Here is a 60948-nt window from a genome sequence, read left to right as displayed (position 1 = left end):
TACTACCTATTATCATCCGTATCTTTCAGGTAAGTTATCAAATTTTTTTTTAAAGTATTTCGTTTATTCAAAGTTCTACTTACGTAAAAAAAAATCTATTTTTAAAATTTATAGTCTCAAATTTCGCGATGGATGGTGAAAGTTCTAGAAAACTCAAAGAACCCATGTCCGATTTTGGATGGGAGGACGAAGCAGTCGACAAAGTTAAGAAGGCGTTTCAGAAATCTAGAGATGTGTCTCAAAAGGAAACGTCGAAACGATTCACTGCGATTATCGATATGGTGAAAGAGCATATGAAGAAGAAAGAAGAATCAACCGAACTCATGTGTCAACTTGAAACAATCGATGCTCAACTCACACTAATGAATGATATCTTGGAAGGACGCATCGATTTGATTGAAGAGTGTAAGAGGCTGGAAGACGTTAGGGTTGTTATTGAGAAAGATGTAAAAGATTGTGTTGTGCCTGATATTGATTGGGATAAACTTCGTATTTCATTTATTGGTTAACAATCTTTGTAATTTCAGTTTTAACATTTTAATAATTCGAATAAAATATTTATCCTTTTCAAAAATAAATTACCATAAATTTTTAATACAAATCTAACAAACCTAATATATTTTACTAAAATTGATTATATAAAAAGATATTGAGCTTTATGCGAAATAGAAAAGTTTGAAATAACGAGAACAAGTTTGGAAATAGAAATCAAAACGAAATTAGGTAAATGAATAAAAAATTAACTTTCTCATACAAAGATATGTATAACAAATATACAATAAGATGTGATTTCTAAACAGCAAACCAAAAAATATATTTTACACACTTCATAATATATTTTATAACTTTCTCATACAATAATGTTAAAATTCTTAAATTTGTTAATAATGATAATCTCCCGATATTATTTATGTGTGTTGATTTTGTATATATATATCTATATTCATTAGATGAATTGAGTGTATTAAATTTATTTAGAAAATCGGAAACATGACCACTGATTCTAATTCTTGTGTTTATGTTGCCGACTTGCATCCTTTACTCATTCAAAGAAGGATCAAGGTTAAAATTATCAGAAGATTTGTTTGCAGTGCTGCGTTGAATGACGTGATCGAGTTTGTGCTAGCGGATGATAAGGTAATAATACAAACATCTACTCCGAATGATAAGCGAATTTGAATAATATTTGATATATTTTTCACTCTAGGGTTCAAAGATACATGGAACTTTTGAAAGTCCAACGCTTCAAACCGTTTTTTAACGAAGGGAATTGGTTGATCTTATCTAATTTTGATATAACACCAGTTGTTAGAACTTTTAGGCCTACTACCCATCAATTCAAAATACTCTCAAGCAGCATGACTTCAGCGCAGCTGATACCTTCTTTGAATGAAAAAAATTATTTTTCATTCGTATCTTTCATAGATGTCCTTTCTGGCTCTCTAAATCCGAATATGTGTATTGGTAAGTAGTGTATCGATTATTTTAGTTGTCTTATATATTTTATATTAAATATTTGAAACTGAGTAAACAGTATTTATTCTGTTTTAGATTTAATTCGACGTCTCGTGCGTGTGGAAAGATCTGAATACCTTTTGGCTAACAACGTGCACACCAGACTTTTTTTTGAAATCGAAAACGAAGAGTAAGATTTCTTATTTATTTTATACAAACAATACTTTATTCTTTGGTTTTCTTATTTATTGTTTACTAATTTCGTATTCCTGTTAAAGTGGTATACGTTTGAGATGTCATCTGAGAAGAGGATATTTGGAGTATTTTTACGACAGCTTCCGTAAAATTGATGAAGGCATCATTATATGCATAATCAGATTCGGTCAAATTGATAATGTTGAAGGTGAGCGTTTAATATAAACTATTATGATAACTTTATGAGAATAAATACTAATGTTATGTTATGTTTTTAGGTCGTACAATGATTACTACCGCATGCAGTTGTACACAGATTCTATTCAACTACGCATGCCTTGAAGTTTCAAATATGCAAAATCACTTTGAAGAATCCGAAGATTAGTTTATGGTTTTACTTTATGGTTTTGTGTTTTTGGTTTCTTCTTTTATTTACGCATTTTTGTTTTCTTGGATGATAATAGTTAATTTTGAGATAAGACCACCTCTTTGAATTATAAGGCTTACTACACATAAGTTCATAATTCTATCAAACATCATGACTTTGGCACAACTGATACCTTCTTTCGATGAAAAAGATTGATTTCTTTAGTATCTTTCATAGATGTCCTTTCGTACTCTTTAGATCTGAATATGTGTCATTGTTTCAAATTTTTATTTTTGATCAAAAGATATTTATTTTGATTTTTAGATTTTATTGGCTGTCTTGTGCATGTTGAAAGCTCTGCTTACGTTTCAGACAGCAATGACCAACATCAACTTTATTTTGAGATTGAAAACGAAGAATGAATTTTGTATACAATACTAAAATATTTATTGTTTCCTTATTTTGAAAAATGTAATTCGTCTTCGTGTTCAAGTGAAATCTACAGCCAAAAGCAACTAGCGTTGTTGAGTTGGTTCACAATGAGGATGAAGCGAAGAATATACAGCCAAGAGCAACTTTGTATGAGGAGTTTTTCATGAAAAATGGAAAGAAGACTATCGACGAGTACTAGAGATGTCAATCGGGCTGGCCCGGCCCGGCCCAGCCCGAAACCCGTAAAACCCGCATATGTTTGAGCCCAGCCCTAACAGGGCTACAGGACTTTTCGGGCTTTCTCGGGCCTATCTTACCGATCAATAATTCAAACTTATAAGTCTTAAAAAACATTGTTTAAAGATGCATTGTAAAATAAATCAATCAAAATTCTAATAACTCGTTTATATTCACTACAACCAACTTAATTGAAAAGAAAAAGTTTAAAACTAAATAAAGTTTTATGCTTTAACCAAATAAAACTATATATAATTCATATAAAATATCATATATAAAAATTTAGATTAGAGTTTTAAACTTTATTTACAATAAATCATTAATCAAATATTGTAATCAAATAAAAATGTTAACAAAAAATACAAATATAATTGTTAAAGGGCTTTTCGGGCTGGCCCGAAAAACCCTATAGCCCAAACGGGCTGAGCCCGAAAGGCCCGATTTTTTCTGGACATATATATTTAAGCCCGAGTCCGGTATTTTTTCAGGGCCGGGCCGGGCCAGCCCACGGGCTTTGACCCTAATTGACATGCCTATCGACGACATCCTATATTCATTCGAGGTATTGTTAATCTAAACACAACGTACAAAATAATGAAAATTACAAAATAGTAATCATGATTGTATATATAGGTTCATACATGTGTGACAATTGGAACGATCTGTTCGGTCGAGACAGTGCCTAAGCGGTATTACATTGCATGCAAAGAATGTAGAAAGAAGGTTCAACCATATCCACTAAAGTCTGACAAGGGGAAAAAACGTCTATATTGTTGTGGTGTTTGCGATGACGATGTCAAAGAAGTTGATTACAAGTATGACTTACTTAATATGATTAGAATTGTGTTCATGCGAATATGTTGATTATTTGAATGCTTCTATGTCTTTTAGGTATAAACTCATACTACATGTGTCGTATGGAAGTTCTCCAAAGATTAAGCTGCTCTTTTTTGATGGTCTAGCCCAGCTTTTTGTTGGTAAAAAGGCTGATGAATTGGTTTCTCAAATAACCGAGGTACGTTCTAACAGGATAGACAATGTACTTTCTACCAGAATATAAATTTTTAGGAATCTATAGTAACATGCACTTTTCTTACAAATTTGAAACAATGGACAGGACGATCTGAACATCATGCCCGTTTCTCTTTCTGCTCTAATCGGGAAGACCATGCTCTTTAAGATTTCTATCACCACTGATAATTTGAAGAGTGACAAGGCTTCTTATGTTGTTGAAAAGTTTTGGGAAAAAGAGGATATGGTAAACCAGTTTGTCAAGGTAACATATTAAATTGATAATGTAGTCTATAAGATGATTAAATTAATTATTATAATTCCATAATGTGCTTATCTTTAATAAAATTGCTAGGAAACTTAAGGAAAAGTTAATGATAATTACCAAGAACTAGAACCAGCTGAACAAATTCTACAACTTATGTCGGAAGAATCAACATCACTTTCGTCGAAGAGGGAGCTGTCTGGAATCAATGAATAAGTCGTAAGAGGTCATAGCATGAGTACTAGGAAGAAAATCAAGATTGAAAAGCAAAATAGTATTATCCTTATGTTATAAATTATTTTGAAATCAATATATGCTTATGATATTTGTTTTTTTCAAACTTCAGATATTTAGTTGCGTTGATAAGAATATGATCATTTATTATTTATAAATTTAGAATTTATAAAAAGCTCTACATTTTATGATTCGCTAATAAAAAAATATAGTTTTATTTATAAGTTAAAATACGACAATCAGAACTAATCATGTTCCAGTTACTATTATTTTGCATACATACGACATAATCTAATCAAAAACAAAGAAATTGGTGATATTTTTCCCCTTATACAAGAAACATATATATACTGTCCTAAATATAATTATGATTATATAAATATATGTTAAGATAAATGAATAAATGTTAATTTAAATGTCAATGTTACAAAATTATGTGATATTATTATATGTTTGTGTAAATAAATAAGAAAATTTGTAGAAATAAAAAGATAATACCTCTGAACATCATATAAATTAAGAATTTCATAGCCCTAAAGTTCTATATATTTATAAAGAACGCAGAACGTTTCGATTGTATGCATACGATGAAATCTGAAAAATTACCAAAACGGAGAAAGAAGGATCCGATTCATGTAGTGAATACACAGGCTAACTAATATTCAGTTTGTTATAAAATAAAGTATGTTTTGACTTTAAATTTAATGTTCAAACGTATAAACTTAATTCAGGAGTAATCTAAAAACATGCAAGGATGATAAGAACGCGAACTCTTAAATCAAATAAAGTTCGAAAACGCAATCAAGGTCGTTTCTATATTCACATGTTATAGTATATACTAAATATTTTATTCATAATTTTTTTTTGGTGTTCACCTATGTACTTCCTACGCTGTTGCCTCTGATGCATGAAGATTTTGTATGTTGTATTGTTTCTGACTCTGAGTCAAATAACGATAGCGATACTGATAGCTCGATTGATGAATATGATTCTGAGTATCGTACTACGCCTAATGTAACATGCGAATTCACAGCTGTAACATCTGGGTTACAAATAAATGGTATTTTTGTAAAGCTAAACTTTCTTTTTGAAATAATTTTAAATATATATATATATATATATATATATATATATATATATATATAGACAGGTAAATTAATTTTGTGTTGCTAATGTTATCAGGTTATTATGATGAAGGAGATCCTTCGTATATATGTGAAAATTGTGGAGCATATATGTGGTACGGAGAATGGTTAAACAAGCGAGTAAAGAAGGCGAAACCGATTTTTGCATTGTGCTATAAAAAAAAGGAAAAGTCCAACTTCCCAAGCTGAAAACTCCACTGAATGCATTATCGGCGTTGTTATATAATCATGATGATAAGAGTGACAACTTCCGTGATAATATAAGAACATACAATATGATGTTTTCCTTCACGTCATTAGGTGGGAAAATAAACCATTCTATTAATAATGGTAGAGGGTCGTACATCTTTCAGATGTGTAGAGAAAACTATTATGGAGATATTTTACCTGAAACTGGAGAAAAGCCGACGTTCTTACAACTTTACATACATGACGTAGATAATGAAGTCCTTAACAGGATAAATGCGTTCGGGTCAGTTTCATAGCTTAAAAAAATATAATATTATATTGATGTGTTGCTAATGTTTTTTTTCCTTCAAAGAACATCTGGATCTATAGAGAAAATAAGACAAACAACTGTAGAACTTCTGAAAAGGATGCTTGATAATCATAATCCGCATCTACAGGCGTTTAGGACGGCTCGAGAAATATTTGATTTAACCAATACTGTGACAGATTTGAGGTTAAGAATTCCTGCAGAAAGAACTACTGATGCAAGGACTCATAATCTACCTACATGCAATGAGGTTGCTGGATTAATATCAGGTGATTTCAATCCTGGAGTATTCAAGCGTGACATTGTTATAGAAAGTCGTTTCGGCGGTCTGCAGAGAATAAGTTAACTCCATCCGGCTTACTTGCCACTTCAATATCCATTATTGTTTCCACATGGAGAGGATGGTTACAGGTTAGGCATTGACATTGGTTTTGTAGATACGGCTGGACCAAAAAGGAAAACAGTCTCGATGAGAGAATTTTATGCATTCTGAATATTTGAGAGACATCAAGAATCTTCTACGATTGTGATGTCGGAGAAATTATATCAGCAATTTTTGATAGACGCGTTCACAACCATAGAATCTAACAGACTGAAATATATTTCCATGAACCAAAACAAACTACGGACGGAAAGAATCGATAAAATAGTTGAAGCTGTTAATCAACGAAACGAAGATCTTGCAGAACACGGAAAAAGAATCTACATTCCTTCATCGTTTATCTAACAGGGCATGGTCTTAAGTTATATGATGCAACATTATGTAGACGCGATGGCTACTTGCAAGTGCTATGGTTTTCCCGATATTTCCATAACAATTACTTGCAACCCCAAATGGCCTGAAGTCGTTCGATATCTAACAAGGCATGGTCTTAAGCAAGAAGATAGATCAGATATATGCTGTCGGGTCTTTAAGATGAAGCTAGATAGACTAATGGAGCAAGTGAATAAAGAAAAAATTTTGGTGTTATAAATTCTGGTATGTTTCATATTATTAATTAATCGACTTTCTATACGTTACCGTGTTAAAACCCAAATTTATTAACAATGGCTTTTGTGTGTGTGTGCAGCTATGTATACAATAGAATTCCAGAAGAGAGGTCTGCCTCATGCAATCATGATTTTATTCTTGCATCCAGACTATAAAATGCGTACACCAGAAGATATTGATAGATTCATAAGCGCTGAGATTCCTGATAAAGAACTGGACAAGTACTTATATGAAGTTGTTTCTGAAGTGGTATTCATAATAGAGGAAGTTTTTGCATGAATAATGGTGCTGGTTATTCAATATACAAATGGAGGAAAAACAGGAGATTCGTGCATAAAAAAGGTTTTGATTGTGATAACAGCTTTGTAATTCCGTACAACCGGGATTTGTCTATCCGTTATCGTGCTCATATTAATGTTGAGTGGTGTAATCAGTCACGTTCAGTGAAATATCTTTTCAAGTATATTACCAAAGGGCCGGATTATATTAGAGCTAACGTAGGAGAGGAAGACGATCAAAATGAAATCAAGAAATTTTACAACTGCAGGTATGCCTGTTTATTAATTTCATATAAATTTAACCCTATTAATTTAATATTTATTTATAGTATTATTCTTTATTAGATATGTCTCCGCATGTGAAGCAGCTTGGCGGATATTGGCTTTTCCGATTTGCTATCGTACTACCCCCGTTGAAAAACTTCCGTTTCATCTTACTGGACAGGAATTAGTAGTTTACAACGAAGATGATCCTATTGCAGATGTTATGAAGCGTTCAGCCAGAAGATCTAAACTGTTGGCCTGGATGGAATGCAATAAAAAACATCCGGAAGGTAGAAGTCTCACTTATGCTGAATTTCCCAACATGTTTGTGTGGATTAATAGTAAAAAAATATGGCAACCAAGATCTAAGAGAAGAAAAAGGTTTGTAGTAGGCAGAATTACATATGTACCACCTTCTATAGGCCTGGCATATTACTTGAGAGGTCTACTTAATACAGTTCCAGGGGCCACAAGTTTTGATTTTTAAAGACGGTAAAAGGTAAACTGTACAAGGAATTTAAAGATGCCTGCTTTGCATTGGGATTATTGGATGACGACATAGAATATATTCTAGCTATAAAAGAGGCAAGTATGTGGTGTTTTGGGCCGTTTCTGAGGAAGTTGTTTGTCATACTATTGCTTTCGAAAAGTGTTTCAGTGCCTCTCGATCTCTGGGTCGCTACAAAAGATATATTGTGCAAAGATATTTTGTATTTGCAAAGGAACCGTACGAACAACCATGGTAAATACATAGTTTTTTATAAAATAGATATAATAAAATATAAAGTTACATTGATGTAGACGAACGTCTACGATTATTATTCTGATCATAAATATGTCAACTTAAAAAAAACTCTGAAATGCAGGTCTAATGTTAAGTCAGGATCAGATAACAAACCTATGCTTAGAGGAGATTGAAATGATTATGGGGTCCAATGGAAGCTCTCTATCAACTATTGTGAATATGCCTAAACCAGACCAATCTGTGATGGATAATAATGAGAATAGGTTTCTGATAAATGAGAGAAACTACATGCGTGATGAACAAAGAGAGGATTTAGAGAGGTTGTTACGTATGTCAACCGATGAACAACGAAGTGTCAACCGATGAACAACGAAGTGTCTACCTAGAAATTATTGAAGCTGTGAATTGTAATAAGGCAGGTATGTTTTTTGTTCATGGATTTGGTGGAACTGGAAAAACATTCTTGTGGAGTATTCTTGGTGCTGATATTCGACCTAGGGGTGATATTGTTCTTAATGTTGCATCGAGTGGTATAGCTGCTTTACTTATGGAAGGTGGCAGGACAGCTCATTCCAGATTTGGATTACCTAACCATGTTTTGACGCTGAAAAAGGGAGCACCTATCATGTTGCTTAGGAATATTGATCCTAAAGGAGGTTTATGCAATGGTACGAGATTGATTGTCACTCAAATGGCTAATCATGTTATGGAAGCAAGGATTGTAACAGGTAAAAGAAACGTCAACGATAAAGTTCTTATCCCTAGGATGTTTGTGTCGCCACCGGATGCAAAGTTTCCCTTTTGTATGAGGCGTCGTCAGTTTTCCATTGCTCTTGCATTTGCGATCACTATAAACAAAAGCCAAGGTCACACGTTGGAACATGTTGGATTGTATCTACCCAAGCCCGTATTTACACATGGACAACTATACGTTGCATTTTCTAGAGTGACAAGCAGAAAAGGATTAAAGATTTTGATTACAAATGAAGAAGGGAAATGTCAGAACAAAACCCTTAATGTGGTTTTCAAAGAAGTCTTTGAAAATATATGATTTTCTTTTAATCATCTAATATCTACTATAACGTTTCATTTCATACTATTGACATCCGATTTTTAGTTTTTTCCCCTTAATAATATTACCTTTTTACATATCAATATCTAAGTGTTTAGTTTTTAAAAATAAAAACATGAGAACATCTGCAATATTTTTACATAAATTATATTTTCTACATACAAGTGTGAGAAACCTTATATAAAAACTATATTAGTTTATATAATATTAGTATTTTGAATAATCCGACTAAAGTGAGAAACTAAAAAGATTAAGACGCAACGTTTAGTCGTGACTCTTTGTATTCTTACAAATCAAAAATCCCTTTTTTGTTTTCGACAACAGAGAAGAATCAAGAAAAAAACCTAATTTGAGAAAATCATGAAATTCGATTATATTGCTGATCTGTTTCCCGGAAGAACTAATTGGTGTATCAACGCCTAGGTCTTACATTCTTGGAGAGTCAGAGAGTTCTTTACCAAGCGAGTTCTTCTTCTTGTGGATGAAAAGGTTATAGTCGTTAGTTGAATGATTTTTACTTAAATTTTGAGTTCTAACAATTATTGTATATAAGACTTCTTACATAATTGTTGTTAAGCTGTGAAGGGTGACACAATTGATGCTCCTTATTTACCCGATACACTCGCTAACCTTCCTAAATATATAGAAGATGGTGAGTGGTACACTATTAGAAATTTCAAAGTGATCAATCCAACCGTGGAGGAGAGGAACACTCATCATCCCTATCAGATTAAATTTACGGGTAAAACCAAAATGAACCTGCTCGAATCATTGAGTCTCAAGAATTACTTTCGGTTCGAGGATTTGGATGACATAAAACGTGGAAGAATAGATCATCCCATCTCTTTCGGTAAAAATTTCTTTAATAGATTTTATATTATTTTGGAACAATCCATCATTATACTTAATGGGTATCTTTGTGTTCGGAAAATTAGATTCTTTTTAGGATCTTTGGAACTTTGTGTATTGGTCCTTCACATAAAAAAGAACGACTAACACTTTACCAAAAATAGATTAGAAATACTTTGTAAAACTAAATTCTGTCTTTTTTCCAAATTAGATGTTTGTGCGTGTATAATGGATGTGGAAGATAGAAGAAGGCCTGCGAGTATCATTGATATTAATGAAGTTGTTCTCATGTTGTTGAATGGCAGGTAAAAGATATTTACTCTACCTTTATGACTATTACATTTTAAAGTTGTCCCTGTTAAGATTTTTATTGATTTGATGAACATGTAGGTGTGAGACTGTGAAGTGTCGTCTCAAAGACAACTACGCTTCTCAATTCAGGACCATATGGCAATCAAGCGGGTGCCATCTCATATACAAATCCGAACTTGTGTTCTGTGTAACACGGTTTATGAGGGTTGGTGAATATGAAGGTATGTAACATAAGTTTTTCTGATATAATCATCATAATGTAATCAATAAATTCACCTAAAATTCTAAATCTCCATAGGTGCACCATGTCTTGAAAACACCTTGGACTCTTCGAAGATCTTCATAAAACCAGAATTCGAAGTACTGGAGCATCACCAGGCTATGTAAGATGTAATTATGTATATGAAATCAAATTATGTATGATGTTAAAGTAAAATTTCCTTAAAACACTTACATATTTACAGGACTGAATTTGCTGGATGTTATTACATAAACCATGTGATCAAGCAACAAGGTGAAAGCTCAGGAACTCAAGTGTAAAGAATGGGGCGTTGGCCGTTAATTTTTTCTTTTAGAATGTCTAAAAAATTTAGTATGTTGGTATTAACCGGAACTTGAAATCCAACTTTGTATTACTCTCATCTTTATTTTGTAGCTGAGATAATACATTATAATATATTATTTTGATCTATTGAAAATTGCTTACGCTTTTCAAAATTTGGAATCTACTTATTGAATTCCATAATCTGTTTTCTACAGTTTAGTAGATATTTTAAAGATTCAATTAATATTTCACATTGAGAGTATTATTTATATTTGGTAAAATAACATTTATGTATATATGCAAATACAAAAACTTCTTGACAATCCAATCAAACATTTAAAACTTTTTCAATAGATAAAAACACTATATTTAAATATGTCAATTAATACATATTAGTCATAAAATCAACATATTTGAGAGTGTTATTTATATACGTTAAAGTATCATTTCTGTATATATGCAAATACAAAAACTTCTTGACAATCAAATAAAACATTTAAAACTTTTTCAATAGATAAAACACTATATTTAAATATGTCAATTAATACATATTAAGTCATAAAAGCAATATATCATAAAGTTTAAAAACAGTTATTATTAAAATCTTAATACGGCGCTTTAAGTGCGGGTATCTCCCTAGTTTCTATTAAAGAAAAAGATTAAACATTTACTGAAATTACTGAAATCAAAAATTTTACTTGTTATTTTGGCATTGTTCAAAAGGAAAAAGATTCTTACTGAAATTACTTTCAAATATATAACTCCACGTTAAAAGTAAGTAGACTATTTTATCATTTAGTTTCAAATTTATCTCTCACATTAAGCGGAACTTCTACTTCTTAAGCTTCCATCTATGAAACCTATTTATCTATTTGGTTTAGATACATACAATTTTTTGCATTTGTGCATCGAATTAGGTCTTCATCTTATCATTTGGTCTTCCTCACTTATGTTCATACTCTAATTTGTATTACCAAAAGATTGTCTTCATCTTGTTCTTAAATTCTATTCTTAAAATATTGTCCCTCTACATGAAAACACGCAATTTAGGACTACAGTTTGTGACAGTCAAAGCATTTTTTGTCGCAAATATTTGTAACAATTTTACGATTATTTTGCAACTAATAAACGACTACTCATAAAGTAAAGGCAAAACCGTCACAAAATAAGAAGACGACTGAAGTTTTTACTCAAGAAAATATTGCATATCCAGTAAACGAAACAAAATAAGCGATCATATATTTTCGAATATAAAAAGTGTACATGAAGCACATTATACATCTACACATAAATGGTCTTCAAAAACAAAAACAAAAAAAAATTATAAATTAACTACAAATAATTTGCTTGTTCAAATTACCAAATAATTTGCTTGTTCAAATTACCAAATAATTTGCTTGTTCAAATTACCATGCTAGTTAAGCTCTTATCTATCACTAGATTCAAGATCAAAATGTATTTTTCTCACTTAACTTGGCCCTTGGCTATATCGTTAATTTTCTAGACAGTCAGAAACATAAAGTTCAGAACTAATAAATGCGACACAGTTTTCTTTTCCTTTTTTGTCGGTCTAAATACATTTCAAAGCTTTAAACAATATCTAGTGAATCAGTACCGAGATTGGAGTCACTCCAGGTATCATTTTGACAATCTTTAAACAACATTACATATATATCGAGTATATATTGTTCCTGTATTTGAAGGACGTGTGGCATGTGTCACAACGACTTCTTGGTTTCCGACTCGAGGACGTCTACATGGTGGTGGTCTCTTGGTTAATACTTGGGACGAAAATATCGTATTTGGCAATAGGAGCTCCACATGATCCTGATGGTGGAGGGGAGTATATATTTCTGGACCCATACCGCCACCTATTTCATGACTAAGATATTGAAATATTTAGTGATAAATCGTAGCTACTCTCACTTCCCGGATTTGAGAAATATATCAATGATCTTATAAAAACATTACCCACATATATATATTCAACTTGGTGGAGCCTAAAGATTGGAAAATCCATGATCTAATATTTTTTTTTTTCATTTTACTTTACTCTAGTCTTTACCAATATTTCAAAACATGGAAGACTGCAAAGGTTATAAATTGTGTGATTCTCTTGTTATGTGAACAGTGAACTAACCTGGTATACTAGCTTCAACAAGACCAATCACAAACATCAGGAAAAGCAGAAGACGTAGGAGACGAACATGTGACGTTTTCTTCATCACCATTGGCTCATCGTACCTTAAATAAACTAAAAGAAATTATGAGAAACTATAAATAGATAAGAGACTTTTATATTTTGATGCCAGTATATGTTATTAAATATAGCATATTAAAATGAGCTCGGTTGGTAAGGCTAGTTGCTATATTTTCCAACTAATTTTCCTCTCCCCGCGTTACGACTTACGACTTATTTGCATGACTGCATCTACGAAAACTGATTTTTAATGGTTTTATTACCAATAATCAACAAGTCGAAACTCTTTATTTCTTTGTAGTCTTGACGATTTCACACAGCCATGAGCCATCGAAGACCAAAACGCATGTTGTTAATACCCCACGTGTTTGTTTTTGGTTTAAAGATAAAATAAATTAGGCATGGGCATTCGATTTTTTCGGGTTATTTGGTTCGGTTTAATCAGTTTTTCAATTTTTTGGCTTTTTTAAAATCATACCGAATTTACCCGAAGAAAAGTTTGGTTCGGGTTATTTGGTACGGTTATCTGAAGAATTTAACATTCCGAAAAAAATATATTTCGATTAATTTAAATTGAAATAGACCAAAAAAAGAAAAATCATATGCCTACTTCAAATAAATACAGGACCCAATAAATACAGCTAAAAATAGGCCACGATAGAAGCGAGCCCATTAAAAATATACCATTACAAACCTTAGTGAGTAAGTCCAAAAAAACGCTTCAGATATGTACCAAGTAACTCTTAACCAATGTACTTTCTAAGTAAGTAGTTACACCAAAAAGACAACATCATATATAACAAGTTCAAAAGTCACATAATTGACTCAGTAACATCCATTCACTAGAAGAAAACTGACTATTTTTAACGTCTGAAAAACGCTATCTAACGCTACAATAACGTTTTAAGAGACGTTGTATATGTGTCCGTCATCGTAGGTTTAGATAGCATTTTTTTGGTCTGCTGTCATATTGTAGTAATTTTGTAATATACAATAGCGTTTGTATGTATGCAATTAAATATTATCTCATTTGTATATATAATGCAATTTTTATTTTATTTTATTCTGTTACCAATTTTAAATTCCAAAAACCTCAATTTCAATTTACAAGAACAAAAATAATGAATATTATTAATTATAAAAATTTACAAGTACAACAAGTCTTTTTTATAGATGTCGAACTTAACAATTGAGTCTAATGATGTGAACAGAATTAAATGAGAAAAATCATGATCTTTTGTTGCTCATCTTCTTGTTATTTTTGTTGAGCGTTTCGTCTCTTGTGCTGCTTCCGAAGATTGTTTGAGTTTATGTTTTCATATACTCCTTTCCTTCAACTTAATTTGACTTGTCTCTAGCTTGATTCACTTCCTCACGAACCTCCATACACATCATTCTTAACTCTGAAAGATAAAACTACAAAATAACTCGATCTGTATATCTGAAATGAAATAAGAAAAAAGCTTCATAGATTGGTACTCAAAAATACTAAAACTCTAATCACACTCAAATAAAAACAGAGTCAACCCTTAAATCAGATAAATCTAGAGATTTTACCTTGTGAACAAGAAAACTATCAGTGAGGAATAAAAGCAAACACTTGGTGGGTGCATTTGTTCTTTCTCTTGTCTGGTTAATCTCTTAAACGAGCCCAGCGGAGAAAACTTTCTTGCACAGATCTGATAATAAACCTACAAAATTAGCTAACCCAGAAACAAAATTCACATCAACAATTAAAAACCTTGTCAGAAAATCAAACCAATCGAGAAAAAAATTGGAGAAACAAGTCACGAAGAAGAGAGAGAGAGTACTCGTTTAGAGAAGTGACTAAGTAAAATTGGTTGATGAATCGTGCATTCAGAGGAGGAAATAGATCTAAGAGATGAGGGAAGAAGTAGTGCGGATCTAGAACGCATAATCTAGGGTTTTGTTGAATCTCGAGGCCATGGAGAGGAGGAAGAACCCGAGACGCGATAATACTGGATTCGGATCTGAAGAATTGGAAACAACAGAGACGGAGGAGATTTAGACGATGCCCAATCTGAGATTTGGAGGAGTGTTTCCATCGTAACTATGTAACAAAATTCGAAGATCTGAAGCAGGATTATTGTACCAGTGAAGAGAACAAGAATTAGAGGGAAGATAGAGAGAGCTAGTCATTGGACTTAAGGGTTTATGTTAAGGTGTTTCTCGTAAAAGAAGATATTGTGTGTTGAAGAAGGAGATGAGATTGTGTATTTTTGTGTGTCGTTTAAGTGTTAGGTCAATATTCTTTATTAACTTAATCATTTTTTTTTTGTTTGGGGGACAACTTGAGTTTAGATACAATTTTTGTTAAAATATTGGCAGACAATGAAATTTTATTATTCATAACGTTTATCACCTTAGAAACGCTATAAAAAAACGACATAGATCAACCATAGCATAAACACATAAACCGCTATATTAAAGTGCTATTAATACTCATTTTTCTTGTAGTGATTGTTCAAAAGAAGAAGGTATGTACTGACTCAATACCATCCATCGTTTAAGGCTGCAGACTGCTTGCTACTCCATATCAAAAACAGAAAGGATAAAAGAGTAGCTTCCATGATCCTAGGCTGCAGACTGTTAGTCAACATCAAAAAGACAAAAGAGCAGCTTCCGTTTCAAACCTGTAATCATTGAAACACAACACATATTAGCATCTGAACTAGGCATACATTATTACATTCAATCAGAGAAAGTGAAATAGAAAGTGAAGAATACGTAACTTATACTAAAAGTTATTGAGTGAGCATTGCATTCCGAGAATCTACAGAAGCAAACATATTGTTAATTACTATAAAGAGTTAAACTTGTAAACACAACTAAATTTGATTACTTACCAAGAGACTCAAAGATCACAGCTTCTTCCAACATTTGCACCAAGTTAACAACTTCTGCTTGTGTTTTAAAAGAAACCTGCAACCATTGTTGAGTGCATAACAATATTTCAACCATATAAGGAGTCAGAAAACTCTTATATGGATCCAATATCTGGACACTAGTACTGAAAACTGATTCTGAACCTACTTATGAGAATTGGATATCTAGAACATCTTTAGCAACTTCTGATAATATAGGGAACTTTTGGCTATTACACTTCCACCAAGACAGAACATCATAAGGGAAACCCAAAGTAGTCTCCATTCTTATTTCAGTTTTTTTCATTCAAGTAGATATCCAACTCACTGCAACCATCTACCTTTCTCTTAGAGTTAACTAACTTATTGTAGATAACTTCCATCCCTTCACAACCATCCTCATCATCATCATCAGATAATTCACAAGTAGTAGTAGGTGCTGGCTCCGAGTCAGTTGGTTCGTTAACCTCAACAGGTTTACTAAGTCTCAAATTATATTCCTCATACATTTTTTTCATTACACTTAAGACTGAACCACTAAGCTGCGCACATTTAATGGAATCCTTACCATAGAGTTGCTCGATGCATAGATTAGCAAACTGCATCTTGTTGCGGGGATCAAAAACAGAAGCCGCATTCACAAGCGGATTCATATTTATCAACCCATCCCAATATTTTTCAAATTTATCTCTCATTATGTGTGTATTCTTTCTGTCCTTCTCATTACTGTTGCCACACTTGGTAATGAGATTTCTTTCAATGTTTACAATCTCATTGTAACAAAGACTGGAAGTCACTGTTGTTGAAGCAGAGAATAGTAGAGTACACTTGTAAAAGTTCTTGAAAAACTTAACTAACCTTGAAACATCTTCCTAATCAGAAAAGGGGTGGTCCAACCCGTTTTTTTTTTGTATGCTCATCGATTTCAAGGAAATAATCATCATACAGTTTGTCTTCACTCAACATCCTCTCAAATGGTACTCTTAACTTTAGAACAGAAGTCAACATCAAATACGTTGAATTCCACCTTGTGAGAACAACCATAGGCAAACTGCCTCTACAAACCTTTCCCGAATCACACCTCATAGCAAATGACTTCACTCGATTGAAATACCTGACATACTTGATAGCATTCCTAATAGAAACTATACTAGGCTTTGCTACTTTAAGACTATCTCCCACAATCAGATTGAGGATATGGGCACAACATCTCATATGAATGAAATCTCCATCTCTCCCTAATGTTTCTCCTCCTTTGAGCCTCATCTCAACCTTGAACTCTTTCAAAGCCTTATCATTTCCTTTAGAATTGTCAACTATAATAGTAAACACTTTCTGAATCCCTCATTCTTCTAAGCAATCCAGAAGCTTCCCAACAATTGTGGCTCCTTTATGATCTCTGTCCACCTTGAAACTAAGTATCCTTTTTTGCATTTCCTAATTCTCATCAATCCAAAAATCTGTGACAACCATGTAGTTGACAGAAGTTGTTGAAGATACCCAAATATCGGTGGTGAGAGAAATCCTTTGCTTCTGAACACTAAACAAATGCTTGACCTCCTCTTTCTCTTGTAGATAATTCCAGAAATGTCTCTACGACATGTCTTTCTCGAAATTTTTGTAAATAGGCTGGATGTTCAAATAGAAATGCTTCCAACCCTCAGATTCCACAAATGAGAAGGGTAACTCATTCACCACAACCAGCTCATTAACAGATCTCCTAAAGAGCTAAGGATCATACTCAATAACCCTCATATTCCCACTCTTATCACCACATAAGATATTATGTTTCTCCCTTTCAACATGATCCTTGTACATTTTACATCTCTCTATGTGACCTTTCATCGGACTAGTCCCTACTGTTTTCGTGTCACATCCAATCTCTGTACCACAATACCTACAGTTGGCATACTTTCATCCTCTACCCTTTGTATGAAGTGTTGCCATACCTCTGCTCGTTTAACATATTTTTTCTTTGGTTTTGGTGGTAAGCCAGATTCTGGTGTCGCCCTCTTCTTTCTAGTCGCACCATGTTCTTCTTGGTTACAGGTTCTCCCGTCACAGCAGGTTCCTCTTTGTTGTTACCTTGACAAGCCATCTACAAAACAAAGTACAAGTTTAGCATTAGAAAAAGTAAACTCAATCGATTTACAAAATTTAATATAGGGTTAGAGTTTGATCTTTGAAATCCAAAGATTAACAAAAACACAACTTCATAAATAAATCCAGATGAAGAAAGATGAAAAAAATAAATTGGTTAAGGATTTTGTTTCAAATATGAAATTAAAGATAGTGTTATAAATAATTATCGATCCATTAGTGTAAACCGCACACCCTGATATTGTATCCCTATATATATGTTGTATATATCTTATGGAATTGAAAATAATACAAAAGAACAATTCCCTAAAACTTTTGTTTTAACACGTTATCAGCACGCTTTACCAGCCGTCACCGACTTCTCTAATTTTCTCCATCGAACCCTAACCATCTGAGCCAGCAAACACAAATCTCTGCCGTCTTTGCATCTGCTCCCGATCTCACCATCATCATTTACAATAGAGATAATTAAACTCACCTTTAATAATTGATCAGCTTATATATTATTTAGTATACGTTTCATAAGTTGAACATGCGTTCTCATGCATATCCACTTAATTATTTAATTTATGTGGTTACGAAAGTTTTATTGCAATTCCATCTTACCCTAAGTTTTCGATCAAATAATTACTTAATTGTTATAATACTTTATTGTTAGGGTTCGTTGACTTCTCCGTTTAGTTTCTGTTTCTGGTTTGGTAAATCAGTAGATTCTTCTAGCTGGTTCAATTATTGATAATTGCCTTCGTGTTGATGTCCAAATCGGTTATAATTAAAGAGTTTAGTTTGGTGAAATAGAATGTTGAAATTCTCTTTATAATTCGGTGCCGGAGCACAATAAATCGGGCTACAAAATGTACTAGACGAGTTTAAATGAATAAAAGGAAAGACAAAGGACGAGCTACAAGCTTGTCGACTTTAGGCTTTTGGACGAGAGAACAGTCGATTGCATGTTGTTTTTATAACCGTTTTTGTTCCCTTTTCGCATATCCCCTTTTTGAACACTGTACATCTGTATTTATAGGTAATCGTGTCGGTTCGTTCCTCGAAAAGACCAAACTATCCCTTCTTTGCCTTGAGGTTATTTGGGCCTTTTCTGGGCTGGACCTTATGTAGGGGTGAGAATCTACCCCTAACAGTATCCCCCCACTTTCAGTTTGTAGCTTTGTGGAGAGCTTTATGAGGTCGTCGATCGTCCGTCAGATTCCGCTTCGTTGACCGCCATTTTTTTAATCCTAGTCGTCGATCGGCCTATCGTTAGGCGACAAGTCAAATGCTGAGCGGACAAGTAATGAGCATTCGAAAGGTCCTTGGATGGACAAAACTCAAGAAAGCGAAGAGTCGTGCGTGGGCTATCACGGTGTTTGAGGGATGCTGTCAAATCACCACGCGTCGAGCTTGTTACGCGTGAAATTTGGAAACTGAAGAGCCGCATTACACCCAATTCCGAAATGATGACGCCTCGGGGACTCCTCCTTTTTCCTATAAATACCTGGATTTTCTTCACTTTTCCAATTTTATTTCCGAGTTGTTTTCTTTGCTCCCATCATTTCAGTTATTCTCTTCCTTTGCCTTTTACTCGTCTATTTTTGGTTTTCTTAAAGCTTTCCTATGATTTCTCCCCGGTCCACTTCGTCCGATTCCTCTGCGGTGAGCCATCTTCGCCAAGCTACTTCATCCGACTCCGACGATACGACCAGATCTGGTCGTTGCAAGGCAAGATCCCTAGTGACGAGTCCTGTTACTTCAGATTCGCCTTCTAGTTCCGACGCGGCTGGGTTATCCGAGTTTCAACGCCGCATATCTTCCAGTTCGGCTACTCCTAGCTCGTCTGGTCTCCCTTGCAGGACTCTTTCCCGTGTCGACGAGGATCTAGATGATGTCAACATTCTGGTGGATTGTATTGTTAAACGTGGATCTCTTCCGGTAATTGCCGACCTTCCGGGGGCCAAATGACATATTCTCTCCTACGTTCCCAAATCCTCCTCTAAGCTTGAGTCGACTCTGAAGGCGGTTAGGCTTGGAAAACTCTCTTCTCATCCCGCCATTATCGCTCTAGAATGGAACCATTGTCCCTAGGATGCTCCTGAGGGTTTCAACTGTCTCTCGGAGAAACGTTTTACCGACTGTGGGGTTACCTTTCCCCTCCCTCCCTTTCTGATGTCGTACTTTGCTAACCGTGAGGTAGCACTCTCTCAGTTTGCTCCGGCTACATTTCGGAATGTGGTCGGCCTCTCGATTTTTGCTAAGAGAGCCGACGTCCGACTCACAGTCGACCACTTCGAGGAGCTCACTCGTTAGACGGTGACTGATAGGAAGAAGAAACCTGGTACCCACTACGTTAGCTCACATAAGCCACTGCTCAACGAAGGGGCGAAAGGGAAGACTTATAACTGGGAGGGATCGTACTTCTTCTTAAATGTGGTTCCGGGGGTTGTTGAGGATCCTACGATCCCCTTGTTTTCTGGGTGGAACCTTTCACCTGGTAGCCGATCCTGATCCATGACTTGTCTTTGTTCCTTGGGCGTTGCCGTTGATCTCATTTTGTTCTTTTTTTTCAGTTGTTGTCCCGAGGTGCCTTCTTCCTTAACCTTACGCCTTCCAAGCCAAAATCGACGCGATACAGGCTGCGAGACCTTACATTTGGCCAGGAACTGATTCGAAGAGAGGAGGTCGCCTGAGAAAAGAGCAAGCGTCCTTGAAAAAGAAACCTGTCACTCGTCCAACAGGCACCCCTTTTTTTTGGTGCCTTTGTTATACCGCTGGAAATTCGACCTTGGCTAACAAAATTCTTTTTTAGCTAAAACAATTGGAAGGCTTAATCTGGACGTCCATGATGTGTCTGCCCGCTATCGTCGAACATCTGAGCCTTTTTCTTTGCCTCTCATGTCTTCTCGCTCTGAGAGTCAGTCTGACGTTCGCCCACCCAGTACCGACTTGTCGCTGAAAGCTCTCTCGCTCCCTTGCGATTCTCGTTTAGCCGAGGCTCGTGCGGGTAAAAGGCCCGTCAAGGAATCATCTCCTCTTCCTCCGATTCACTATGTTGGTTCTACCGAGACTCTTCCTCAAGGAAAGAAGGTTATGAGCGGTTCGAGGAATTGAGACGAGCCAGTTTAGAATCCCTCCAACAAGAGGGAAGGTCTAAAATCCGATCGATATGACCCGTAGAAGAAGCAGAAGACAATAGATTATCGCAGAGATTTTCACCATACCTCAGCTGCTCGGTCTTTTCCAAACGACTCGGTGGCGTGTACGGATTTATTCCGCAAGATTCACTATGGTTCTGGTCGTCTTTTGCCGATCAAGAAGATGAGTGAGAGTGAGAAACTCATCGACATAGCAAATGCTTCCTTCGAGGTTCGTCTTCCGTGACCTCTATTCCTTTATCACTTTTGTCTTGTCTTTGAGTCTTGGATCTTTACTCTTGTCTTGATACTATTGTACCCTATACACCTTATCACGCGTATAAACCATCTGGCTTCGTGCTACGAGCATCGTGTACGTGGCTTTGAGTCCTCTTGTCCGGGGTCCTCGGGTTCTTCAGCTGAAAGGATCAAGAAGCTCGAAGACCACCTGGAGGAGGCACTTGGCTCCAACTAAAGGGTGAGTGACGAGGCTTCTAGGCTGTTTTAGAGAAGGATGACCTTCTCTCGAAGCTTAAGGCATCTGAGGGTTCTTGTGTCAGGCTTCAGCTTGCTCTGAACTGCGAGACGAAGAGGCTGAGGGACCGTCGCGGGGAGTTTGATTTTTATTAGAAGATTCACGCCTACCGAAAGCTGGCCAACCGTGCGCAGAAGCTTCTGGACAGGCACAGAGCGCATGCTGAAGCGATCGAGGGATCCAGGTCGAAGTTCCTCGAATACAACCAAGCCATAGGGAACGTCCGAATGCTCGAGGCACTCATCGTCGACGGTCAGATTTCCCTTTTGGTGAATGGTGTGAAGGAAGGGGTCGCCGCTGTGGTGTCTCAGTTAAAGGAGGAGATCCTCGGGATTGATATCCCATACATTAGTGCCGAGGATTTTGATATCTCTTTTGTTTTTGTCGATCCTATTCCTGATTCCCCCAAGTGGATTTCCTCTCCGGACAGTGGAGAGATTGTCGGGCAAGAGGGTGAAGAAGAAGAGGGCGACGGGCCTGAGCGTGAGGATCTACCCCTAACACTTCGTAACAGAGATCTTCCACTCTCGTAATTTTGTGCGTCATATTCAAATTGTTATATGGTTTTGTGTGGTTAATTCTCTCAAACCAAAAACATAACTTATTAATTTATTGTGATGTCATCAAAAACTGTTAATCTCAGAATTCTCTGTATTATTCACGGTGAATCAAGCACAACTATTTATACAGGGCACACATATTATCTAGATCCTATATTCTAGTGATAGAGACAAATCTCTAGTTCATACATGTATATCAGTATATCATAAACCATGGATGAGACCAAATTTATGCTAGGTATATTGCTAATACTCCCCCTCAAGGTGGTGCATGAAGGTCTCGAATGCCCATCTTGCCAAGAAGATAATAGAGTTGCAGACGACCCAGTGCCTTGGTTAGTAAGTTAGCGAGCTGTTCAGTTGTGGGGACATGGTCTGTAGAAATGGTCCTTGCCTGAACCCCATCACGAACGAAATGGTAGTCATTTTCAATATGTTTAGTGCGTTCATGGAAGACTGCATTTTTGGAGATGTGAATAGCAGCTTGTTTATCACAGTACAGAGGAATGGGACGTGATTGCGTAATACCAAGAGAAGTAAGAAGCTTCCTTATCCAAAGAATTTCTTGATACGTCCATGCCATGGACCGATACTCTTTCTCGGCAGAAGAACGAGAGACTGTATCCTGTTTCTTGGTCTTCCGAGAGACTAGGGAATCTCCAAGCATGATGACATAACCCGAAAGCGATCGACGTGATAGCGGACATGCAGAGTAGTCAGAATCACAATAAGCAGAAACAAAGAGATCAACATCAGAGCTGAGGAATAAACCTTGTCCAGGAGAACCGTTCAAATAGAGAACGACCCGTAAAGCTGCCTCCCATTGTTTCAAGCGAGGTTCCTTGAGAAACTGAGCAAGTAAGTGAACTCAGGGCGAGTGACGGACAGATAGACAAGACGGCCCATGAGACGACGATACGCTGGAGGATCCGAATAGAAGTCCCCTTCAGCACGCGCAAGAGTGTGATGCTGTTCCATAGGAGAAATGTCTGGTTTACAACCAAGCAGACCACATTCGGTAATAATATCAAGGGCATATTTTCGCTGGGACAGATAAATGCCAGCATTACTTCGATAGACTTCTATACCCAAGAAGAACTTCAACGGCCCCAAGTTCTTCGTGTGAAAGCATTGACTGAGTTAGGCTTTAAAGTCTACAACAAGATCAATGTCATCACCCCCAATGATAAGATCATCGACATAGACCAAAACCAAGACAGTGGAATTGCCTTTGAAGAGAGTGAACATGGAGTAATCAGAATAATTCTGTTTGAAACCGAACTTAAGAAGCGCTTGAGATAACTTGGCAAACTAACACCTTGGAACCTGTTTAAGACCATAAAGAGACTTTTGTAACCTGCAGACCTGATTGGGAGCAGTTGCAGTAAAACCAGGAGGTAACTTCACATATACATCTTCTTCCAAATCACCATGCAAAAATGCATTGTGAACATCCATTTGATGTAATTCCCAGTTCTTGGCCGCTGAAACCTTGAGCAATTGTCGCACTGTATTCATTTTGACAACGAGAGAAAAGGTTTCATTGTAATCAGTACCTTCCTCTTAACGGTTGTCGTGGATGACAAGTCGTGCCTTATGCCGTTCTATTGAACCATCAGACCGATACTTTGTACGATACACCCATTTACAACCAAGTGCATGCTTCCCTAGTGGCAATGTAGTAACATCCCAAGTATGAAACCGCTCCAAAGCACCAACTTCGGTTCCCATTGCCTTACACCAGATGTCAAGTAAAGAGGCTTCTTTGTAAGTGAGGGGATTAGTATTAGCCGTTATTGCAGCGCAGAACATCTGTTGAGGTAAAGACAACCGATGACATGACATATACTTTGTTAGTGGATAAAAACACTTACTTGAAGACTCGGTATTGGAGAGATCAGGAGCCTGGGGGTCTATCATAACACGAGAAGCGTAGGTTACGTAAGGCGTAAGAAGAACTGAACGAGTGCGAGTACGATTACCTTGCCCCATTTCAACCTATAGAGAACTCGGAGTATGAACTTGTTGTACCGTAACAGAAGTAGCCGGAGAAGAGAGAGAGGAAGGTGCAAGTGGAGAAGAAACTCCCCCTGTCGAAGACGACAGTGAGTCATCAGGGGCATCAATGGTTGTAGAGGCAACTGGAGATAAATCTTGCGGAGAAGAGAGTGAGGAAGCCGAAATAGAGACGGATTGAGAAAATATTAAGATGCCCGTGACAACTGAAGATTGATTTCATGGTGATTAGAGGTTAGAACACAAAAACAAAAGAGAAAAAAAATGTAGAAGCTTAATCGACAGAGAGTTGAAATCGCAAGGATGAAGAGGAAAACACCAAAACCCTAACCATTCTCTTTTATACACCTTCGTGTGACCTAATGGGCTGCAAAGACTCGGCCTAATAAACAATTGCAAACCTGGAAAAACTCAATTAACCCATTAGTGTACACTTAATCTTTTTCTTTTTTTTTTGTTTTTCGTCTTCATGCACTTGCCTAAACACATACTCGCATTAATGATAAGCGACTAATAAATCACATTCCTCTCCCTTAGAGGAAAAACTTAACAAGTTCATGAACCAAACAAATGATACACACATCCAATTATGGTGAACATGAAGGCATCCAGATCGAGGATCAGACACACGTGAGCAAAAACAAATTCTTTTTTGTTTTGTTTTGTTTTTTTTTTATAAAAATAAACAAGACACTAAACATAACTTTACTGTGTCAACCACATGTTCAGAATCTTCGCCAGGAACTATCATAACCTCTTGAATTGTTGAAGATCAGAGACTTATTGCTTGTGAGTAGTCTTTCATACTGGCATGCCTTTAGTCTGCAGTCCATCCCAACATGTTAAGGCAGCTGGAGATAATCTCTTAGAAGAGCACATTCCTTTCTTTTCATTTTTTCATTTTTTTATTTTTTTTATTATTTCATGATGACACTTTGCCTTCTGTTAGCTGTTTCACCGCCTTGGCAATCAGTGACATCACTTGATTTGTCAATCACTGATTCCAAACTTGCCATCCAACCAGGACATTATTCCAGAAGATGTATGTGCATGTCTCTTCACAGCTCTTTGACCTCCTTAAATCATGACAACGTTTAACAGGGTGGACAGACCGGCATGACAACATCTATTTACCATAGTTGCTTTCAGAGTGCTGACCTTCTATATATTCTAGGATTTCCATGATCTGTCCCAGCGTACGTTCCGGTCTCAGATCAACACTGCTTAGGAAAACAAGTTAGAATTCACAGACACCAATGGACTTCCTTAGATGCACAAATATGTTGAAGTCCAAAGGCTTAGTAAATAAATCAGCTAACTGAAAATCAGTGCTCACATGGTCAATCTCAATCAGCTTCGCCTCAACTAGTTCACAAACAAAATGGTGTCTAATATCAATGTTTTTGGTTCGCGAATGCTGAACAAGATTCTTGGATATATTTATTGCACTCAAATTATCACAATGAATTAAAAGAATATCAGAATCCATACCATAGTCAGAGGACATTTGCCGCATCCACAGGAGCTGTGTGCAACAGCTTCCTAAGGAAATGTATTCAGCCTTAGCGGTTGATAGAGAGACACTGTTTTGCTTCGTGTTGTGCCATGATATCAGGATGTTGCCCATGAAGAATCAGCCTCCACTAGTACTACGACGATCATCCACAGATCCTGCCTAATCAACATCGTAATACTCACTCAGACTGGTGTTGGTGTCCTTGGTGTAGAAAAAACCAAGGTTCACCGTCCCTTTGATGTACTTGAAGATCTTCTTAGGCTTAGCTTGATAACGTGCACAGATCTCCACTGGCAGACATATGTCTGGACGACTTGCTGTCAGATACAACAGGCTTCCAATCATTCCTCTGTATAGTCGCTCATCTACATCTTCCCCTCCTTCATCTTTTGAGAGTTTGTCATTTGTGCCCATAGGAATTTTTGCTTCTTTACTATTTCCTAATCCAAAGCGCTGTACCAACCCTTTAGCGTAGGTGATTTGAGACACGAAAATCCCATCAGCTGATTGTTCAACTTGCAACCCCAGAAAGTATCTTAGCTCTCCCACCATACTGAGCTAAAACTCCTGAGACATGATTTCAACAAACTGTTTTACTAAAGGCTGACAGGTGGAACCAAAGACAATGTTGTCTACATAAATCTGAACAAACATCAGCTCGTTGTTGCTATTAAGAACAAACAAAGTTTTGTCTACACTTCCACGACTGTACCCCTGGTCCATGAGAAAGGTAGTCAACCTCATATACCATGCTCTCGGTGCCTGCTTTAAACCATACAGAGCAGCCGATACACATGCTCAGGATGTTGTGAGTTCTCAAAGCCTTTTGGTTGCTCAACATATACCTCCTCTTGTAGTATTCCATTTAGGAAAGCATTTTTAACATCCATCTGATGCAAGGTAAAATTAAGAGCACACGCCATACCGAACATAAATCTGATTGATTCCAACCTTGCTACCAGAGCAAAGGTTTCATCAAAATCAACTCCCTCAATTTGAGAGTAACCTTGAGCCACCAATCTTGCTTTGTTCCTTACAATGCAACCACTGGCATCACTATTATTCTTGAATATCCACTTCGTTCCTACTACATTGACATCAACAGGTCGTTGAGTGAATTCCCATACATTACTTTGTTCAAATTGTTCCAGCTCATCTTGCATAGCAGCAACACATAACTCATCACGAAGCGCCTCCTTATGATTCTTTGGCTCAATAGTTGAAACAAAGCAAGCAAATTGAACCACATCAGAGTCTTGAGAGACAACCTCAATCTGCTTTCCTCTGGTAATTCTACTCCCCTGAATCGCACCTATAACATCAGTAGAGGAGTGATTCCAATGTACCTGAGAAGAGGAAGGGACTGTATCCGGAGATGGCATAGTACTGTCAGAGACACCAGGATTAGCAGGTTCCTGCTCAGACTTCTCATCATCAGTTACCAGGTCCTTGTCTGAAAGAACAGGCACCATAGCTACGCGTTGAAATGAAGTATCATCAAACACGACATTGACAGTTTCTTGAACAGATCGCATGCGTTTGTTGTAAACACGGAATGCAGTGCTATGTCCATAATAGCCAAGAAAGATGCCTTCATCGCTCTTGGAGTCAAATTTACCCAACTGATCCTTATCATTCAAAATATAGAAGAAGCATCCAAACACATGAAAGTAATGCACTGTAGGAGACTTCCCTTTCCATAGCTCATAGGGAGTCTTGTTTGTCCCTGGTCGGACATACATTCGGTTGATGATATAACATGCTGTGTTCACAGCTTCATCCTAGAACTGATGAGGGACCTGATTTCCATGCAGCATAGCCCGTGCCATTTCCTGCAGAGTCCTGTTCTTGCGTTCAACAACTCCATTATGTTCTGGTGTTCTTGGTGCAGAGTATTGATGAGTGATACCTTGATGGCCACAAAACTGATGGAACTTGTCATTCTGAAATTCACCTCCATGATCGCTACGAATAGTTTCGATCGAACATTTTTCACTCTTGATCTGCAAGGGAAGTATGCAGAAATACTCAAGTGTATCAGATTTATCACGAAGGAATCTCACCCAGGTGTAACGAGTGAAATTGTCAACCATCACAAAAATGAACCGTCGGCCAGATATACTTTAGACTTGAATAGGACCCATCAGATCCATGTGAACCAACTAAAGTGCATGAATTGCGCGAATGTCTGATAAGGACCCATGTGATGCTTTGATCTGCTTGCCCTTGTTGCACGAACCACATATAAAATGGGGATCACCTTTCAGCTCAGGAAGTCCACGTACAACCTCTTGATTTGCCAGCTTCAGCATTGTGCGGATATTCAAATGACCAAGTTTTTGATGCCACAGCTCGGTGTTCAACTCAGTAGTTGCGTTGAAGCATTGCATTTCAGATTTCTACATATAGCAGTTATTACCAGATCGCCTTCCTTTGAGTTTTACAGACCCTTGCTGATCAACGGCTTTGCCATCCTTTTTGGTAAAAGTAACATCCAAGCCTTCATCACACAGCTGACTGACACTGATCAGATTTGTCTTCAAACCATCGACCAAGAACAAATCCTTCAGATGCGGTTGAGATTCTTCACTGATTTCACCTTTTCCTTGGATTGTGCCCTTTCCTCCATCTCCAAATGTGACTCTTCCTCTAGTAACATCTTCTATATGGGACAGATTGTCAAGAGAACCTGTCATATGTCTAGAGCACCCACTATCAAAATACCATTTAGCCTGATCAACCTCGGTTCTATCAGCTGTGTATGCCACGTGACAATAGAGATCATCTTTCTTGACATACCCTTGATTGTTTCTCCTTACAGTAGGATAAAACATGCCATGTTGCACCAGGTTTGAAACACGGTTCTGAAATTTATAGCATTGTGCCTTATAATGGTTCAGATGACCTTAGTACCAGCATCCTCGTCTCTTGCTGAGATGAACAGGTCTCTGAGTAGTCTGCTGATAGCTGTGTGGAACATATGACTGTCTTACCGGCAACCCATTCTACACACCCATCCTTCTGTGTTTTGGATTCTCCTTCTTAGAGATTTTACCATGCTGATAAGTTAATGTAGAGAAACCCTTCTTTTTCAATTTCGGATCAGATTCCACCCCTCTGACAAAGTGAGTAGGCTCGTCAGAGTTAGTTCCTTGATAACCCAGACCCCACTTCACAGTGCTTGATCTTCCAGTACTGAGTAAGGTATCTAGATCTTTAGTTCCCTTACTCAGCATCATGATGTTCTTCAGCTGTTCCTCTAATTGCTTCTCAAGTCGCAGAGACTTAGCCTTCTCCTCACTCAGCTCTTTAGAGAGCATCGCAATATTCAGTTGAAGGGTATCCCTCTCAGAAGTCAGCTCATTGTTGTCTTGAGTCTTTTGCAACACTTTCTTGATGAGCAGCTCTATATGATCTTCTATTGACAAGTCAGCCTCCTCTCCATCTAAGTCAGAATCAACCTTCTTGCCTATGCCTTCGTTTACCACCAGAACCTCATCTTCTTCATCTTCCTCAATAACACCCAGCAGAGCCACAAAGTTGTTCAGAATCTCACATTTGCTGTCTTCTTCATCTGAATCACTTTCACTCCAAGTAATGTAGAATTTCTGCTTGTTCCCACGCGAAGGGTAATCAGACTTAGTATGACCATAGCCCTTACACTCATAGCATTGCAGAGAGCTCTTACGTCTGTTGTTAGGACATTCAGACTTGTAATGTCCATATCCCTCACATTCAGCACATTGTCGCTCTAGCTTGTGACTTTTCCTGAACTCCTTATCCAAATCAACCTTCGTGAGTGATGTTGTTCCCATTCGCTGACCTTTTTCCATCTTACGAAAGTACTTCTTAACCAACAAGCCCACTTTTTCTTCATCTGTAACCTCCTGAGATTCAACAAGTTTTTGCTCTTCTATAGCTTTGAGGGCAAATGACTTTTCATTCATCATCTCTTTCTTCTTCAGTTGGATCTCAAACGCCTGCATCATCCCAACTACTTGATTGTATTTGAGCTCATCAGAATTTAAGGACACATCTATGGCAGACCCGTGTGGTTGAAACTTTTCAGGTAGACTTCTGAGAAATTTCTTCACCAGCTTCTTGTCCTTGTATCGTTTTCCCAGAACAACAGCTTCTTGTGCAATACCATTCAATCGACTGCTATAATCAGCCACTGACTCGGTTTCAGTCATGTGCAAGTTTTCGAAGTCTGATGTAAGATTGTCCAGCCTTGTGCGCTTAACTCTGCTTGTGCCTTCAAATGTGACAACCAGAATGTCCCATGCTTCCTTGGCTGCTACACACCCTTGAACTTGATTGAAGATGTCCCTTGGCAGTGACTTGAAGATGACTGACAACGCCTGTGAATTATGCTTAGACTCCGCTTTTTCTTCTGTTTCCACTTCTTCCTGTGCTTAGGGACCAGTTCACCATTCTCAAAAGATTAGACCGAGTCGTGCCAAAACGAGAGCTGTCAAGACCCATCAAGAAATGATGAATACGAACCTTCTCGTTGCTCTTCTAATATGTTAACATGGAGACACAATCTGCATCTTTGCAACAGCAGGTGAAACCTTTGTCGAAGTCGGCGAGATCATCCCATAACACCTTGAGCTTTCCGAAATAGTCTTCAACAGAGTCACCACTCTGTTAACATGCAACAATGTCAGCATGAAGTTGGTGGATTCTGGTATCGTCACTTACAGAGAACCAGCATTGAAGACCAGCCCACATAGACTTCGCGTTGTCCACCAGAGAAATGGAAGGACGAAGCTTGGGTTCTACGCTACTGTAGATCCACCCAATGATCATTGCGTTGACCATGTCCCACTTTTCGGCCTCATCTTCATCAGAGGACGGTCGTTTCAGAGATCCATTAATGAAGCCAAGCTTCCATTTGGTACGGAGCGAGTTCGTCATTAACTTGGACCAGCGTTCATAGTTGGATCCATTGAGCAGAATCGGGGTTTGAACTTGTCCCGTATGGTCAGAGGGATGTAAGAAGTAAGGGGAGATAAGAGTTGCAGTTGTTGTAGAAGCGGCGATAGCCCCACCATCAACACTACTCTCCGATTCACTCATGTTTTCAAGATAAAAGAAAACGAATAAGGAAGAAAAAGAAAAAAACGATGTGGAAAGAGAAGGAAAAAAAAAATTATAGGTTCAGATCGATATTGGCTCTGCTACCATGTTAATCTCAGAATTCTCTGTGTTATTCACGGTGAATCAAGCACAACTATTTATACAGGGCACACATATTATCTAGATCCTATATTCTATGATATAGACATATCTCTAGTTTATAAATGTATATCGGTATATCATAAACTATGGTTGAGACCAAATCTATGCTAGGCATATCGCTGACAAAAACATACATGTGTATAATAATAATTAACTACCCATCATTCAATATGTCTTTATAGCTACTTGGAAATTTTTTTGTTAATCTCTTTGATACATGATATTATTTATTGTATCGATGTTTATTTGTTTTACTGAGAGCATTTTTTTATTATTACTTGGGTTTAATTTATTGGTTGTTAAGTTTGGTTTGGAATATCACTGGTTTGACAAAACTGTGTTTTCTTTGTTTGAAGGAATGATAGATATCTGAAGTTAAGATCAACGTTTTTATTTCTCTATCTCTGGGAAGAGCATTCATCAAGACCTCTACGTTTTGTTTCATCTTGACACCATCTTATTATCGAGATAAGTACCTTTTTATATTGTTATAAAAGGAAGAATTAAGTATTTCTTTGAAGTTATTTGGGAAAAAAAAATGATATATATATATATATATTTATATAATTCTGAAATAATTATAATAATATAATTCTATTTTTTAGTAAAACATTTTAGATTTTATAAAATCTTTAGTGAAAAAAGAAAAATAAAAATTTTATAGAAAAAAAATTTATATATATTTATATATAAAGAGATGATGTTTACACTTATTTAATACTCATTTATATGATTGTTTATAATGTTTGTGAATTGCTTTATTTGTTTAATCACAAATTTATATCTAGTCAAAATTTGATATAATATCATGATGAAATATTTTCAATCATGTCTCTAACCTTCTTTGGTAAATAAATTGAAAATCTAGTAACAAATTACTAAGTAACGATTATTGATTATATTTTCTTGGCATCACTTCTACGAGGAGGTTTAAGTCCAAGTATATGACCATAAAAACACACTAGTTCTTTAGAATAATCTAAAGAAAGTAAATGACTAAAAGTCTATAAAAGAATATTTACAAACAACTTAATTCCAATTATAACTAAGATTATAATAGAAGGTAGTATCATTGTTGAAAATATATAAGAGAAAATATATTCTACTTGTCATAAAATATTGTTGTCATGTAGACACAATATAATGAAAAATTTATTTTAAAAATATTATAATCTTGTTATTTGTGAATGAGTAAAATGACGAGATGTTGATTATGAATCACGTCATTTTGGTTTGCTCTATTTTTGTGAATTATGTTATATAAAAAAAAGCAACACTAATGACACTAGTCGAGAAAGTTACTATAAAAGTGGTCATGAATGTGGATAAGATTTATAAAGTCTTGGTCATTGTCGACTAGTTTCTCCACTATACTTGAATAATAAGTACAAAATGTATTTATCTCATATATATATATATATGCGATGAAAGAAACTAGCGTGAGACAATTTCCACTAGTCTACTAATATTAAGAAGTAGTAGAAAAAATATTGAAAAATCTTAAAGATTATATATATTATTGTCTATGGGAACACATTTGATATTAATGTGTTATAGTCTCCCAATTAGTCTCAAAGTCAAAAAGGTCTAAGATATAATACATGACCCAATTTGAGAAAGTTATTGATTACAAAGTGAGATTCAAATCGAGATTGATAGACATGAAGTATCATCATCTCAAGGGGGAAAATTAATAAATGTCACATACAGAGATGATGGAAAAAATATAATATTATGTTCACACCCAAAATGAGTTTAATCACTCATATGAAAGAAATAATTTTGATGATTTGAAAAGTGATCATGTTGAGACAAAAAGCAAAGAAAATACTTTGAAATCATAAGTATTATTACCCAAGGCAAGAAAAGTATTTTAGAGTTTTCATGCATTATTTAGAAGATAAAATGTTTATATTAAACCAGAAAGTTTAGTGAAAATTTCACTGTTTGGCATGATCGGTGATCGGTTAAGCCATTCCGGTTGAGTAGTGATGCGAAAGAATAATCATAAATTTCTTAAAAGATTCATTAGAGAACCTAAGAGTTTTCCTAGTGATTTCTTATGTGTACTGCTTTACAAAGCAAGCCGATTATATGGTTTTCACCGACCCCATGAATTTGGATAGTGTCAATTTTCTAATACATATACAACGAGATATTGTGGACTGGTCATCCATCATATATTTTTGTTATCATAATGCAAACTTGAGTTTGCAAGAGTATTTGGTTAATTGACAATGGTTGTAAAACCAAACTATGTAATTGACATAAATGACTCTATATGTCAATAAATTCGCATCGGGCCAACAAATTGTCATGAATATTCCTCATTACAATTGGTTTGGGTCAAAAACCAGATATATTCCATCTAAATGTATTATACATGTTGGTTGTTCCACCATAGTGATATTAGATGGGATTTGAAAGAATGTGGGAAATAGTTGGATATGAATCTCTTTTAAAGATTGAATATCTCCAGAATTTGAGGTTTGAAATGCAGAGACTGTTGTTTCAGTGAGCCAGTCTTTCCAACATGAGGGGGAGAAAATAAACAGCTGGAAAAGAAATTATTTTGATCCTCGTACTAAAAAATGTGCACTATAAGTTGAAAAGATAATTTATTTGCAAAGTTTAGCACAGATGCAAGAAGCATTTATTGACCATGATAGTGACAAAGTCACATATACCAGCTGTGCTCCAATTAATATTATTGCCCTAAAAGAATAAGATCAACTGCTAGTATAAGTCTAAAGATCACATGAAGTGTGATAGACTTATGGTTCCAAATATATGTATCCTCCGAAAATAAAAGGAGCATAAATTAATATGGCACCGAGGAAGCAGAGAGTTATGAAAAATCTCTAGAAGAGATCTAGAGACGTAGACATGAGGAAGAAAGAGATTTAGGTACCTGAGAATCATAATGAAAAAAAAATCTTAACAAGTTGAGTCATGTCTAGAATGAAAAGGAACCAAAAAGCAAATCGACGTCGTAATATGTTTGCATGCAATGTTGCAATTGATGATGTTATGGATAAAAGTCGAGGATCATAAACCGCGGTAAATAGAAAATAAGTTATTAAAAAGTGTACACAAAGAATGATTGGTTAATCATTGAAAGAAGTAACTAAAGAATAGTTTAAGTCTCTTAAAAGAGATAATATTTGGACATGTAGTCCTTACACTTGAAAGTGTAAAATGAGTGGGACATAAGTGGATATGTATGAGAAATAAAGTACGTGTAGTAGTACAATGATTCTTAGAAAATAATTATAAGAGATGTACTCTCTTTAGGTGGAAGCAACTATTTTAGATCCCCTATGAGTTTGACAATAAGAGCAAGATTTGATTCAGTCTATCCAGCATGTTTCAAGCTGTCATAAGTATCCCTTAAAGTGATTATAATGCTACAAGCAATATTTTGATGCCTTTGGGGAGAAAATGGTGAGAGTTTATTTCTATGAGAGAATCTTGGTTGTAGATCATTTTTGTTGATCTTAGGGATCTCATAGTGGATTGAAAATAAATTGTAAACAAGCGAAGAGAAGATTGTGTAAATCCGAGATTGAACATTAACAGTAATTGTGTTAATGAAGTATTTTCAAGAAAGTTTGAGGATGTAGGTATTTGCTGAAACTCGCTAAAAATAAAAATTATATGTGTCTCTTGTCTCTTTTGCACTTACAAGTGGTTCTTGTTAAAAGAAATGTACAAGAAAAATGCAAAATATGTTGATGATGAAAATATTATCTGATCTCTGGTAGAGATTTCACATACCAAAGAATATATGGAGAAACAATCAATGATGAAATATTACTCCTGAAAGATGGAAAAATCGAATTGTATAAAATTAAATCTTTCACGAAAATTTCTTGAGGTTATAGATTTGACATCTGATGAAAGAGATGTTATCTCAAGATGCTTACATAATCTTACATAGAAAATGGTCTTGTAGTACCATACTAAGAAGAAGAGTTGAATGAGACAGATTTATAAGGAGAGTATAAACAACTCCTATGTATTAGATTATTGTTTGAAATATTGTATGTAAAAGAAGATTTGGGCTTTAAGTTCAAACAAAACTTCTATATGAAAAGGGTTCAAATGACTTGAAGTTTAATGATCAAGAGAATATATGATGATCATATGAGTTTGTACCTTAAACCTCTGTTTATAACAGTTCATAAAAGATGATTTATTTGATCATAATGCATAACATGAAGATGATGTTTTTAAGGAGAGAAATATGCTTATGTGCGTGGTTGTACTCTTTTTCCCTTATCATGGTTTTTATCCCATTGGGTTTTTCCATGAAAGGTTTTTAACGAGACAACAAAAGAACACACGAAAGATAAATATCTGCAGAGATTTATTATGATTCCAATGGTGAAAGACTATCATCTTCAAAGTATTTGACATACATTGATGAGATCGTGAGAGACGAAGATAATGATCAAGATGAGTCATTTAAGAGACCAATAGCATGCATAAGAATGGTGATGTACGGTGATATACATGTCCTACAAATTTGTTCAAGTGAAGATTTGGCGAACCAGTTAAGAAGGCGTTTTCAACCACTATTTCAATAATTTACTTTATCCTAATGGATTGGGACATTTTGAAGTTTTCAAGTGATGTACTCAAAAGGGGGAGTAAAAGCGCGTTGCACTTTTTTCTCTTAACCATGGTTTTCCTACTGGTTTTTCCTGTTATGGTTTTTAATGAGGCAACATCTCATATGTGCATTTGAGACTACATTTTTATAATGGTTATCCAAGGGAGAGTCTTATAAATAATAATATTGTTGTATGGATGCCCATTAGTGTAAACTCTATACTCTAATATTGAATTCCTTTATATATGTTGTATCATATGGAATAGGGAATAATACAAGAGAACAATTTTCTAAACCTCTTATTTTAACAGATATAGAATTATAGATTCTAATAAGAGCTTACAAAAAAAAGGGTTTGCAATAATTTCACAAACTAAGGCAAAAAAAAACATTTCCACTTCGAAACTCGCGATTAGGGTGACAGCGTTTGACCAAGGTAGATGATGGGTGACAGCGTGTTACAGAAAGAGCCAAAGAAGAGCTGTATGTGATGATGATGAAGAAGAGAGGTGATGATGATGGGTGATTGTTTCTCGACTAATCTCACTTCGTATCGTCAGAGAGAGGCAAAAGGTCGAAACCGAGAAGAAGAAACGAAAAAGAATTAGCCAATTAGGTTAAGGGTTAACATGTTTTTGGAGTGCAATAAAAAACACTAATGGATCACATGTTTTTTAATTTTTATCAGAATTGTTTTGGGCTTACAAAAAATAATTAGCAGCAGTCCAATACCAAAGCAAATTAAAAATAGAACTCATCACAACTTCTTTTTCTACAAAACACACAAAGGCTAACAGGTGAAGAAGAAGATGGAGTGATGTTTAACCGAAACCGAATAATCGATCGGTTATAGTCTGCCGAAACGAACCAAATCAAAAATCGAAACTCTCTGAAAATCCTGTCGATCGGTTTGCTCCTTCGTTCACCTCCGGCACCAAGAACCAAAAAGTCGGTTTGTTCGGTTTGGTTCTTGTGGTTTATTCCAAACGCCTAGGCACTCCACGTGTTATGAAAAAGACTTGAGAGTAACATAATATTATCCAAATATAATGTGTTTAGTAAAATTGTGGGTGTAAGTTTTGTGGCTCAATATAAAACAATTTTTTGTAGGTTTTATAGATAAAATTTTAAAACTGAAAATAAATCTTAAACTTTCAAAAAAATAGTCTATTTTTGCAATAACAAAATATATCAATGTAAAAATTAAAATCAAATCTTTTTTTCTTTTAAATTGGGGTTTATTTTTGCAATAACAAAAAAATTTGGGGCCTATTTTTGTTAAAAAAATCACAAAATTTAGGAAGCCCAACACTAATGTATCTGGAGAATGTATGACAGGTTGGGTCTGGATGTAAAACCTATGATAACTGATGTATTATATTATTTTGAGAACCGGAAAAGTATGCTATATTGTTATTTAGGCAAATGTTATTTTGTCGGAGTTATTTTTAAGGATATTTTCCTAATTGTTTTTTAAAAAACAACCAAAATTGAGGTTCGAGTATAGGGATATTTGTTAAAAGTATCACATTCCAAACAAACCTTTTAGAATCTATCACATTTTTAATTTATTTTCAAAAATACCATATTCTACTTTTTATGCAAAGATGAGATGATGATTATACCCCGAACAAAAAGCAAGTTTGTTGCTATCCTTTTATGACACAATATCACATATGATTGGACATGTTAGCTGACTCTTTAAAGGTAAAAAATGACAAAATTTCTATTTCTTTCGTGGCTTATTCTGATTTTGCAAAAGTTAAAAACATATACAAAACATGTGTATGTAGTAGACACATTCACCAATAAAGTAATTTCATATAACCTGAAGACACCTTGTGTAACGCCCCCGAACCGTCCCTACGGCCGAGCAAACCGCAGACCGGCCCGGAGGTCATCACGAGAGGTCGATAACCCGCAATCCGTTCGAGGTTTCACCAACGAATCAGGTTCGCCGACCAGTCCACCGGCAGCCGCCTACCTGCTATGTACTTCCCTTAGACTTTGCAACCCTCGGAACGCACGCGGCGTTGTGCTGGTTAGGACTAAATCGTACCATTCACACTCGTCCGAATATATATAAGAAAATTTCTCGATTTATTACTTAAGTAATGTTTGCAAACAATAAAACTCAAGTAAAACAGTTGGATCCATTCGAATAAAACAGCAATTAAAAGAAACAACAGATTTGTAACACAACATGAAAACATCCTATCCGGTTTCTTAGGTCCAACTCTACCCACTTACTATCCCTGCAAGAAAACAATTGAGGAGGAGGGTGAGTAATCTAAGATTACTCAGTGAGTTGGGCAACTCTCTAACGGCTATCCCCTCTAACATGCTATCTTATCCCATCCAACTACCCCCAATCAAGCTAACAATCAAAGCACGCAATGCGGAAGCGTAACTTGGCCTCCACGCCACATCACCCGCAGTCACTGCCAGGTGGAAACTGCTAGCAGTGGGTCAAGATAACTCGGCCACTCTAGGCTTTACATGCATTAGGTCAATCAAACAGATATCCACATCCACGCTCAAGACTACCATGAACAACCTCTCAACCTAGGGTTACATGCAATAGGTCCATAGAACGGATATCCCCATCCACGCCTGAGACTACCATGAACCACCTCTCAACCTAGGGTTACATGCAATAGGTCCATCGAACGGATATCCCCATCCACGCCCGAGACTACCATGAACCACCTCTCAACCTAGGGTTACATGAAATAGGTCCATCGAATGGATATACCCATCCACGCCCGAGACTATCATTAACCACCTCTCAACCTAGGGTTACATGCAATAGGTCCATCGAACGGATATCCCCATCCACGCCCGAGACTACCATGAACAACCTCTCAACTGAGGGCCCTTCGATCCTCTGTCACATCCCATCCACACACACTCCACATTGATACAACAAAGGCAATCAACTGGACAACCAAATCCTCCTCGTTGTTACCCCCAAGTAAACAACCGGGCACTCAAAGCTGCATCGTCATGCGGTTCGGGCTAGTAGCTAGCTAGACACCGAATGATTGTCCTGCCATGAGGTCCCTCTGGATTAGCTCACCGGAAAATCTTACCTCATGATGGGAACATAGATCGGCTTCTCTAGCTAAGATCTAAGACACTTGACTCAATCACTAGCTAGACATGCACTCAACTCTAAGTCTATCGACAAAAGGAATTAAGCACATACAAAATAACCCAAGCAAGAAGGAAAACAAGCATGCAAGCAAGCAATCACACAATCCACACCACACCATATTAAGAAGCAAGAAAACAATCATGTAACTTAAGAATCTACTCATGCATGCAGATCTATTATGCACCCAACCCAAATTTCTAAGTAAGAAAAAAATCTTACTAATTATTCCATCGATCCCCATGATCGAGAAAAATTTAAATCAAACATGCAAGGCGTTTCACACTTGCAGTTGATTTTTAAAAATATTTTCCAACTGTCAAAAATTCTCAAAACCCCAAAAATTAAGCATGCAAGGCATTTCACACATGCAGCTAATTTTTAAAAAATGTAGGTGTGAAATAAAGAACGAGATGGAAGAAAGAACGAGAAAGATGATAGTAAAGAGTTTTTTTTTTGTACTTTCAACTAGTACTTTATTTAAAAAAGCTGACACACAACGAAAAGACAATGGTAATTAATGAGTGGGAATTATTGAAGAAGTTGGTCAAGGTTAGTATTGTCAACTCAAATAAAGTTTACGTAGAATGGAAAAATCTTTATCCAATGTGGTAGAATCGTTGAGAAAGTGAATTATATATGGTAGTTTTGTTAGAAAACTCTAGAATATATGCATCACTATAACAATGTCAAATGAATATTACAAAGATACTAGTGCTTATAAAAGATGTCATGGAGGCGATTTGGGGGTGATGAGTTCTGGTGACCAAGATGCTACTATGGTGGGCATCGTGATAATTATAGGCCACCAGAGAATCCTTTGGACGGTGGAGTATGGGTTCGTAAGGTGGCATGTAGTAGTGTGGGTGGGATGATGAGCCCGAAGAATGTGTTGGATTATGATTTTGTCTCGTCGCAGTTGCACTAGAATTCCCGAAAGGTGAGGATAGGGAGCCAGTAATAACAATTGGAGATGCTGTGTTGGATGGTTTGTGGAAGCAATGCATGATTGTTAAGGTAATATTAGGGTATAATATTTCGATCACAGTGTTAAGTCGTACACTGAGAGAGATGTGGAAGCCTAAAAAAGCTATGTATTTATGAAACAACCCGACTCGTTTTTATTTTATTTTAAATAATAATATAATTAAGCATCCCATAATACTTAATTAAACTAACCAACCCACAAATCATTATTAAACTAACAATAACAATTATGCACAGCGGAAACATACCAGCAACATAACCGTCTCCAACATATCATCAATACAAGAACATTCCTAACCATTCTATCTAACAACCTAGCATGGTACTAACCAGGTTCCAACAACATAACAACATATAACTATCAACACATGATGTGCGTGGTTTTTATCACTTCAAACCTTTTACCTTAAAAGATAACACAACTGCTGCAAGTGCACATCTAATCAGTAGTAGTATTTAAGGATCGATCCCACAGAGAGAGATTTGTTGTTTAGAGAATCCGTCGGAAGAGATGTAAGGCTATGACTCAATAAAAATGGGGGTTTAGGTTGTCACGATCGTAAGTAAGCAATAAGCGTAAATAAAGTAAGTAAAATAAATAAAACAAGTGTTGGGCATCAAGGGAAATCGCAGGGATTTAATGATCTATCTATCTAGGAAAATTTAGGATTAGTTTGTTTATCTAAAACTCGAACTACGAAACACGAATGAACCGTTAACATATAGTTCACAAGCTAACCGTCAAAGATCTCTATACTCCGAGACTCAACTGTCGCAGGCAATGACGCATAGATCAAAGCATTTTAAGCAGGTTCGATTCTAATCCATGAGATTCCATAGGTAAGGGGTATGTGCTTCCAATGACTCCTCACACATCTAAGCTAGTTCAAGCACACATGCAAGCTTTTGGCAAAGCACACACACTTTAGATCATAGTTAGTTCATGAGGCTAACTTAAAGCATTAAGCAAAGACTTAGAATTAAAGTATAGAAAACAAGAATATAAATCAAAGAAATCCTAAAAATTGCCATCTAAACTAAGATCATCTCCACCTCTTTGATTATCCCTTTAAACCCAACTTGAAAACTACTCTAGCATGTTTAAGGAAATCATCAAAGCAAGGTTTAATAAACTCATACACATAAAAGAATAAATAGAGAAAAGGGATTTAGATATTACTTCAATGATTGTCATACAAAGTTGTAAAGATCTTCTTCCTTTGGAAACAAAGAACAAAGCAAATAGAATAGAAAGAGTTTTGTGGATCTTCAAAGCTTCAAGGAGAGGGACGAGAGAGGGCTTCAGGTTGTCAGCTGCGCCTCTGATCGTGATCTCTTTGCTGCTCCAATAATTGCACTCTGGAGGCACACTCTAAACCCTAAGGCGAAGAGTGTTTATAGAGTTTTGTCTAGGTTTAGGGTTTTGTAAGGGTAGAAACGTGTTTTCTTCTTGAATGCAGGACAAGGGGTGGCGTAGGAGTGTTCTAGAACGTGGTGCAGGACAAGAGGTGACGTAGGAATGTTCTAGAAGTGGTGAATCCTCCGGGCCCGGTTGCCGTGATGGTTGCTAATCGGGCCGTCATTAAAGTCCACTTGGCTGGTTGCTTCTCCTTACGTCGGTTTGTAATACGTCTCGGTAAATCGGGCATAACTTATGGATGAATGAATGGATTGACTTGATTCCACTTCGAGGACGAATATGACTCTTCCAGCTTTCTAAAGAAACCAAGTACGTCGAAATGAGAGTTCTGGAAGTTCTTCAAAACTAGCCCGTACTGTAAAGTTCTGAATCTATCCTGAAACGTATTTTCCTTTTCTTTTGGTCTTTTTTGCTATAAAACCTGTAAAACCTTCTTGAAACCTAAAATACTTGATAATAGACATTAAATCCTTGAAATCATGTCAAACTCTTCCTAAATGCATAATAAAACTATAACTAAAATGGGTCAAAAAATAATGTTATCAACTCCCCCAGACTTAGACTTTGCTTGTCCTCAAGCAAATAATAAAACTAAATCATGGAAAAGAGGTTTTGAAAATAATGAGAATTCACTTATCTTTGGGGATATTGTCTTTGCACTCTTCTTCGCCTTGACATTAGGAACTTCCATTTGTAATCCACCATGAGAATCATCAACGCTCCTTGATCCCACAATTCTTTAGATTCTCCAAAATCTCCATTGTCATCTCTTTACATAAATTAAAGCGATAATAAAAAGGGAAATCTTACCAAGGGAAAATCGATCAATGGCTTGTTGACTCTCTTCAAGCCAAGACTTTCTTCGTATGATTCCTTTCCTCTCCCTTTTCTCACTTCCAAGGAATCTATTTCTCCCTAATTTTCTAGAGTATCATTTTATTTTTTTTTATAGATCCCTTGCTCTTTTTTTTTTATTGTTGGACAGGCTTCCATGAAATCCAAAGTATGCACAGGTTTACGCGACATCCCTTGGCTCACTTCTTTGCTACCTATATCCTTATTTTGTTCTTCTCTTTTTTTTTCTTCTTTTCTTTTCTTTCTCTCTTTTTTTTAGAGTATTGAAGGGAAGAGAGAGGGGAACATACTTTTGAAGAAGTGCAATGTCTTGTGTGGCTTGAATATAGAGATCTAGTCCAATGTATACCAATCCCCAGGGCTTGATAATTAAGTCCGGTTTAGGTCCTATAAAAATTAGAGACAACGTTAGATCATTTGAATATCCATCGAACAGGGACTTTGGGATTGTTGAGTCGGTCACAGTCTTTCCAAACTTTGGTTATGTTGTCAAGCATAATCAAGAGTTATAAGAGTGTTAATCCAAATCAAATAAACCGTTAGAATAAGATCATAATCCCCTACTAGTTTTTGACTCAATAAAAAAAATGTGACTCGATAAAAACGCCAAAATTATTGATGTAAAAAGTGGAAAAAGGTCTCAAGTCAACAAAAGAAAAAGTAGCATTAGTATAGGATGGAATACCCTTCCCCCCAGACTTAAATCACACCGTCCTCGGTGGGAAAAAAGAAAGAGTTGAGGATTAAAAATCATAAGGAAAAGTGTAGGGTTTAAGAACAATGTCACCTTGATGGAATGTGTTTGTGTCGACTCTTAGACTTTTATGGTTGGCCAAAAAATATGTCTTAGAGGTCGGATGTGGTATGAAAGTGTGGTGACTAACCGTTTCTACTTCCTTTGGTTGCTTGACATCGAGTATGAACTAGGCTAAGTTCAATCGAATTGTGTTTGATATATCTCTAAATGCATCCTCCTTGAAACAAAACCTAAAAAATCAATAATAATGATAAAATAAAAATAACAAAAACATACCTAAGTAAACGAATGGTTATTGTTTAAGTTCAGATTTGTCTCGCGGTACACGGATGAACGGTCGTGGACAGCAGCAGGTACGGTGGGTATGGTACATGGCATTGGCTGGTACAGCTAGTGGGGAATCTTGGCATCGATCACATGAGGATTGTGATTGATCCGTCGCCTTCGGCTTGCTTCGGTCAGGTTGAACATGGCCGGTCAGTAGGTGGTGCTTGCCACTAGTCATAGTGTGCATTGCCAATCCGTGGACCTTCTTCTTCCTTCTTTTTGGCTTTTTTTTTTTATTTTGTATTTTTTTTATAAACCTGAAACTAAAATGTAGAAAAATTAAAAATAAAAGAAAATAAATCCTAAAAATAAAAACTTACTAGACATGGGTTGCCTCCGAAGAAACGCACTTGTTTAACGTCGGTGGCTCGACGTTAGCTTGCTTTCTCAAGCAGGGTGAGGAGAGTGGGTTGTCCTTAGACAAGCTCTCTTGGTTCTTTCTCCAATGCAGGCATCATGTGACTCTCTTGCATAATCTTTTTCTCTACACCGTCAAGTAGGTGGGTTGAATGGTTTAGCTTCATAGAAAATGTCTCCATTGATGTTGGTGAGAGTCATTCTTCGGTTAGGCCAGTCCATGACGGCTCCAGCTGTGGCTAGGAATACTCCTCCAAGTATAAGTGGTGTAAACCTTCCTTTCTCAGCATTGATAATCTGAAAGTCAGTTGGAACATTGCAGATTCCGACTCTCACATGAATGTCTCGGACCATTGCTTCGGGTATTGTGAATGAGGAGTTGGGGAGTCCTATGCGTATGTCAGAAGGTTGTAAGTGTCTCAAGCTAATCTTCCTAGCAGCATCGGTTGAAAAGATGTTTATACATGAACGTGAATCACATAGTGCATCTTCGAATGTAACTCCATTAATAGAACAAGTGGTGAGGAATCGGCCAGGGCTCTCCACTTTGTGTAGTGTGTTGAACGGCCGTGGGTAGTGTAAGGCTTGATCATATAGCTCTTTCATCTCCTTCCTTGACTCACAACTCTCAAGAAAGAACCGGTCAATGTGATAAATAAAACATGATTCGGTGAAAGTGGTACCTTGTGGTAGTCTCCCAACTACTCGATTGAAATCACCTTAATCTCTTAGGCTTATCATGCGTGGGTACCAGCGGTTGTTTAAGAGGGTGAGACAACGTGGTTGATGTTGAAACTGTGTTCCCTTGAATAGCTCATCCTCTTCTTCATAAATCTCCCCTTCTTCAAGTTCTTGCAAAGGTAGGACTCCTTTGAAGGTTGTGATGGTGTTACAAGCGAATTGGGCTGTTGATTCTTCTTCTCCTTGATGTGAGATGTCCTGTGAGTTGAGGTTGCAGGTTTCGGCCTCCACGGAACCTTATAGCTTGTTCTCCACGAAATCTTCTTGTCTTGAAGTAAAAGAAAATTTTCCTTTTTCTAAAAGGAAACATGAATGTTTTCCTTTTTCGTCAAGGGTTTCCTTTTCTTCTCCTTCTTCTTTCTCGTCGGGTCGAGCTTCTTCTTCGGTTTTGTGTTCAGCAACACATGAGGTTAGATCCTCAATCTTATCAGAAAGATCTTTGTTCTTCTCTTTTATTTTTGATTTAATCTCCTTAAGTAGCTTGTGGCTCTCCTTTGTGAATGTAGACTTTTCGGATAAGACTTCTCCAAATCGTTTTTGTTCAAAGTCGATACCAAACATCTTCCTTTCAGCTTCATATGCTCGGTTCTCAAGCTTCTCTACACGCTTCCTTGTGTATAATTCCTTGTTAAACAAAACTCCAAACTTGGACTCGTGGTCCTCTGTTAAGTTTGACACTTCATTCGCCAAGTCTCTAATGTTCATAGCATTGTCTTAGGCACTCTTGAGATGTCTCTCTTGTTCTTCTTCAAGACAATGGGGCTTCTTCTCCATGGTTGCAGCATCTTTAGATCTCTGATCTTCTATGCTTCTAACTCTAACAGCAATGTCGTCCATCTTTCTTGAAAGATCAAAATAGATTTTATCATGCTTCTCATGTAGCATCTTCATAGTCTCATCTTGAAGGTCTGCTAACTGTTCTATTAACTTCAGCATCTTTTCTTCTTTAGCTCTTTGTTGTGTAGACTCACGAAAATTGTCTTTAAAGACTTGGTGGGGAAATCGAATAAAATCAGGCTTTTGGCGTGGATAGGAGCGGTTTAAATTGGTGTCGGCCCTCCTTGGATAAGGCCTTTGAAAACGTGATGGACGGTGACTTGGGACAGGTTCCCAGTTGATATATCATGGTTTTTAGGTGGTTTTAGTCATGATATAAGTCTTATTTATAGAGTCTTTTTGGTATTTTTATAGTCTTTTGAGTCTTTATAGGATTTAGCATGGATGAGAGCATAATGGAGCTAAATATGAGGATTTGGAGCACATTCAAGCATTGGGGCTAAGCTGTGAAGTTGGGAGACGAGTTCAGACATATGCATCGGTCGATGCAGATGATAGTGTCGATCGATGCAATGTCCACAATACAGATCGGAAGTTTTCCCACAAGTTTTGAAGTTTTACAGAACTGCCCCAAAGTTTTCCATATTTGTATTATTAATTGATGTTCATATATTTTACCTTTGTTTTCCCTTAGTATTTTCACCTCTTTTGCATCATTTGCTATCTAGTTTCACCATATTTGCATAGCTTTTAGGACTGTTCATGCATTAGTGTATAGTTGCATTGCATTTGCATATTTTCTTGCATAAACAGGTGATTTTGGAGCCTAAGGAGCATGGAAGCAATGCTGAAGAGGAGTGAAGCTATCAAGAGAAGAAAGCAAGGGAGTTAGAGGTGAAGAATCAAGGGTCCGGAATTCCACTCGACCGCCCACTCGACTAGACACTCGACCGTGTGCGGAGAAGGACTCGACCGAGTGGAAGGAGCACAAGAAGAGCCAACTCGACCAGTCACTCGACCGAGCACCAGGTCGAGTTGACCGAGCCGCCTAGCTATTTTGTCTTTTAGCATTTTTAGGGCTTTGATGTTCATATATTTTACCTTGTTTTCCCTTAGTTTATTCACAACTTTTGCATCTTTTGCTATCCATTTAGGCCATTATTGTGTAGCTTTAGGACTAATCATGCATTAGAGTATAGTTGCATTGCATTTGCATCTTTTCATGCATAAACAGGTGATTTTGGAGCTTAAGGAGCATGGAAGCAATGCTGAGGAGAAGTGAAGCAATCCTGAGGAGAAAACAAGAGAGTTAAGGCTGAAGAATCAAGGTCCGGAGTCCAACTCGACCGCACACTCGACTAGACACTCGACCGTGTGCTGAGAAGGACTCGACTGAGTGGAGAATGCACGAGAGAAGCCAGCTCGACCAGCCACTCGACCGAGCACTGGTCGAGTTGACCGAGCTGTTGACTGCTTTGACTTTTTGTATTTTTAGGGCTTCCACCTCACCTCCTATATAAGGCCCTTGTACCTGCAGCCACCAAAGAGTCCAGCTTTTTAGAGAGTCTAAAACCTAGTTTTTACCTTTTTTAGATTTATTCCTTTTGCACTTTCTTTTATTTTTAGATTTTGTACTTGTTTAAGAAAAAAAGACTAGATTCTTGTATTTTGTTGGTTTCATAACTTTCAAGATATTAAGATTTCGAGTTTTATTTCTTCATCAATATTGTAGATCTCTGTTTCATCTTTCTAACGATGCAAGTTTCAATATTTTCTGGGTTTTTGACTTATTTCACCATTTGTTCTTGTGAGTAGTTTGCTTAGGACCTTGAGGATGGGTTAGGCTGGGTTGATCTTGTGGTTTATTTGATTTGGTCAAGCTTGATTGTTGTAGATCTCTTCTAGGCTAGATGTTCTTAATGCTGATCCTATATCTGAGAAGGTAGGGTTTGATTCCAAGCATCTTAGCATCACACCAATGTTTAAGGAGCATAGATAAGGCTAGATCTAGAGCTTACCATTAGGCTTGCTAAGAGATTAGAAGTCTTGTTTGGTTTGAGATGTATTGCTTGACGCATGCTTGTGTAGATTCTTTACTTTGTGAGAACAAGTCTAGAAATGCATAGGTTTGATTGTTTCTTGCCATGAGAGTGGATTAAACATGTCTTAGAATAGTATGTCTAGACATCAGCTCAAAGTTTGCTTGAGATTTGTTGACCAAGTTAGATAACCACAATGATTAGTTCAGCCCATGAATCCCTCCTCAAGGCCTTCTTTGTTTATTAATATCTTAGTCTAAATATCATTGCTTGCTTGTTGTTTGATTAGTTTTTGCATTGCTCTGTTTTTCTTGTGTTGCTCTGTTTTCACGTTTAGTCTAGCTCGACCCTGTACTCGACCCACACTCGGTCGAGTGCTGCTCGAGTTCGTCCCTAGAATTTGTGTTTATGATTTGTGATTGTCTTGTTTCATTCCTGTTTCATTTCTATTGCATTCACTTAGTTTTCTGTTCATTACTTGTCTTGCATTAGTTCATTAGCATAGTGTCTATTTCTGTTCTAGTTTCATTATAGCTTTAATTTGTCTGTTCTGTTTGCATTTAGTATCTTGTTCTAGTTGTTTTTACTTTCTGCATTTCATATCTCATTATAGGATTGTTAGTGACAAACATCCTTTACATTTGGCTTGACTTAGACTCATATGCACATCTTGATTGTTCACAAACACTCAGATTGGATTGACACCTCTTATACTACAATTGCATAAGGGGAATTGAAACACCCTGACATCCATTCATTCATAACTCATCATTCCATACATCATTCATTCACCACCCACAGAAAAAGTTAGTTTCAGGCTTCCACTACTTTTTCTATAAAAGGGCCTTGTACCCTTCAGCCACGAGGGAGCCACCTTGGAGAAAATCTATAAACCTAGTTTTTACCCTTTTGGGAATTTATGCTTTTTGCTTTTTACATTTCTTAGATTTTGTTCTACTTTAAAGGAGAAAACAAGAGATTTCTTCATACTTGTTTGTTCAATAACTCTCAAAGTATAAAGAATTCGAGTTTGATTCCTTCTTCAATATTGTAGATCTCTACTTTATTTTCTGGTTTTATGACTGTGTTCATCATGTTTAGCATTTGTGAGTAGTTGCATAGGATCTTGAGGATGGGTTAGGCTAGATTGTAGTTAAGGTTTGTTTAGTTAGGTCAAGCTTGATTGTTATAGATCTCTTCTAGGCTAGATGTACTCTATGCTGATCCTATAACTGAGAGGGTAGGATTTGATTTTAAGCTTCTTAGCATCACACCAATGTCTAGGTTGCAAGATAAGGCTAGATCTAGAGATAATCATTAGACATGCTAAGAGATTAGATGTCTTGTTTGATTTTTGACATAAATGATCTGTTGCTTAATGCTTGCTTGTATAAGTTCTTTGCTTTGTGAGAACAAGTCTAGAAATATATGAGCTTGATTGTTTTTGCCATGAGAGTGGATTAACATGTTCTAGGAGATCATTGTCTCGAGATTAGCTCAAGTTGATTGAGATTTGTTGACCAAGTTAGATGACCTTAATCATTAGTCCAGCCCATGAATCCCTCCTCAAGACCTTCCTTGTCTATTGATTTTTTAGTCTAAATCTTGTTGTTTGGTCGTTGTTTGATTTACTTTTGTCTTGCTCTGTTTTGTTTGCATTGCTCTGTTTCTCGCATTTGTCTGACTCGACCCTGTACTCGATCGCACACTCGATCGAGTGCTTGCTCGAGCTCATCCCCAGAATTCTTGTTTATGCTTTGTGTTTGTCCTGTTTCAATTCCTATTTCATTTTAGTTGCTTTTCTGTTACATTCATTTAGTTTCCTGCTCATTACTTGCCTTGCATTAGTTTATTACTTGCATTACTATAGTTTCTATTTCTGTTTCATTGCATTGTTGTTTAGATCATCTTGTTCTCTTTACTTTTAGCATCTAGTTTTATAAGCTTTTACATTCTGCTTTTTACATTCATCATTAGGTTGTTAGTGACAAACATCCTACATATTTGGCTTGACTTAGACAAATATTCATAACCTGATTGCTTGCATAACACTCATTTAGGATTGACATCTCTTATACTACAACAACATAAGGGAAATTGAAACTCCTTGCATTCCACCCATTCATTCATATCTCATAACATTCACCAATCATCACCACCACAAGAAAGTTAAAGTTTCATTAATCCCTGGACGTGTTTTAGGAATATATAAAGGATTTTTATGGTCATTGTTTAGACCTAACCTTTATTTTTCCCAGCAACTTTTGGAGAGAAGAATCAGGACTCTTTCAGAGAAGATTCAAAACTCTTTTTCTTCTTCTTTTAATCTCTTAATGCTATCTATTTTATTCATGATTTGTGTTCTTACAATTATGTCTGAGTAGATCTGCTTGTTAGGTTTAGGGTTTCTCATTAGGGATTTCATGGATTTTTAGATTGATTATCTGTTTGGATTCATTATCTTTCTTGTTCTTCACCATAGGTTGTTCTTAATGCTAGATCTTTGATTAGTCATCTGGATTTAGATCTTAGGATTATTAATTGATATGAGAATATAATTGATTTTCCTGACAAAAACCTTTGGTGAGCAAAATTACTGCTTGCCAAGAGATTTGAATTAGTGATTTTGTGAACTTATGTAAACTTGATTTTATTGCTGGTTTTTAACTTGAATTTTGCAAAGAGATTTGGATTTTCGGGCTTTAAAACTTAGATAATATTTGCAGTGAGAACTGATTTATTCTACAATTGTGTTTAGAGTTCAAGAACGGTGCTTAATTGTTGAATCCTGCTTGCTTAATTAATTGATCTGATTTTCCATGATTTCCTAAGAATTTCCCTAGGCCTAGCGTTTTTAATTCCTGAATTTACAACACTTTTTGAATTCTGTTTTTGCATTGCTTTTAAATTAATATTTTTGTTTAGCATAATTAAAAGATTATTAAATCTTTTGTGTGAATCTAGAGTCTTTGTGGATTCTATCCCTAAGTACTACAATTGATCTCTTAATTTGAGAGAGTAGTTCAGGGTTAAATTTGAGCATATCACCAATCTTCATAAACATCATATGGTGCTGGAGATGGTCGGGTTCTAGGGTTACCTCGGTACAAAGCTTCCTCTTGGTGTTGAAATTGTCAAAAATTGTTGTTTTCGGTAACTTCTTCATTATGGATCTGATATGTCATGCAACAGTAGAAGTCTTTGAGCTCTTCTTCTCCATCTTCTTTAGTAGATGATAGATCATAAGACTCATCATTCTCTTTTGGCAAATCTTCATATCGGCATTCTATAGCTCTTTCCTCGAAATAAGCTTCTTCCTCATCGGTTGGGTAATCTTTTTCTCTAGTCCACTCCTTGGACTTGTTAGGATCGGTTGGATACTCATGTGAGGCTCCATATTCTTCTTCAGCATCAGTAGGGTGATAGACTTGATCATCACTGCAGTTATTGCATTCACCGGATTTGTTGAACAGGGCTTCTACTTTCCACTCTAGGCGGCTCTCGATGGTATCCCATGTTGATAATCTTCGTTCCATGATCTTGTAAATCCTCAAAATGGTCTAAAACTTGGTTGTTGACAGCATTGATTTGCTCCTCCAAGCGTGTAACATCCTTGGTGATAATCTCGAGTTTAGCTCCAAACTCATTACTCATCTTATCCAATCTAGCATTTAGAACTTTATCAGCCTCCTCTTGACTTGATATAAGTTCATCCATCATCTTCATGAGCTTGTCTTCAGTGTGAGAGCTCCTTGAAGTGATTGGTTTTCGAGTTTCATAGAAAAAGTATTCATTGACATCGACATTCATGACTTCTTACGGATCAAGGTACTGGTCCGTTGAAAAGCATGGCACGTCTGTGTAGTACGGCATGTATGAATGGTCAGCTGGGCTGTAAGCTGGTCCCATAGGTGCTCGGCCTTCAGATGGTCGAGTGAAAGAACGGCGATAAGGGCCCTTAGTGGTGGTACATCGGCTGGTTGAGAGTGGCCAATGCGTGAACCGTGCAGGGAGTGAGCTTGCGGACCGGATGGGTCTCCGTCCGTGGCTTGGTAATGTGACATGAGCTGTGCGGTTGTGAGATTTTGAAAATCTACTGGGAGAGCGTCGAGGTTCATCCTCAATGTCTCATGAAACAAGTGAAAATCAAAAAGAAAAATTAAAAGCAAGGTGTCCTAGACGTTACTCTAGTTCCTAGACTCTTGTAAACAAACAATCTCTCCCCGGCAACAACACCAAAAAGCTTGATGTGCGTGGTTTTTATCACTTCAAATCTTTTACCTTAAACGACCACACAACTGCTTCAAAGTTGTTGTTTAAGGAATCCGTTGGAAGAGATATAAGGCTAGGACTCAATAAAAATGGGGGGGGGGGGGGTTTAGGTTGTCACGGTCGTAAGTAAGCAATAAACATAAATAAAGTAAGTAAAATAAATAAAACAAGTGTTGGGCATCAAGGTAAATCGCAGGAGTTCAATGATCTATCTATCTAGGAAAATTTAGGATTAGTTTGTTTATCTAAAACTCGGACTACGAAACACGAATGAACCGTTAACTTATAGTTCACAAGCTAACCGTCTAAGATCTCTTTACTTCGAGACTCAACTGTCGCAGGCAACGACGCATAGATCAAAGCATGTTAAGCAGGTTCGATTCTAATCCATGAGATTCCATAGGTAAGAGGTATGTGCTTCCTATGACTCATCACACATCTAAGCTAGGTCAAGCACACATGCAAGCTTTTGGCAAAGCACACACAGTTTAGATCATAGTTAGTTCATGAGGCTAACTTAAAGCATTAAGCAAAGACTTAGAATTAAAGTATAGAATAAACAAGAATATAAATCTAACAAACCCTAAAAATTGCCACCTAAACTAAGATCATCTCTCCCCTTTGATTATCCCTTTAAACCCAACTAGAAAACTACTCTAGCATGTTTAAGGGAATCATCAAAGCAAGGTTTAATAAACTCATAAACATAAAAGAATAAATAGAGAAAAGGGATTTAGATATTACTTCAATGATTGTCAAACAAAGTTGTAATGATCTTCTTCCTTTGGAAACAAAGAACAAAGCAAATAGAATAGAAGAGTTTGGTGGATCTTCAAAGCTTTAAAGAGAGGGACGAGAGAGAGCTTCAGGTTGTCGGCTGCTCCTCTGGTCGTGATCTCTTGGCTGCTCCAATGATTACACTTTGAAGGCACACTCTAAACCTTAGGGATTAGAAGAGTATTTATAGTGTTTTGTCTATGTTTAGGGTTTTGTAAGGGTAAAAACGTATTTTCTTCTTGAGTGCAGGACAAGGGGTGGCGTAGGAATGTTCTAGAACATGGTGACTCCTTTGGGCCGGGCCGCCGTGATGGTTGCTAATCGGGCCGTCATTAAAGTCCACTTGGCTGGTTGCTTCTCCTTATGTCGGTTTGTAACACGTCTCGGTAAATCAGGCATAACTTCTGGAAGAATAAATGGATTGACTTTATTCCTCTTCGAGGAGAAAGATAACGCTTCCAGATTTCCATAGACACCAAGTAAGTCGAAATGCAAGTTCTGGAACTTCTTCAAAAGTTGCCCGTACTGTAAAGCTCTGAATATGTCATGAAATGTATTTTTCTTGTCTTTTGGTCTTTTTTGCTATAAAACCTGAAAAACCTTTTGAAACCTAAAATACTTGATAATAGACATTAAAACCTTGAAATCATGTCAAACTTTTCCTAAATGCATACTAAAACTATAGCTAAAATGGGTAAAATAATGATGTTATCAACACACAATTGATACTCTAGATCATCTTCCTCCTCATCGCCATGATTCCACGTCTCACATACCTTCACCACAAACAATAATTGCGATGCGTAAGTATTATCACAAATACTTAGTGAGGTGATCCTCCCATTTACTGGGCTATACACACAAGCAAAAAAACAAACACAAACAATACACAAAAGCAACCAAACCAGAAAACTCTGAACACATGTGTCGAACGACACTCCTCATCGTCATGATCAACCTTACTTCGACCGACGCACTACTTGCATCAATCGATGCAATGTCTTTGCATCGACCGACACACTTCTTGCATCGATCGATGCATTGCCTTTGCGTTGACCGATGCACTCATTTCATTGATTGATGCAATTTCGCATATCCACCAAATCCCTAACTGCGTCGACTGACGCACTCCTTTCATCTATTGATGCAGTCGCGCGAATCCTCACCGAACATGCTATCACTCGACTTCTCTCGGCTTCAACCGACGCCACATCGTCCGTGGTGCGAAATCCAAACTCAACAGGCCATAACCACCACGACAACCAAACAAAAACAAGCACACAAGCAATCAATCACCCAAAATCACACCAAACACATATTTTATCTCTTAGATAAGCCATAGTCCCACACTCACTTTGATTTAGAAGTAAAAGGATCACTACAAGAAAACAATCAATTTGCCAGGAACATTTGCGAGGGAAATTATCCCTAGCAAATTTGCGATAGAATTGCGAGGCATCTGCTACAAACATAAAGTCACTAGCAAATTCCTCGCAAATTTGCGAGGGAATGGGTACACGGAAATCCATCGCAAATTTGCGAGGAATTTACGAGATAAATTAACATTCCTAGCAAATCCATTGCAAAGTATCAAGGGATTTGCGATGGAATTGCGAGAGTCATCGCAAATCTATTGCAAATTAAAAAAATAATATTCAAAAAAGTAATTATAATTTTTAATCGAATTTCATTTCAAATACATATGAGTGTTCATAGATTCATCAAATAAATTTCTAAATTTTTCAAAACAATTAAAAAAAATTAACTTACACTTTTATATGTTTTGTTAGTTTAATAACACTAATTTCACATCCCAAACACAAAATCCCAAACCCTATACCCCAAACCCTTAACCTAACTCAAAACCCTAAATCATAAACTCTAAACTTTAAAGTGTAAACTTTAAAAATCCTAATGATAGAAATCCTAGTCATAAATTTAAAACGATATACGTATATATTTATTTCACACAAAATCAATCTTTTAAAAAATACTATATATATTTACATATAAATTTAAATCTCTAAACCTAAAATTCAGTTATTATATATATATATATGTATATATATTCAAAACTAAAATTCAATATATATATATATATATATTTGACTTTTCTGTGATTGTTTTGTGACTGTTTAACTATATAAATTAAATCATAAAAATCATAAAATCCCAAATTTAAAACTTAGTACAAATCCTAAATAAGAAACTCTAAACCTTAGAATTTTAAACTTTGAAATTTAGAAATTAAATCTTAAATCAAAATTCAAATATTAAATATATTCAAAACTAAAATCCAATACTTAGAAAGAAAAAAAATTAAACTTTTAAAATTTTCAAAAAATTCAAAATTCTCAAAAGCTATTAAAATAAAAAAACAGAACCATTTTGTAAATATGTTTAACTCAAAAGCTAAGCAAATTAATGAACATGCATATATTTTTAAGATATGTTTAACATAAAAGCTATGCAAATTAATGAATTTACAAATAATTTTAAGATATTTTGTTTACCTATAATATACCAAATAATACTCCAAATTACAAAATTAATAAACCAAAAAAATACTGAGCTCCCATTGGTTAGTTCATAGAGACATGGATTGGCCTTTAGCTTATCATGCACCGTCGATTAGATTAAATCTGATGGACACAATTGTTTTCCTTTTTTTTTCTTTTTTTATTTTCTCTCTCCTCTTTAGAATTGAGTATCTCTTCTTGTTCAATTTTAATTTAAAAATTGTTAGAAGGGTAGTTTTGTCCTTTCATTAAAGAAGGGGTAGTGAGAATAGGGGGGGGGGGAGGTTTTGAGAAATTGTTTTAAGGAAAAGGGGGATAGGAGATTAAAATTCCTATACCTATCTCACGAGATCTCATGACCAGCAATATGAATTTGAACAAGTAGTCAAGGTTTTCACAATTCTCTTTCCTATCTTTCTTCCTCATATAATTCTCGTTTTGATTTTGATTTGGTGAAATTTTTGGTGATTTTGTTATGCAGTTTTGTCGATTGTCAATTCTACGTCTGCTTTCTAGGATCTAGATCTGTTGCCCGAAGTTCCCTGAATCCAAACTCCTCCTCTATCTCTGAACCCGAACTCCATCCAAAGATCCATAATTGAAGATGGAAAAGGAAATCTGGCGACAGAAAAAGAATGCTAAAGGAGACGGTGGCGGTGCAAACGGCTTGTGTCGCGAGTAGAGTGCCGGTTCTTCCTTTCCACCTGGTTGAAAATCTGGTTGGTTTGAAGATCATCTCGCAGCTGGCAACGGGGGCTCGTTGCCAAACGAAATCTGTGCGGCTGCATGTGATTAGGGTTTTTTTGTTTGTTGATTTTAACGTCCGGTTCAACTAACATTTTGTAATCAGTTCAATTCTGCAACTCTTAACCAATTCCCGGTTTAATTGGTTTATTAATATTAGTGTTTTTTTTAAATCTGCCAGGCTGTCACTAAATCTATAAATAATTAAATATACATAATATATATATATATATATATATAAATATATCAAATTATTTACGAATATATATATATTAGTTTTTTCTAATGTTTTTTTTGCAAATCTGTAGCAAAATCTGCGAGGGATAAACTAGGAACAATATTGCAAGCAATCTACTACCACTTTTGCGAGGGAATTGCAACGTTGACCAATTTACGAGAAGCGAATTGCGAGAGATTGACTTTCCTCGCAAATCCCTTGCTATAGTCATTTTGCGAGGGATTAGTGATGTTCATATATTTTACCCTGTTTTCCCTTAATATATTCACATCTTTTGCATCTTTTGCTATCCATTTTGACCATTATTGCATAGCTTTAGGACTGTTCTTGCATTAGAGTTTAGTTGCATTGCATTTGCATCTTTTCATGCATAAACAGGTGATTTTGGAGCTGCCCCAATCTCCACCTCCAAGTCATCAACAAGACCCCAACTACACCTTTGACAGCATGCAAGAGGATGTGGACAGTTTCTTCTCCAATCCTTGAGGTACCACTATCACCTCCCCTTGTAAATACCATTGCATTTGATGTTGTGTTTTGTTTTTGATTTTGAATCCTCTTACAAATTTCTTTCACACAAAGGACTGTGTGATTTAAGTTTGGGGGAGGGTTTGAGATATCATTTGATATTGTGTTTTGTGTTCTTATATCAAATTTTTAGCATCATCATGTTAGTATTTGCATAGCATCTAAGGCATAGAAAAACCCTATAAATTTGAAATTTTTTGCAAAAATCTTTATAAAAAAAAAGAGTGTTCATGTAGTTTGCATTGCATATTAGGATCTTGTTTAGCATGTTTCATGTAGGATTGTATATTATTTGCATTAGGGATCTATGATGAGCTTTGCCTTGTTAGTTTGCTTGATTCACTAGACTAGGATCAATTCTCAAGTTAATAGTACTTTGATGCTAGTTGAGTGGTTAGAAGCATAAGATTGAACCAAGCCTTGAATTCCTGCATTGCATTTGGTCTAAATTGAAGCATGTTGTGATTTGACACCATTTCCTACTTATAAGAACTTAATATTGACTGTTAAATATCAATGTGTGCATTGTTTTAAACTCATGGATACCATATACATATTTGGATCATCTTTCTCCTTTTTACCACTCTTGTTGATCCAAGTAGCTGATTGAATCATTAAAATCAGTTTTCAATACCCTTAACCAACCCTTCTTTCAAGCCATGTTTATTCTTGAGTGTGTGAGGCCTTTTTGGGATTGAGCTTGGTAGAAAGTGTTAGGTTTGAACTGACAAGAATAATGCCTTGTGATGTTCTAGTTTGTATTTTCCAAACTTGATAGGACTAGGTGATTTCATTGTTGGGTTTGTGATTTGGTTGTTTGAAAAAGGAAGAAAAGAAAAGAGGAAAAGAGAAAGAAAAGGTTAGAGTCTTTAGGAGGGGAATGTTTTTAAGTAAAATCAAAGTCTAGTGAAAGAATGGGAAGTATGATATTGTTTAAAGATGGTTTCAGTCAAAGAAAATAAAGAAAGAAAAAGAAGAGTTTAGCAAAATGCTTTTATGTCTTAAGAATAAGAAGAAAAGAAAACCATAGCAAATAAGTAAGAATCTCCCATTCCACTAGAAATATCAAATAAGAAACCTCTCCTAAGACTTTAAAATCAAAAGAGAAAAGGGTGAAAGAGAAGAGAAGAAGTTAAAGGGTAGCACTAGGATCAATTGGGTTTAGATTGATAGGATAAACACTTTGGGTGCCTTTGGGTAGACAAGGTTTTGTTCTTGTATGTGTCTAAGTGTTCTTACCTTCAGCATTCTTCTAAAGCTCAATCCATGTTTATGAGAGAACCTTGGTATTGATAAGCCCCACTCTAAAGAGAGACCATCATTGTCTCTAAACCTTTTGCTACCAAGCCAAATGAGTTTAAGCATTGCATAGAATTGATTCATGTTCTTGATTAATGAATGTTAAAGGAAATGGTTGATTTGAATGCATGTGGACATCTAAGGCTCAAATCAGTAAAGGTTGTGATATGCTTGTCTAAAATCTTTAAGTACAGCTCATTCAACATGCATCATAGTACTAGTAACTTGGACATTGATTCTAGATGGTCTATTTGCAAGCTTTAGGAGCTGAGATCCCACTTTCAACCCTCACCTACCTACTTATGTCTTGATTATTTGCTTGAGGGCAAGCAAAGACTAAGTTTGGGGGTGTTGATGTTCATATATTTTACCCTGTTTTCCCTTAATATATTCACATCTTTTGCATCTTTTGCTATCCATTTTGACCATTATTGCATAGCTTTAGGACTGTTCTTGCATTAGAGTTTAGTTGCATTGCATTTGCATCTTTTCATGCATAAACAGGTGATTTTGGAGCTTAAGGAGCATGGAAGCAATGATGAGGAGAAGTGAAGCAATCATGAGGAGAAAACAAAGGAGCTAAGGCTAAAGAACCAAGGTCCGGAGTCCAACTCGACTGCCCACTCGACCAGACACTCGACCGTGTGCTGAGAGGGACTCGATCGAGTGGGAGGAGCACAAGAGGAGCCAACTCGACCGGTCACTCGACCGAGCACCAGGTCGAGTTGGTCGAGCCGCCTGGCTATTTTGTCTTTTAGCGTTTTTAGGGCTTTCACTACTTTTTCTATATAAGGGATTATTCCTTTTGCATTTTTATTTTCTTAGATCTTGTACTTCTTTTAAATGAGAATAAGACTAAATTCTTCAATATTGTTGGTTTCATAACTTTCTTAATATTGAGAATTTGAGTTTGGTTCTTTCTTCAATATTGTAGATCTTTGATTTATCTTTCTAATGATGCAAGTTTCAGTATTTTCTGGGTTTATGACTTTATTGTTCATCATGTATGCTTGTGAGTAGTTGCTTAGGATCTTGAGGATGAGTTAGGCTGGGTTGTGTTTGAGGTTTGTATGATTTGGTCAAGCTTGATTGTTGTAGATCTCTTCTAGGCTAGATGTTCTTAATGCTGATCCTATATCTGAGAGGGTAGGATCTGATTTCAAGCCTCTTAGCATCACACCAATGTCTAAGGAGCATAGATAAGGCTAGATCTAGAGACTATCATTAGGCTTGCTAAGAGATTAGAAGTCTTGTTTGATTTTTGAGATATTGCTTAATGCCTGCTTGTGTAGATTCTTTACTTTGTGAGAACAAGTCTAGAGATTCATGAGTTTGATTGTTTCTTGCCATGAGAGTGGATTAAACATGTCTTAGAAATATATGTCTAGAGATTAGCTCAAGTTGTTTGAGATTTGTTGACCAAGTTAGATGACCTCAATCATAGTCCAGCCCATGAATCCCTCCTCAAGACCTTTCTTGTTTATTTATTTCTTAGCTTAAATCCTGTTGTTTAATCGATGTTTGATTCGTTTTGGTATTGCTCTATTTTTCTTGTGTTGCTCTGTTTTGCGTATTCGTCCAGCTCGACCCTGCACTCGATCTACACTCGATCGAGTGCTTGCTCGAGTTCCAACCCAGAACTTGTATTTATGATTTATGTTTGTCCTGTTTCATTCTAGTTGCATTTCTGTTGCATTCATTTAGTATCATGTTCATTACTTACCTTGCATTAGTTCAATACTTGTATTTCCATAGTTTATATTTCTGTTTGTCATAATCATTCTGTTCCATTTGCATTTAGCTCCTAGTTCTTGTAGTTTTACTTTCTGCACTTTCCATTTCATCATAGGATTGTTAGTGACAAACAACCTTTACATCTGGCTTGACTTAGACTCATATGCACATCTTGATTGTTCACAAACACTCAGATTGGATTGACACCTCTTATACTACAACTGCATAAGGGGAATTGAAACACCTTGCCATCCATTCATTCATAAGTCATCATTCCATACATCATTCAACCAACCATACAAAAATATGTGTTTCAATTAGCTAGATATTCTTCCCTCGCAAATTGCTTGTTTTCTTGTAGTGGATGAAGAACACTAGGATTCAAGCCTTCTAAAAACCTCCAATTGTCATTCCACGTTCAGATCTCCCTTCCAGTGCTCCGAACATACCAAAAAAACACATAAACATTCTCATCTGCTTATAGAACGATCTCTCAAGGGATTCTCTTTCTCTTTTCTCTCTAGGACGAAAACGGCTAACCTAAACCTCTAGGCATCAAGTTCTCCATTTTATACACGAGCCTTAGGGTTTTCTCCTTAAATCGTGCCAAACCGGACAAATTAGAACTAACCCAAACACTAACTGATCAGTGGTGTTGATCCATGCCAAGGAAGGGTGTTACAATTCTCCCCCTCTAACAAAAGATTCGTCCTAGAATCTGACAACACCACAGTCCAACTGCAACTTGTTTCCACCGTCGCAACGGTTCACACCACAATGTGACCCAACGGTTCACATAACCCTGACCCCACTGGTCAACAAAACCCAAAACCCGAGATCACTCTCGACCTACAAGGTCTACATCTAGTCACTATGCTCATATCAATGTCCTAGATATTGTTTGTTCCCTCACTCATCCATTCTCAGGTCACAACCTTCAAACTGCACTGCCTGCACACTCAGACCGTCATCCTCAAGCAAAACCATCTCACTCTTAGATCGTCACCCACAAGATCAGGGTACCATGGGAATTACTCATCTCCTCCAAGGAACTAATCAACCCCTAGGAGTACTAATACTCTTCTTTGCTGCTTGATAACTCTCTAATATACCTGTTTTAGACACCCTTTTTGTCAATATTTTGCATTATATATACCCTAACCTTAGCATTTTTAGGTCCTTAACCGTAGGAATTTGTATTTAGGCCATTTAGGGTACTGCATTGTTGCATTTGTGCATTTTGGATGAAAACAGGTGCTTTAGAGCCTAAAATGGGGAAAAACGAGGTCAAACCCGAGCATGTACCCGAAGAAGCGATTGTGCAAGAAAAACAGTCCGAACCTCAACCTGATCAAAAAGGATCTAAGAGTAGGAAGAAAAACCCCAAGACCTACCTAAGGAGCTACCCGACTTGAACCTCGTGCATCGCCTCGAGCAGACCCTCGGGCAGGACTAAGCAGCTAGGTTAAAATGGATTACATATATAAATCCCCCTCTTCTTCCTCTCGCCATAGCACGCCGCAGACACTCAAACCAGAGAGCGAGAGCTTCTGTGAGTGAGAGAGAGAGAGAGCGACTCAAAACACTTTTTCCATTGTTGTTAGGATTCAATTTTATTTCTTTTGCCATTCTTTCTAGTTTTCGATTCTCTACTCTACTACTTTTATCTTATTTTCAATACAATGCAATTTTCATTCATTTGTGTTTTTGTGATTTTTACCATGAAATTTGGGTA

At 36.5% G+C, this 60948-nt stretch overlaps 2 protein-coding genes, 1 long non-coding RNA gene and 1 pseudogene across 3 annotated transcripts; 1 reads left to right on the top strand and 3 right to left on the bottom strand.

Moving 5' to 3' along the window:
• Positions 1–8536: 8536 nt before the first annotated feature.
• On the top strand, positions 8537–9166 carry LOC147934374 (uncharacterized). The gene has a single exon (XM_087472608.1). The coding sequence runs from the start codon at positions 8537–8539 to the stop codon at positions 9164–9166; it is 630 nt and encodes a 209-aa protein (XP_087328734.1).
• A 3256-nt stretch (positions 9167–12422) lies between these two features.
• Positions 12423–13158, bottom strand: LOC104724067 (uncharacterized). The gene is made up of 2 exons (XR_757500.3): positions 13033–13158; positions 12423–12774 (listed from the first exon to the last, which is right to left on the bottom strand). It is a non-coding gene; the product is annotated as an uncharacterized LOC104724067 (long non-coding RNA).
• A 15070-nt stretch (positions 13159–28228) lies between these two features.
• LOC147934373 (uncharacterized) lies at positions 28229–30022 on the bottom strand. Its single transcript, XM_087472606.1, has 3 exons — positions 28885–30022; positions 28735–28796; positions 28229–28693 (listed from the first exon to the last, which is right to left on the bottom strand). Exons 1-3 carry the CDS (start codon positions 30020–30022, stop codon positions 28229–28231), a joined length of 1665 nt encoding a protein of 554 aa, XP_087328732.1.
• A 181-nt stretch (positions 30023–30203) lies between these two features.
• Positions 30204–30911, bottom strand: LOC147934372 (uncharacterized; annotated as a pseudogene).
• Between the last annotated feature and the right edge of the window lie 30037 nt (positions 30912–60948).

This window comes from Camelina sativa, chromosome 11, assembly GCF_030686135.1.
Source record: "Camelina sativa cultivar CO46 ecotype springtype chromosome 11, ASM3068613v1".
Classification (NCBI taxonomy): domain Eukaryota; kingdom Viridiplantae; phylum Streptophyta; class Magnoliopsida; order Brassicales; family Brassicaceae; genus Camelina; species Camelina sativa.
Note: the sequence above shows the minus strand (reverse complement) of the source record. Positions and strands in the feature narration are given on the sequence as shown.

Bases quoted from the DNA above. Each gene is read 5' to 3' on its own strand.
- LOC147934374 (XM_087472608.1), top strand. From the start codon at position 8,537: ATGTTTTTTGTTCATGGATTTGGTGGAACTGGAAAAACATTCTTGTGG.
- LOC147934373 (XM_087472606.1), bottom strand. From the start codon at position 30,022: ATGACTGAAACCGAGTCAGTGGCTGATTATAGCAGTCGATTGAATGGT. The intron at 28,797-28,884 runs GTAAAATCTCTA...TGTTCCACACAG, and splicing joins TACATTAACTTATCAGCATG to CTATCAGCAGACTACTCAGA. The intron at 28,694-28,734 runs GTCATCTGAACC...TATAAATTTCAG, and splicing joins ACGAGGATGCTGGTACTAAG to AACCGTGTTTCAAACCTGGT.